General features: G+C 48.0%; 1 long non-coding RNA gene across 1 annotated transcript; it reads right to left on the reverse strand.

Moving 5' to 3' along the window:
• Positions 1-29,231: 29,231 nt before the first annotated feature.
• On the reverse strand, positions 29,232-40,190 carry LOC140479412 (uncharacterized). The gene is made up of 2 exons (XR_011961024.1): positions 40,156-40,190; positions 29,232-30,073 (listed from the first exon to the last, which is right to left on the reverse strand). It is a non-coding gene; the product is annotated as an uncharacterized lncRNA (long non-coding RNA).
• Positions 40,191-72,089: the final 31,899 nt, after the last annotated feature.

Here is a 72,089-nt window from a genome sequence, read left to right on the forward strand (position 1 = left end):
CCCACTCAGCCACCACTCTATGTAACGAACCTACCTCCGAAATCTCACCTTCACCATCCACTAATCACCCGAAAATTATACCCCCTTGTAATAACTATTTATATGAGGGTAAAAACTTTCTTTCTCTATTCAATCTATCTATGACTCTCATCACCTTGTTCACCTCTGCCAAGTCATCCCTCACCCTTCTTCACTCCAATGAGAAAAGCCTTAGCTCCCTCAACCTTTCTTCATAAGACATGCCCTGCAGTTCAGGCAGCATCCTGGTAAATCTCCTCTTTACACTCCCTAAAGCTTCCGCATCATTCGTGCAATGAAGGGACCAAAACTGAACACAACATTCCAAGTGGGGTCGAACTAGGTCTCTACAGAGCTGGAGCATAACCTCACGGCTTTAAAACTCAATACCCAAACAAATGCAATCCCACACAATATATTGCTTCTTAACAAGCCAATCAGCTTGTGTGGCTACTTTGAGGGATCTATGGACTTGGTACCCAAGATCACTCTGTTCCTCCACACTGTCAAAGATCCTACCTTTAAATCTGCATTCTGCATTCAAATTCAATCTTCAAAATGAATGACTTCACACTTTTCCAAGATTGAACTCCATCTGCCACGTCTCAGCCAAACTCTGCATCCTGTCAATGTTCCGTTGCAACCTACAATAGCCCTCCACACTATCAACCACTCCACCAACCTTCGTGTCATTGGGAAACTTACTAACCCCTCTTTCAATCACACATCCAAGTCATTCATAAACTCACAAAGAGCAGAGGTCCTGTAACCTCTCCCTGCAGAAAACCACTGGTCACTGAGCTCCAGGATGAATGCTTTCCATCTATCATCACCCTCAGTCTTCTGTTTACCAGTAATCCTGTATCCCGACAGACAGGTTTCACTGTACCCCATGCCTCCGTACTTTCTGAATGAGCCATAAAGATGTTTTGTCACATTCTCAAAAGATTCGATAAGACTTGTAAGGCATAACCTGCCCCTTACAAAACCATGCTGACTATCTCTAATCAAACTATAGTTTTCCAAGGAATAATAAATCCTGTCTCCCAGAGTCCTCTCCAATAATCTGCACACAACAGACATAAGACTTGTCAGTGTGTAATTCCCAGGATTATCCCGATTCCCTTTCCTGAACAAGGGAATAATATTTTCCTGCCTCCAATCATCTGGTCCGACTCCAGTGGACAGTGAGGGTGCAAAGGTCATCACCAGGTGCTCGGTAATCCACTCCATCGGTTCCTGTCGTAACTTTGGACGTATCCAGTCTGGTTCAGTGACTAATGTATCCTTATCTTTTACAAAATTCTCAGCACGTCCTCCTTCTTAACATCCACCTGTTCACGTACATCAGCCTGTTTCACGCTGTCCTCACAAACGACAAGACCCTTCTCATCAGTGAATACTGAGGCATAGTATTCATTAAGGACTTCCGCTACCTCCTGTGACTCCAGGCACAAGTTCCTTCCACTATCCCAGATTGGCCTTATCCTCACTCTGGCCTTGCTCCTTTTCCTCGCATAAACGGAGAATGCCTCTCGGCTTTCCTTAATCCTTCCCAACAATGCTTTTTCATGCACCCTTCTAGTTGCCCTAAGTCCATCTCTCGGTTCCTTCCTGGTACCTTAAGAGAATCCCTACAGTGTGGAAATGGGCCATTTGGCCCAACACCTCCATACCAACCCTCCAAACAGTATCCAACCCAGCCCCATTCCCCCACCCTATTACTCTCCATTTGCCCTGACGAATGCACCAAACCTAACCATCCCTGAACACTATGGGTAATTTAGCATTGCTCAGCCACCAAACTGGCACATCTTTGGGCTGTGGGGGGGAAACCGGAGCACTTGGATGAAACCCACAGGGAGAATGTGCAAACACCCCACAGACAGTCGCCTGAGGCTGTTATCGAAATGGAGTCCGTGGTGCTATGATGTAGCAGTGCTAACCACTGAAACACCGTGCCATCCAATGTATCTCTCTGGAGCCCTGTCTGATCCTTGCTTGCTCAACCTTAAGTAAACTTCCTTCTTCCTCTTGATTAGATGCTAATGTCCATGTGGACAACGTTGACTGCTCTGCTTTCATCGATCCTTGGCCATCTCCTCGAAGAGTCAATCCGGTTTGTGAAACGTGGTTTCCCACTCACAAAGCCATGCTGACCATCTCAAATCAGCCCTTGCCTTTGTAAATGTAAGGATCTCTTTTCTCTCAGAATCTCCTCCAACAACGTCCCCATCACTGTTCTCACGGGGCTGTAATTTCCTGGCTTTTCCCTGCAGTCCTTCAGTGATGGAACAGCATTAGCCAACCTCCAGTCCTCCAACATCTCACTGTGTCTGTTGATAATATACATATCTCGATAAGGGATACTGCAATCTCTTCCCTAGCTTCCCACAATATTCTTGGATTGACGTAATGAGCTGCTGAGGATTGATCTAGCTTTATTTGTTTTAAGTTTCCAGCACTTTCTCTTCTCTGTTGAGGATTCTTTCCAAGACATCGCTATTTATTTGCCCAAGTTCCTGAGCTTCCATGTCTTTCTCCACAGTAAATACTGACAAGATTATTTTGTCTAATATCTCACCCATCTCCTCTGGTTCCACACGTAGGCGACCTTATGATCTTTAAGGAGCCCTATTCTCTCCCAAGTTACTCTTTAGCCCTTATTGAAACTTGCATAATAGGCTTCTGATAATTCAAATACACCATATCCCCTATACCACTACACCCCTCCTACACCGTTACAATTCTGCCATTTATATTCACACCAACAAATTTAATCCAACAGGCTCGTGGCTGGATCAGTCTGCATGGAGACCACTGTCACACACAGTTACTGTACTGCCCTTGCCATAAGTACATTCAGTGTCCTGACTGTAACCATATTGACATTCCCATCACTGTCTGGTGCCTGCAAATGAATTCCTGCTAACGGTTGCTGCTGCTTGCTTATTCTCAGCTCCACTTTTCATATTCAGATCTACATGACTGTCTCACTAATGTATTAACCTCAAGCTTCCTACATAACTTGTTGGCTTTTTGCCTTGTCTGCATATTGGGACTAGATTGGGTTGGGATATCTGCACAGTGGTTGGACCAAAGGGTCGTTTTCCATGCTGTACATCTCTCTGCTCTATGGCTCTATCCAAACAACCCTTCAGTATTCACTTCCCAGCAATGGTCATTCTGCAGCAACATCTCCAGAATGACAGTTCCATCATATCTGTTCACTGTCATTCCATCTCCCTTATGGCGAATGCAGGGAGACATTCCTCAGTAGTGGGGGGTTGAACAGATGCGTAGAGGTTACAGAGATAGGGAGGCTTACAGGGGCTCAAGGATGTTAAGAGCTAAACAGAGTTAGATCTGGTCAAGAATGCCAGTGTAACAAAGGGGTTTGGGGATTGAAGGAATTTACAGAGATAGAGGGAGCTGTATCAGATTCTGGAGATAGGGATAGGGATGGAGAAAGGAAGAGGCAGGCAGACTGAGAGGCACAGACGGAGGCTGTTTCATCTCGGAGATTATTGTGTATACTAACAGAGAAATGGAAGATTGTCGTGACTGAAGACATTTACAGATATAAGAAGGCTTCTAGGCTCTTGAGGCTACATAGATAGGAAGGCAATGGAGAATGCCAGGTTACTGGGTTGGAGACAGTTACACAAATGGGGAGGGTTGCACAAACTGAAAGAGGTTCCTGTGGTCAGGAGGGGTATGGTGTCGGAAATGAGGGTGATATTTAACAAGCTAAAGATCAAAGGATTGGAGAAAGATAAGGAGATTACAAATTTTTCACAGCTAAGGAAGGGTTGTAGGAGCTGGAGAAGATTACATAGATAGGGACGGATGGAGAGGTTAAAGACAAATACATTGACATGGAGGGTGGTATTGGTGGGAGAAGCTTACAGGGATAGACAGGGCTGTCAGGGTTGACAGGGATGAAGGAATTTAGTATCTACTGCAGAAGGTTAGGGATTAGGGTGTTAGGGACTGGAGAACCTGACAGAGACAGAGACAGAGACACAGAGAATGATGTGGATTAGAGGAGATTCCAAACAGAGGAAGGATTAACGGGACTGGAGAATATTACAGAGATCACTAAAACAGCATGGGCCAGGATTGATGCCTGTGATCCGCTGTGCTGTCGCATTGAGGACCAGTACAGAAGAGGTGACACCAGGACCCTCACAAGATGGTGGGAATGAAACCTAGAATGTTGCTGTTCCTTGCCCAGCTCTGTATCTATATCCGGTCTTCCAGGTCTGAATATAGAAGTCTACTACCTCCACCCTGTGCTGTTCACTGTGAGCGATCTTAACAGCTGCAGGATTGACTGAAGGCTCCAGATTTCCCTCTCCATCTCTCTCTGGCTGACCAACTGTCTTCAATGAGGTGATGGATGAGACAGGAGTCAGAAACATCCTGATGACTTGCATGCGACTGAAGTAGACAGAATGGGAAATTACACTGATGCAATGAGGATAATTCATTCAGAGTGGCACATAGTCCAGCAGAGATCTCGATAATCCCAGTCTCCATCCCTTGCCTGTGCTGCTGCATCTCTCTGAAATGGACAATTCTGTTGACTCAGGATCTCAGACCATCTGTAAGAGGGAGAAATGCTGACAGAGGCAGTAAATAGACCCACACAGCGAGGGATACCACGTGGAGAGATACTGAGTGATAGTACATTATTAGACACTGTATTAACAGGGAATTGTTTGAATCTGTAACAAAGGCACTGGGATAATTGTGAGGGGATTCAACCTTCCTATCTCATCATCTCTTTGGCAGTGGCTCACAGATGAGGCTGACTCTCTCCCACTCTCAGTGGGGGTGGGGGAGTCTGGAGTTGTCTGTACAGACCGATGTGGCCCTCCACAGACTCTGTTGCACTTGAGGCAGAAGGTGGACATGGAAAGGGGGTGGGTGGGGCGTTGATATGACAGCGCGCTCCTTGTGCTGTTTTCTCCTGGATTCCTGTTTTCCCCACAGAAAGTCTCGAGGTGCTCGACACCTTCCCAATGCTCCTTTCCCACTTCAGACGGGTCTTGGCCGATTTGATTAAGAGATGAAAAAAAAACGATCAATTCTGAAGTAACCAACATTTAGAAATGTGGAGGAGTGCAGTAGGAAGAGGAAATATTGTCAGTGTTTAATCAGAGCAGCGGAACAGGGAGAATTGAATGTGCTGGAGGTGGTGAGAGTGTTACAGAGAGGGGCAAAGGCCTGAACAACATTACAAAGTCAGTACGGATTGCTGCAGCTAGAGCTGTTTGCAAAGGTAGGGATAGACATATGTATTTTCATTGATTCATTCACGGCCGAAGGATGTCACCGGTTGGACCAACAGCCATTACCCTCCTGCTAATTGCCCAGAGGCAGCTCAGAGTCAGCCATATTGCTGTGGGACTGGAGTCACATGTGAGTCAGACCAGGTAAGAATGTCAGATATCCCTCCCTGAAGGACATACGTGAACAAGTTGATTTTTTCCAGATAATCAACAATGCTTATACAGAGGCCTCACTAATGTCCTGTACAGATACACCATGACATCCCAACTCCTACTCTCAATGCTCTGCCCAATGAAGGGTAACCCTCCCAAACGCCTGCTTCACCAGCCTGTCTACCCGTGACGCTACTTTCAAAAAACTGTGTACCTGCGTCCCTGGGTCACTGATTGACAACACAACACAGGGCCCGAACATTAATTGTACAAGTCCAGCCTGGTCTGCTTTACCACAATACAACATCTTGCATTTCTCCACCTGTTATTCCTAACCTCACTGGTCCAGCAGTACTGTTGATCCCATTGTACTCTTCGATAACCCTCTTCACTGTCCACTTTATCACCAATTTCAGTCTCACTCACAAACTTGCTAACCATGGCTCCTGTATTATCATCCAAACTGTTTATATAAATGATGCACAACAGTGACCCAGCACCGAACCCAATAGCACACCGTTAGTCACAGGCCTGCATTTTGAGCGGTAACCCTCTATGAACATGCTCTGTCTCCTACCATCAAAACTGTTTTGTATCCAGTTGGTGAGCGCTCCCTGGTTATGTGTGATCTAAACTTCCTAACCAGTCTGCCATGCAGAACGTTGTCAAAGGCCTTGCTGAAGTTCATGTGGACATCATGTACTGCTCTGCTTTGACCTCTCACTTGTCTACCTCCACACTCACGTTTGAGGCTTGATTTCCCGTGCGCAATGCCATGCAGACGATCATTAATCTGTCCTTACCTTTCCAAAGGCACGATGATCGTTTCTCTCAGAATCTCCTCCAACAATTTACCACCCTGCCATCAGTCTCACTGGTCCGTAGTAGCTGTCGATGATACAAATATCTCTGGAAGGGGTCCTGTAATTTCCTCCCTCGTTTCACACAAGGCGCTGGGATACATCTGACCATGTCCCAAGGTTTTATCTAACTTTTTGCATGTGAAGACATCCAGCACCTCCTGTTCTCCAATGTGCACTCTTTTCAAGACATCCCTATGTATTTCCCAAGTTCTTGAGCTTCCATGTCTTTCTCCACAGTAAATCCAAACGCAAAATATGTGTTCAGTATCTCACCCATTAGCAGTAATTCCACACAGACAGCCTCATTGATCTTTCAGGGGCCCTATTCTCTCACGAGCTAAGCTTTAGCCCTTATTGAAACTTGTCAAAATGCTTCTGAAATTTCAAATATCCCTCTACCGCAACTCGCATCCCCCACCATTATCTATTCTGCATTTATGGTCACACCAAAATATAGAATCCAACAGATTTAAAAATATTCCCCTTTTATAAATTCATACATCTCCCATTGTTTCTAAACATCCAGTTATCATTTATTGTCATATCCTTTATAACACATTCTAGCACATTCCTGACTTACTGTCAGGCTAACACCGTTTGGTTCAGACTGACTGCACAAAGGATTTTGGGAATCCTTGTGAATCAATCTGAAACAGGTAGCTTACAGGATCAGCAGGTAATCGAGAAGGCGAAGGGAATAGAGTCTAAATATAGGGAGGTCTTGCTAAAACGATGCAAAGTACAAGTCAGATCACACCTAGATTATAATGAACAATATGCGTGCCCTAAGGAAAGACATTCTTGTATTGGAGGCAGGCCAGGGAAGGTTCACTCGGCTGATTCTGGAGATGGCAGGATTTTCCAATGAGAAGAGATGGAGTAGATTGACTTTGAACCTAATGGGGTTTTGAGGAATGGGAGAGAAATTGAATGAAACATTCAGGATTGTGAGGGGCTTCGACAGGGTGGATGCCGTGAAGTTAGAAACTAGAACAGTACAGCAGAGTAATAGGCCCTTCGGCCCACCATGGCTGTGCTGACCATCATGCTATTCTAAACTAATCCCATCTGCCTGCACATTGGCGATATCCCTCTATTCTCTCCCTATTTCTGTCTAAATGCCACTTCAAAACTTTAATCTCGCTGCCACCTCTCACACCTCCTGAGCAGCTTCTACCCTCTCGGGAAAGACAACTGGCCTCATTCATCTCACTTAAAACTTCTCACTCTCACCTGAAACCGATGCGCCCTAGTATTTGATATTTCTACATTGGAAGAAGGATTCCAACTATCCACACTATTCATTTTATTTTCTATTTCAAAATATACTTTATTCATGTAAATAAATCTTTGGTACTTTCATGTCGTTCATAGTTATATACATTGCATGTCTTTCATAGTTATATACATTGCATGTCTTAACATTACAAAGAACAAATTGAATTAATCGAATTCACAGTTATCCTATTAACATTTACCTTTATTAACTATCCAGTCTCTTGGTATTTGGCTGTGGCTTCAGCGGAACCCACCTACTGAGTGGGTGCCCTGTTATATGAAAGCAAATGAAACTTCTTTAACCCCCAGTTTATGGGGTTACTATTGTCCATTTGACTGTCCTGTCTCTGGCGTGGCTGTCTACATCCCCAAGGTAAGCACGAACTGCTGGACCTTCGCTGGGCTGAGGTAGCTATCCAGCTCCTCACTGGGGTCATTTACCTGCTCTGGTGTCATTGAGCCAAGGCAAGGATCCTCACTGTCCAGTTCTGTGTCTGACACTGGGACTGTCAGAGGATCACAGCTCTCGGTTGCCTGTAGTTGTGGGGCAGTGGGTACCTTTTGGTTCTCACTGGGTGAAGGGTGGACTTCGGGGGTTCTGTTGTTTCCTGGTTGGGAGGAAATGCCCTCCTCTTTACAGACGGCGCTCTGTCTCTTCTTCTGGTGGTGATGGCCTTCTTTGAGTCCATCTTCCCCCTCCGAAGAGCTGGCCGTCCCTCCCTCGTGCAGCTGTCTTTTCCCCCTTTGCTGGGACGCTTTGGGGGCCTGGCAAGATTTCCTCTTCCTGTTTTTAACAGGTATCCACTCCTATGCCTGCTTGATTACCTCCTCCTCCATTTCTTCCATCTGCCCGGCTAGAGCTAGGATCAGCTGCTGTGTCTCTCCGCAGGCTGCCGCCTCCTCCACTCCAGCGTCTTCTTCTTTCTGGGTGCCACCAGACCCCGTTTCCCTGCTGTCTGGGTGGACCTTACTGGTCTTTGGGGGTCCATGGCTCACATTGCCAACTCCAACCATCTGTGCATAAGTGGGCCCCCTCCGTCTTGGGCAGGTCTTATACATGTGGCCCGCCATTCCCACAGGTTGCAGCTCTTTTCTTCCCGACAGTCCTTAGTCAAGTGACCCTCCTGTTTGCAGTTCCTGCAGATGGTCACTTTGCAATCCGCCGCCACGTGTCCCGACTTCCCACAGGTTCGGCACACTTTCGGCTGCCCTGCATATGTCAGGTAGCCTCTGCTCCCTCCAATTGCTAAGCTCAAGGGTGGGTAGAGGATGTTCCCACTATCATCGGCCCTCAGAGTTACCCTGACCTGCCGCTTACTGGTCCAGATCCCAAAGGGGTCGATCACATCAGTGGCTTCTCCCTCAACTTGGACGTACCTTCCCTGGAAGGTCAGGACATCAGCCGCTGGAACATAGGGGTTGTACATATGGATTGTAACAACCCGATCCCTCTGTGCAGGAATCACACACAATGGGGTCGCCGACAAGATTGAAAACAGTGGCTCCCCTTCCTTCTCCTTGAAGACCTGCTTCACGCTTCTGAAGGTCACATCAAAGTAGCCTGCCCCAGGGAAATCCTACAGGCAGTACAATTTTTTTTATTTCAAAAATATACTTTATTCATAAAATGATTTGATGGTCTGTACATTTGGTCATGCCATACATATGTCAACATTTACATACACAGATCAGAATTTCTCATTGTTATATTCAGGTCTGTGCATTTCTCAATCTTATGCACATATATTTGGCTGAGGCGTCAGCAGAGCCCAAAAAAAACGTCCTCATGGGCCCCCTGTTCTTCTTTAGGCAGGCAGATGTTACACGGTGGTCTTTCCCCACCGCACCTTGGCAGCAGCTGCCCCGAGCTTCAGCGCATCCCTCAACACGTAATCTTGGACCTTGGAATGTGCCAGTCTGCAACACTCAGTCGGGGTCAAAACCTTCAGCTGGAATCTCAACAGGTTTCGGACTGACCAGAGAGCGTCCTTCACCGAGTTGATGATCCTCCAGGCGCAGTTAATGTTTGTCTCGGTGGGAGTCCCGGGGAACAAGCCGTAGAGCACGGAGTCCCGCGTCACGGCGCTACTCGGGACGAATCTCGACAAGCACCACTGCATTCCTCTCCAGACTTCCTCTGCATAGGCACATTCCAGAAGGAGGTGTGTGACAGTCTCGTCCCCACCGCAGCCACTTTGAGGGCAGCGTGCGGTGCGGCAGAGAGTCCGGGCGTGCATGAAGGATCTCACAGGCAGAGCTCTTCTCACCGCCAGCCAAGCCATGTCTTGGTGCTTGTTGGAAAGTTCTGACGATGAGGCATTCTGCCAAATGGCTTTGACAGTCTGCTCAGGGAACCGCTCGACAGGATCCGCCCTCTCCTTTTCCCGAAGGGTCTCAAGGACACTACGTGCTGACCACTTCCTGATGGACTTGTGGCCAAAGGTGTTTTTCCTCATAAATTTCTCCACGAAGGACAGGTGATACGGAATGGTCCAACTACTCAGAGCGTTCCGCAGCAGCGAGGCCAGGCCCATCCTTCGCAACACCGGGGACAGGTAGAACCTCAGTACGTAGTGACACTTGGTGTTTGCGTACCGGGGATTCACACACAGCTTGATGCAGCCACACACAAAGGTGGCCACCAGTGTGAGGGTGGTATTGGGCGTGTTTTTTCACCCATTGCACCGGTCTTTGTACATTGTGTCTCTTCGGACCTGGGCCATCTTTGATCTCCAAATGAAGTGGAAGATGGCCCGGGTGACTGCGGCGGCACAGGTTCTTGGGATAGGCCAGACCTGTGCCACATATAGCAATACTGAGATTACCTCACACCTGATGACCAGGTTTTTTTCCCGCGATGGAGAGCGACCGTTGCCCCCATCTGCCTAGTTTCTGTCTCATCTTCCTGATATGCTCCGCCCAGGTCTTGGCGCACGCGCCAGCCTCCCCGAACCAAATACCCAGCACCTTCAGGTGGTCAGTCCTGACGGTGAAGGGGATAGAGGATTGGTCGGCCCAGTTCCTGAAGAGCATGGCCTCGCTCTTGCCTCGGTTTACCTTGGCCCCCGAGGCCCGTTCGAACTGGTTACAGATGCACATGAGTCTGTGCACGGACAGCGGATCCGAGCAGAAAACAGCGACGTCATCCATGTGCAGGGAGGCTTTCACCTGCAGGCACCCGCTGCCGGGAATAGTCACCCCTCTCAGGCTCGCATCCTTCCTGACGGATTCAGCAAATGGCTCTATGCAATACACAAACAAAGTGGGTGAGAGTGGGCATCCCTGCTTGACTCCAGATCTTACAGGGAAGCTATCTGATTCCCACCGATTGATTGAGACTGCACTGACAATGTTGGCGTAGAGCAGTCTGATCCAATTTCCGATTCCCTCCCCAAAGCCCATTTTGGAGAGGACATCCCTCATATATGTATGCGATATCCTGTCAAAGGCTTTCTCCTGGTCCAGGCTGATCAGGCAGGTGTCCATCCCACTGTCCTGCACGTAGGCGATCGTATCCCTGAGGAGTGCAAGACTCTCAGAGATCTTCCTGCCCGGTACAGCACAGGTTTGGTCCGGGTGGATCACCGATCCCAGAGCAGACCTGACCCGGTTGGCGATGACATTTGACAACCTTTTGTAGTCTGCGTTTAACAGTGAGATCGGTCTCTACTTTCTAATATCCTCCCTCTCCCCCTTCCGCTTGTAGATGAGGGTGATGATGCCTTTCCTCATGGATTCACTCATGGTACCTGCCCGAAGCATACTGACATACACCTCCAGCAGGTCCTGGCCGATCAAGTCCCACAGAGCGGAATAAATCTCGACCGGTAAGCCGTCGCTTCCGGGAGTTATATTCTTTTCGAAGGACTCGAGGGCCTTGGTCAGTTCATCCAGATAAAGCGGCTGGTCCAGCCTCTCTCGTGTTCCGTCGTCTAGGACCTCCGTGATAGAAGACAGGAACGACTGGGAGGCCGCGCTGTCGGTTGGCTTCGAGTCATACAGACTGGCATAGAAGAATTTGCTGATCCTCATGACGTCAGCCTGAGATGACGTTACCGAGCCATCTTCTTTCTTCAGGCTGCTGAGCACGGAGCTCTCTTTGTGCACCTTCTGGAAGAAGAAACGTGAGCACGTCTCGTGCTGCTCCATCGAGCGGACCCTGAACCGGAAGATTATCCTGGAGGCCTCCGAGGCAAAGAGCGAGGCTTGCTGGCCCTTCACCTCCTTGAGGTCCTCCATGACATCCACCCCCATCATCTGCAGCAGGAGCAGGTTCTGCATACTTTCCTGGAGCTGGGACAGTTTTCCCCGCCTCTCTCTCGCCTCCTGGACACCTTTGAGGAAAAAGAACCTCTTGATGTTCCCTTTCACCGTTTCCCACCAGTCTGCTGGAGACTCAAAGAGGGGTTTCACGGTTCTCCAACCTGCGTAATCCCTCTTGAGCTCTTCGATGTTTCCTGGGGTCAACAGCTTAGTGTTCAGTTTCCACGTTCCCTTGCCCGCCCGCTGTTCGTCCTGTCGGTGACAGTCGGCCAGCAGGAGGCAGTGGTCAGAGAAGAACACTTGCTTGATGTTGGTGGATATGACCGAGAGCGTTTGGGACACAAACAGGGAATCTATCCTTGAGCGGATAGACCCGTCTGCCCATGACAAGGTGTTTCTACGCTGCGCTCCATCTGCAGGGGTGCTGAAGACGTCGTGCAGCTTGGCGTCTTTGACCATTTCCATCAGGGCTCTGGACGTAGCGTCCGGTTTACTGTCCCCCCCGCCGGATCGTCCATCTGCATCAATGATGCAGTTGAAGTCTCCGGCCAGAATGACCGGCCTGGACGTAGCCAGCAGCAGTGGAAGCTGTTGCAGGACGGCCAACCGTTCACTCTTACCCGTTGGGGCGTACACGTTGATTACTCTCAGGGGAGCGTTTCTGTACTTAACCTCGAAGATGGTGAAGTTGCCTCCCCGCAACAGGATACCCAGGCTGGAGGCGCGGCTATCGTTGCCCCACGACCACACTGACGGCCCATGGGCCCACAAGCTCGACCATCTCCTGTAAATGCTGAGGTGCGGTATCCCACACTCCTGCAGAAACAGGACATCGGCTTTGACGTTGGCCAGGTAGGCCAGCATTGAAACACATCGTGTAGCCGATTTAATGCTATGCACATTTATGCTGGCAATTTTAAACCCCATTTTACCAGTTTACGGGGTTACCAGTGTCCATTTTCTTCTGGTCTTGCTCCAGTGGGGTAGCTGCGTGCATCCCCGTGGTGATGGCAAACTGCTGGACCTTCCCAGGGCTGAGGTAGTTGTCCAGCTCCACGCTGGAGTCATTTCTCCGCTCTGGTGTCATCGTGTCAGACCCAGGGTCCGCATCGCCCCGTTCTCCATCTGACAGCAGGGCTCTCACAGGGCCGCTGCTCCCAGTTACCTGGAGCTGTGGGCCAGTGGCTACCCGTTGGTTCTCACCGGGTAGGGGGAGGCCTTCACCCATCTCTTCAGAGGGATCGACTTTTCCTTCTTGGGCGGTGCTGCACTCCTTTCTCTCCATGGTGCTCTGCCTCTTCCTCCGGTAACGACCCTTCTTGCACCCGTCCTCACCATTGGAGGAGCCGCCTGTATCCTCATATTGTAGGTGTCTCTTCCCCCTTCGCCTGGTGGCTTTGGGGCCCTCGAGAGGTTTCCTCTTCCTGTTTTTGACAATAATCCACTGCTCTGCCACCTTTGATCCCTCCTCTTCCATTTCCTCCGTCTCTCTTGCAGGAGCTTGGATCGGCTGCTGCATCTCCCCGCTGTCTGCCGCCTGCTCTGCTCCAGCCTGCCCTTCCTTCTGGGTGCCTCCAGACACCGTTCCAGAGCTGATTTGCGGTACCTTGCTGGACTTAGTCGGTCCGCAGCTCGTGTTGCCACCTCCTGCCATCTGTGCGTAGGTGGCGGCTCCTCGTCTTGGGCAGGCCTTGTATATGTGGCCCGCCTCTCCGCACAGGTTGCAGCTCTTTTCTTCCCGACGGTCCTTAGTCTAGTGATCCTCCTGTTTGCAGTTCCTGCAGATGGTCACTTTGCAATCCGCCTCCACGTGACCCAACTTCCCGCAGGTTCGGCACACTTTCGGCTGCGCTGCATATGTCATGTAGCCTCTGCTCCCTCCAATTGCGAAGCTCGAGGGTGGGTGGAGGATGTTCCTACTATCATCAGCCCTCAGAGTTACCCTGACCTGCCGCTTACTGGTCCAGATCCCAAAGGGGTCGATCACATCAGTGGCTTCTCCCTCAACTTGGACGTACCTTCCCAGGAAGGTCAGGACATCAGCCGCTGGAACAATGGGTTTGTACATATGGATTGTAACAACCCGATTCCTCTGTGCAGGAAGCACACACAATGGGGTCGCCGGCAAGATGGAAAACAGAGGCTCCGCTTCCTTCTCCTTGAAGACCTTCAGGAGCTGTTCGCACTGCTTCACGCTTCTGCAGGTCACATCGAAGTAGCCTGCCCCAGGAAAGTCCTGCAGGTCATACACATCCACAGCTGCAAGCCCGCAACACTCCAGCAGAACTTTCTTCACAAACACCGTCCGATCCACTGGTGTGTGCTCCTCCACTTTCTTCACAGTCACCCTGACTGTGTTCCGAATGCCCTGGCCCGGGCAGTGAGTGGCTGCTGAGGCCACAGCTCAGAGGTTGGCTGGTCCCTGAATTGGCGTTCGCCTTCTCAATTACTTGCTGTGTTTCATGCACAAAACTAACCAGATCACTCTGCTCTGCACTTTGTTGGAATCTCTCACTATTTAACTAATAGTCGGCTTTTAGATTATTCTGACCCAAGTGCATGGTCTCATTTTCTGACATTAAATTCCGTCCACTGTGGATTAGAGTTTCATTTCCAGTTTGGTCTTCTCTTTGTGATTAACCATCTCAATGCATCTGTCTGTAGCATGCCCCATTCCCATTTGTTGATGGCCCTGACACTTGATGATCTAACCCTTTCCTGCTGGTTCCATTCAGTGACAGGCAGGAGGTTGGAAGAACACAGCAAGTCAGACAGCATCAGGAGGTGAAGAATTTGATGTTTCAGGTGTAGCCCTTCTTCAGGAATGGGGTGGGATGTAGAGGAAGCTGCAGATAAAGGGGGTAGTGGGGACAGGATGATGAAGTGGGGATTGGTGATGACAGGTAGATGGTACAACTTGGTTGGTCAATGGGAAGAATGAATCTGGTAGGTGGCAGGGAGGATTGGAAGGGAGGGATAGGGCTGGGAAAGGAGTCGAGGGAAGGGAAGAGTGGTTATTTGAAATTGGAGAACTTAATGTTGAGTCATCTGGGCTGTAGGCTGAGGTATTGTTCCTCCAATTTGTGGTTTGGTTCATTGTGACAATGGAGGAGGCTGATGATGGTCATGTCGGAAAGGGAATGGGAAGGGGAATTGAAATGGGCGGTGACTGAGAGGTCTGGTCGGCACCTGCAGGCCTGGCTGAGATGCTCGGTGAAACATTCCCTAAGTTTATATTTGGTCTTCCCAATGTAGAAAAGACCACATCGGGGACACCTGATGCAGTGAACTAGGTTGGAATGGCAGAAGAGTTGGGGCACAGTGCCTGTATAGTCACTGAAGAGGGACTGGTCGACATAGCTCAACCGGGTGCCCATGGTCACCCCTGGACAAGTTTGGCAAGGTGGAGGAACATATTGGTGGAGGGGGACTGGATGGGTCTGTTGCTGAGAAAAAGGTGTCGGTCATGGAGGCCATCCTTGTGGGGTATGGACATATATAAGAACTGCACATCCATCGTGGAGATAAAGCACTTAGGGCTGAAGAACTAGACGTTACTGAAGAGATGGAGGGCATGGTTGGTGTAACGGATGTAGGTGGGCAGTGCCTGAACAAAGGAGGAGAGTTGAGGTAGGATGAGGGGAGTTCGGTGGGGCAGGGGCATGCTGAGACAATGGGTCAGCCGGGTAGGTGGGCTTGTGGATCTTGGGGAGCAGGTAGAATTGGGCAATGCAGGGCTGGGGGACTATGAGATTGAAGACAGTGGAGGGGAGATCACTGGAGGCAATGGGGGCAATGACAGTGTGAGTGATTTTGGCTTGATGGGTCACCACGGGGTTATGGCCAAGAAGGAAGTAGGACGTGGTGTCTGAGAGTTGGGGTTCGGCCTCGGTGACATTTAGGTCTGTTCTCCAGACTAACAGCACCCCACCTTTGTCAGCGGGTTTGATGGTGAACCAGGTTTTGGCGCAGAGAGAGTGGAGTGATCGATCGGAGGGGGTGTGGTTGGAGTGGGTGAGGGGCGAAATTGAGTGGCTGACGGCACATCAACAATCAGCAATGAAGAGGTCTCGAGTGTATACACAGCTATTGGTGTGGGATGGGGGTGTGGTGACCAAATGGAGGAGGAAGGTTGGAGGTGGGAGAAGGTCCTCAGAGGGAGTTTGGGAGTTTTTGTTAAAGAAGAATACACGGAGGTAGTGGCAGCAGAAGAATAGCTCCGCATCGTGGCAGGTTCAGGTTTCATTGAGGTGGGGTCGGGCGGGAATGACTGTGAGCCCTTTCCTCAGGATAGACCTTTTGGCCTCAGAAAGTTCGAGGTCAGGGAGGATAGTAAATATGGGGCAAGACTCAGGGGTGAGGTTTTTAGGTGGGCCCAAGTTGGCTGAAAGAGGGGAGGGGGGGGAAGGGTGATGGCATGTGGTGAGTGAGGGTTGGTCGTGATGTAGCACGGGGGAATGCGTGTGGGAAGGAAAGGAGATTGGGACGGAGGTGGGGGAGTGGGAATGTGGGGATGAGGTGAAGAAGGAAACGTGGAGGGAAAGGGTGCATTGTGGGGGTGGATGGGTGAGGAGGGACGGCTGGTGTGCTGGCTGGCTTCAGGTCGGCATTTGGACTCATGGTGACTCTGGGAAATGTAGTCGGAGTCTTGGTTGCAGAGTGGGTGGGGCCAGAAGTGGAGGCAGAGGCTGGAGCGAAGTCAAGACCAGTCCGAGAGTTTTGACCCAGGTTCAATTCCAGCCTCAGGCAACTGTCTGTGCAGAGCTTGCATATTCTCCGAGTGTCTGCGCAGGTTTCCTCTGGGTTCTCTGGTTTCCTCCCACAATCTAAAGTCATGCGGGTTCGGTGAATTGGCTGTGCTAAGTTGCCCATAGTGATCAGGGATGTGTAGATTAGATTCATTAGTCAGGGCAAGAGTAGAGTAATGGGATGGGGGTTTGGGTCTTGGGTGGGTTACTTCCAAGGATCAGTGTGGACTTGTTGAACCAAATGGCCTGTTTCCTCACTGTAGGGATTCTATGACAGTCCATTCCAGATTCCCACCACCCGCTGAGTGAAAACAGTCTTCCCCAAATCTTATTTGCGGTGTCCATGATGACACTTTTCAAACCATTCATTTTGTCTAGTGTCATTTAGCTTTTTTGAGCTCCTTGTTCAGTAAATGTATTATTATTTTTGAGTTCCCTGACAGGGACAGTTAACTTTGTCCAATCAGGGAATCCTGGCTGCCAGATAAAAAGGGGAGTGTGTCCCTACCCTCCCCTTCACTGTTTTGCTCACACAGCATTGCCCTTTGGTTTGAAGGGCAGTGCTTGTCACTGGCCACTTGGGTGTTATTCATATCTTCCTGGTGGTGGAAATTGAATAAAGATTTGTGCACTTTGTGTCTTTCACTGTGTCTCACACCTGCACACACACACCATGGGTGCTGGGGAAAAAATAAGCACTACCGCGGTTAGGCAGTAGTGTGGGGGATGAAAAAGAAAAAAAAAAAAAAAAAACAAACAAACAGGGAATTTAAGGGCAGTGCTTGTCAAAAAAAAACAAACAGGGAATTTAAGGGCAGTGCTTGAGAAGAAAAAAAAAAGAAAAAAAGAAGAAAAAAAAGAAAAAAAAAGAAAAAAAAAAAAAGGGGAGTGTGTCCCTACCCTCCCCTTCACTGTTTTGATCACACAGCATTGCCCTGTGGTTTGAAGGGCAGTGCTCGTCACTGGCCACTCGGGTGTTTTTCATATCTTCCTGGTGGTGGAAATTGAATAAAGATTCGTGCACTTTGTGTCTTTCACTGTGTTTCACACCTGCGCACACACACACACCATGGGTGCTGGGGAAAAAATAAGCACTAAAAAAAAAAGGGGAGTGTGTCCCTACCCTCCCCTTCACTGTTTTGATCACACAGCATTGCCCTGTGGTTTGAAGGGCAGTGCTTGTCACTGGCCACCCGGGTGTCTTTCCTATCTTCCTGGTGGTGGAAATTGAATAAAGATTCGTGCACTTTGTGTCTTTTCACTGTGTCTCACACCTGCACACACACACCATGGGTGCTGGGGGAAAAAATAAGCACTACCGCACTTAGGCGGTAGTGTGGGGGTTAAGGGGAAAAAAATACAAAAAAAAAAGAAAGAAAAAAGAAAAAAAAAGAAGAAAAAAAAATTAAAAAAAAATAAAAAAAAATAAAAAGGGGAGTGAGGGCCCGGGTGTCCTTGGAGAAGGAGCACGCGGTGTCCACCGACACCCTGGAGTCGTTCAGGGAGAGGTGGGCGCCGCAGGGAGTGGAGTGCATCATTTCTCCCTCCAACTCTATTTTGATTTAGTCCCTACCCTCCCCTTCACTGTTTTGATCACACAGCATTGCCCTGTGGTTTGAAGGGCAGTGCTCGTCACTGGCCACCCGGGTGTTTTTCCTATCTTCCTGGTGGTAAAAAAAAAGTGGAGTGTGTCCCTACCCTCCCCTTCACTGTTTTACTCACACAGCATTGCCCTTTGATGTGAAGGGCAGTGCTTGTCACTGGCCACTCGGGTGTCTTTCCTATCTTCCTGGTGGTGGAAATTTAATAAAGATTCGTGCACTTTGTGTCTTTTCACTGTGTCTCACACCTGCACACACACACACTATGGGTGCTGGGGAATAAAATTAAGCACTACCGCACTTAGGCGGTAGTGTGGGGGTTAAATATAAAAAAAAAGAAAAAAAAAAAACAGGAGATTTACGTTAGGGCCCAAAAATAAAGAAAAAGGGGAGTGTGTCCCTACCCTCCCCTTCACTGTTTTACTCACACAGCATTGCCCTTTGATGTGAAGGGCAGTGCTTGTCACTGGCCACTCGGGTGAAGAAAAAGAAAAAAAAAATAAACAGGAGTTGCCCCGTCCAACTCTATTTTGATTTAGTCCCTACCCTCCCCTTCAAAAAACAAAAAAAAAATAAAAAGGGGAGTGTGTCCCTACCCTCCCCTTCACTGTTTTACTCACACAGCATTGCCCTTTGATGTGAAGGGCAGTGCTTCTCACTGGCCACTCGGGTGTTTTTCATATCTTCCTGGTGGTGGAAATTGAATAAAGATTTGTGCACTTTGTGTCTTTCACTGTGTCTCACACCTGCACACACACACACCATGGGTGCTGGGGGAAAAAATAAGCACTACCGCACTTAGGCGGTAGTGTGGGGGTTAAGGGGAAAAAAAATACAAAAAAAAAGAAAGAAAAAAGAAAAAATAAAAATAAAAAAATATAAAAAGGGGAGTGAGGGCCCGGGTGTCCTTGGAGAAGGAGCACGCGGTGTCCACCGACACCCTGGAGTCGTTCAGGGAGAGGTGGGCGCCGCAGGGAGTGGAGTGCATCATTTCTCCCTCCAACTCTATTTTGATTTAGTCCCTACCCTCCCCTTCACTGTTTTGATCACACAGCATTGCCCTGTGGTTTGAAGGGCAGTGCTCGTCACTGGCCACCCGGGTGTTTTTCCTATCTTCCTGGTGGTAAAAAAAAAAGGGGAGTGTGTCCCTACCCTCCCCTTCACTGTTTTACTCACACAGCATTGCCCTTTGATGTGAAGGGCAGTGCTTGTCACTGGCCACTCGGGTGTCTTTCCTATCTTCCTGGTGGTGGAAATTGAATAAAGATTCGTGCACTTTGTGTCTTTTCACTGTGTCTCACACCTGCACACACACACTATGGGTGCTGGGGAATAAAAATAAGCACTACCGCACTTAGGCGGTAGTGTGGGGGTTAAATATAAAAAAAAAGAAAAAAAAAACAACAGGAGATTTACGTTAGGGCCCAAAAAAAAAGAAAAAGGGGAGTGTGTCCCTACCCTCCCCTTCACTGTTTTACTCACACAGCATTGCCCTTTGATGTGAAGGGCAGTGCTTGTCACTGGCCACTCGGGTGAAGAAAAAGAAATAAAAAATAAACAGGAGTTTCCCCGTCCAACTCTATTTTGATTTAGTCCCTACCCTCCCCTTCAAAAAACAAAAAAAAAATAAAAAGGGGAGTGTGTCCCTACCCTCCCCTTCACTGTTTTACTCACACAGCATTGCCCTTTGATGTGAAGGGCAGTGCTTGTCACTGGCCACTCGGGTGTTTTTCATATCTTCCTGGTGGTGGAAATTGAATACAGATTTGTGCACTTTGTGTCTTTCACTGTGTCTCACACCTGCACACACACACACCATGGGTGCTGGGGAAAAAAAAAGAAAAAAAAATAAATAAAAAAAAAATAAAACTGAATCGTTTGAAGGGCAGTGCTTGACACTGGCCACTTGGGTGTTTTCCTAAAAAAAAGGGGAGTGTGTCCCTACCCTCCCCTTCACTGTTTTGATCACACAGCATTGCCCTTTGATGTGAAGGGCAGTGCTTGTCACTGGCCACTCGGGTGTTTTGCCTTTTGGGATTTGGACCATTTTGTGAATGACTGTGACTGTGCGAGGACTGTTCCTGTTGCTGCTTGGGGCCTGCCTCACTGCTGGTGCCTGGGGCTTGGGAGAGGCCTGCCTCCGCTGCTGCTGCTGCCCGAGGCCTGTCTCTACCATCGCTGCCTGGGACTCGCCCTGGGGCCCCTCCCCAGGACTTCCACCACCACTGCTGCTGCTGTGGCCTGCGAAGAGGCCTGCCTCCACTGCTGATGCTGCCTGAGGCCTGCCTCCACCAGCGCTGCCTGGGACTCGCCTTGGGGCCCCTCCCCAAGACCTCCATCTCCACTGCTGCTGCTGTTGTCTGAGGCCTGCCTTCCACCACCGCTGCCAGGGACTCGATTTTGTGGGCTGCCTGGGACTTGCCTTGGGGGCCTTCCCCAACAGGTCTGCTTCCACCACAGCTGCAATCGAGGAACTGCCCAGGACTTGCCGGAGGCCTACTTTCCACCACTGCTGTTGCCTGAGGCCTGCCTCCACATCCGTTGCCTGGGACTCGATTTTGGGGGCTGCCGGGGACTTGCCTTGGGGACCCTCCCCAACAGGTCTGCCCCCCACCACGACTACCGAGGGCCCACCTGGGACTCGCCTGAGGCCTGCCTCCACTGCTGTTGTCACCTGAGGCAGGTCTTCACCGTCGCTGCTTGGGACTCTCCCAGCAACTTCCACCACTGCTGCTGCCGGAGGCCCGACACCACCACCAGCAGCTGAGGATGGCGAGCCCGAAGGTCGCGGGGCCCAGCCGCACCTACGCCGGGGTAGCCGCTGCCTTAGGCTCGGCTGGCCCAGCCCCGGCTGCAAACCACACCCCCTTCAGGCACCTCACAAAACGCCTGGGGGTCAAGGCCTATCCCCACCCCAATATGAGCATCGAGGCCTGCAGCAAGGCCATGGCTAGTGTGGTCGGCCCACTGGCCATCGTCGCTGCGGCCCGGATGTATGGGAAGGCCGTATTTTTCCTGAAGACCGAGCAGGCGGTCCACCTGGCCGTGGAGAGGGGGCTCACTGTGGGCGGGACACATTTGCCCGTCGACTTTCTGGAGGTCACGGCCCAGACGGTCGTGATCTCCAACGTCCCGCCCTTTATTGCCAGCGAGCTCCTTCTCCCCCACCTCACCACCTTGGGGGATATCCGGTCAGGGATCCAGCCGCTCCTGCTCGGTCTGAAGGACCCCGCCCTCCGGCACGTCTACTCCTTCCGACGCCAGCTGTTTATTTGCCTGGCCCGGGAGGAGGTCACGGAGGGCTCCTTTACCCTCCTCCACGAGGGCGCGGCCTACCGCGCCTTCTGGACGGCGGACGGCGTGCAGTGCCACCTGTGCCGCGAGGTGGGGCACATTAGAAGAAACTGCCCCACCAAGCAGGCCACCCAGCCCTCGCCAACGGCTGACGGTGGTGCCGCCGCACCCACTCCCCCTCCCCCTCCCCCAGAGTCAACACCACAGGCCCCGGCACTGGAGCTTGAGCCGGAGACTTCCGATCCTCCAGCCTCCGGCAGGGAGGGGGGTGAGCGTCCAGCCGGCCGGAAGGCGCTCAGGAAGGCGCGACGCGTCAGGCCCGCCCACGGGGAGACCACCCTATCCCCATCCCCGACACCCAGCCCACGACCTGCCCCGCCCCGGCACGACAATGCCCTTGCGGCCGTGCCATCGTCGCCCCGGCGCGGGAACCCTGACCCCCAAACCCCCGAACCCATACCCGACCCTGACCCCACTGACCCCACATCCAACCCCCACCCCGACGGAGAAACCCCTGGGGCTGCGACGCCTGCCCCAGGCCCTGCAACACCTGGCCCCGGGGACCCCGAGCCCGAGCCCGAGCCCGAGCACTGCCCCGCTCAGCCACACCCTGGCACTAACCTGGGGGGGACCACTGCTGCCCAATCTCCCGCAGCCGCCGTGTCTCCGGGCCCCGGAGAGGGAACTGGGCCCCTGCCCCGCCCGCCGTCACCTGATAAACCAGGGGCGGGGCAGGAAGTGACACGGCTGACCCTCCCCACCCTGGCCACGCCCCCTGCCTTCCCCCAGCCAATCGTATTCCAGGAAAGGCTGGTGGGAAGGGCCTCAGGCCCCATGACCACCAAGGCGGGCGGGGAGGGAGAGGCCCATAAATCCCCCCCTGTCTCTCTGGGGAAGAGGGGCTGGCCCTTGGAGGGGAGAGACAGTCCTGCAGCGCGCCGGCGGCGCTGCCCCTCTCCGGGGGACGTGCCCACGGGACCCCCCAACAATTCCGCACCGCGGCCTGACCTGCCCAGTAACAACAACGAGGGCCGCGGTGCGGGCGTCGACAAAGGACCCTTTACTGGGTCGCCGAGCGGCGGAGGGGAGGTAGGTGTTATCCTCGCTCCTCCCTCCCAGACTGTTTTTCCGGGGGCCTTGGCCCTGGGGGATGACCTTTTCCTGGGGGATGACCTTTTCCCCGAGGAGCCAGGCGTCCTGGTGTCGGGAGGAGAGCGGGGCCCCGAGCCTCCGCCGCCCGACGACCCGAACCCGGGGCGTTCCGGGACGGGGTGCGCCGAGGAAGGTAACGCCGGTGACCCTGGGGGGTGGGGTCGCCGGGGGTTCGAGGCCGGTTGGTGGCGACGGGCCAGCCCCCATCCTCTCGGTGGGGGCGGGGTCGGCGACCGAGGGCGAACTCCCGGAGGAGGGTTCGGGGTCGGTGGCGGACACCGGGGACGACGCGGACTCCGTCTGCAGTGACGTTTTTGAGTCCCAGGTGCCCCCCGCCGATCTCCCGCTCATCCCCCTCGAGGAACTCCGGGAATTTGTCGAGGAAACTCGAGGTCGCCGGGATAGAGCCCAACTGGCGCTCGACCGCTGGAGCTCTTTTGAACAAGTTTATTGGTCGGCCCACGCTGCTCGCCTGGCGCCTGGGCTCGACGTCAACGAGCGAAAGCGAGTCAGGAACTTCCTGGGGGCACTCCTGGTGAGGGCGAGGGACTTCTGTGCCCCTCCCTCGTCCTCCCAGTAATTGTATTTGTTTTTAAACTGTACTGGTGGTGGTAGCACAACGCTTCCGACATGGAGACGACTATAGCCAGCCTCAACATCAACGGCAGCAGGGAGTCACAGCGCAGATTCCAGACCCTCTCGGTCCTTCGGGACGGGAGGTATGCGGTGTGCTTCCTGCAAGAAACCCACACTACCCCGGGAGACGAAGCCACCTGGCTCCTGGAGTGGCGAGGGGGGGTCTACATGAGTCACCTCACCCGCAGATCTGGCGGGGTGGCTATCCTGTTGGCCCCGCATTTTCAGCTGGAGATCTTGGGGGTCAGGGAGCCGGTGCCAGGCCGTTTGCTTCACCTGACGGTTCGGCTGGGGGGCGCGGTGCTTCACTTGGTGAACGTATACGCTCCCCTGGCCGGGCCGAGGCAAGCAAGCTTCTTCGAAGAACTGTCCGCTCATCTCGCTTCCATTGACGAGAACCAGTGCGTCGTCCTCGGGGGAGATTTTAACTGCGTCCTCGAGGGCAGGGACCACGGCGGTACCCGCACTGGCTGTGCGTCGGGGAAGAGGTTGGGGGACTTGGTCAAGTCCTTCGACCTGGTGGACGTCTGGCGGACTCTCCATCCCGACTCCATCGCCTTCACCTTCGTGAGGCCTGGGGTCGGAGCGTCCAGAATCGACCGCCTGTACGTTTCGCGGGCGTACGCCTCCTGTTTTCCGAAGGCCTCCACGCGGCAGGTGTCGTGCATGGACCATCACCTGCTGTGGGCGGAACTCCTTCCGTTCGGCGCCAGGCTGGGCTCCGCGTACTGGCACGTTAACAACCTGCTGCTGGAGGACGAGCGGTTCCGGGACTCGTTTCGTCGTTTCTGGGCCGGCTGGCGAAGGAAGCGGGGAAGCATCCCCTCCCTGAGGCTATGGTGGAACGTGGGCAAGGCTCACGTCCGCGTCTTCTGTCAGGAGTACGCGAGGGGGTCGACCAAGAGGCGGAAATCCAGGATCGTGGAGCTGGAGAGGGAGATACTCGACCTGGAGTCACGCCTCGGTCAGCCCGACTCGGACCCGGCCCTGCGCGGGGTGTACGAAGAGAAGAAGGCCGCGTTCCGGGACCTGCAGCTCGCCGGGGCTCGAGGCGCGTACGTGAGGTCGCGGATCCAGCTCCTCTAGGACCTGGACCGCGGCTCCCCGTTCTTCTACTCGCTGGAAAAAAGGCGTGGCACCCGTCAGCAGCTCCTTGTGCTGCTGGCCGACGACGGGTCCCTCGTCTCGGATCCGGAGGGCGTCAGGGCCCACGTCCAAAACTATTACACGGCTCTGTTCTCTCCGGATCCGTCCAGCGAGGACGCTCGCAGAGTTCTGTGGGAGGACCTGCCGCAGCTCAGCCCGGAGGACGCCGGAAGGCTCGACACTCCCGTCACTTTAGAGGAGCTTACCGGCGCCCTCGACCGGCTCTCGAGGGGCAAAACCCCGGGGCTGGACGGGCTGACTGTGGAGTTCTTCAGGGCGTTCTGGGACGTCCTGGGGAACGACTACGCACAGGTCCTGGGGGAGTGTCTAAATGCTGGACAGCTGCCCCTTTCTTGGCGCAGGGCGGTCATCGTCCTGCTGCCAAAGAAGGGGGACCTTCGTTCCTTAAAGAACTGGCATCCGGTCTCCCTCCTCAGCGCGGACTACAAAATCTTCACCAGGGTGTTGTCTTCTTGCCTGGCTTCCGTACTGGCCCACATGATTCACCCGGACCAGTCCTACACGGTCCCGGGCCGGAGGATACACGACAACGTCCACCTGGTCCGGGACCTGATCCATTTCTGTCGACGGGCTGGTCTGCTGAGCGCCTTCCTGTCTCTCGACCAGGAGAAGGCGTTCGACAGGGTCGATCACGAGTACCTGCTCGGGACTCTGCGGGCGTTCGGGTTCGGGACGCGGTTCGTCGCCCGGATCCGACTTTTGTACGCCGCCGCAGAGTGTCTGGTTAAAGTTAACGGGTCCCTGACGGCGCCCCTTCGCTTCGGGAGAGGAGTGCGTCAAGGCTGCCCCCTGTCCGGCCAGCTGTATTCCCTGTGCGTGGAGCCTTTCCTGCGCCTCTTGCGGAGGAGGTTGTCGGGGCTGGTTCTGCGCGGCGCGGGCACGGGGGTGGTCCTCTCGGCCTACGCCGACGACGTGCTCCTCACTTTCACCGACCCGGCTGACCTGGGGAGGATACGCGAGTGCCAGGCCGTGTACTCTGCGGCGTCTTCCGCCAGGATCAACTGGGCCAAGTGTTCCGGACTACTGGTCGGTCCGTGGCGGGTGGACACTCTGCCGGAGGAGTTACGGGGGTTCAGCTGGAGTACCACCCATCTCCTCTACCTGGGGGTGTACCTCAGCACGGCTGAGGAATCCTGGCCGGCCAACTGGCAGGAGTTGGAGGCCAAAGTCTCGGCTCGCCTAGGCCGCTGGACAGGACTGCTCCGAGTGCTATCTTACAGGAGTCGAGTGCTGGTCATAAACCAGCTGGTGGCCGCCATGCTGTGGTACCGGCTGGTCACTTTGGTCCCTCCTCCTGGCTTTGTCGCTGACATCCAGAGAACATTGGTCGACTTCTTCTGGGACAAAAAGATGCACTGGGTCACCGCGCAGGTTCTGAGTCTCCCGATGGGGGAGGGCGGTCAGTCGCTGGTGTGCGTCCGCACCCAGGTCGCGACGTTCCGCCTTCAGACCTTGCGGCGATACCTTTACGTCGAGCCTCCTCCTAGGTGGTGCGCCCTGGCGACGTATTTTTTCCGCCAGGTTCGTAACCTCAACTACGACATGCAGCTCTTGTTCGTCGACCGTGACGCTTTGGAGGTCGCCCTCAAGGCGCTGCCTGTCTTTTACCAGGACCTGATCACTGTCTGGAATATGGTCGAATCGCGTCGCGCCTACCCTCCGGCTGGAGTAGCGGCTGTCTTCAGGGAGCCGTTGCACAGCAATCCGCACCTCCGTACTCGCTGGTTCGAGTGGCTGTCGGGGGGGAGGCCCGTGGCGGCGAGGGCGACCAGGGTCGGGGACGTGCTGGGTGCCGGGGGCCTGGGCTGGACGCTGCCACAGGACATAGCGAGCAGGGCAGCGGTAGACGTCCGGGACGTGGCCGCCGCCATCCGACGCCTTAAAACGGCGGTGCTCGGACCCGACGTAGTGCACCAGTTGGAGGACGCTCAGGTGTGCGGTGGGATCCCGTCCGCGCTCACCCCGGCCCGGACGGAATTTCACATTGGCTCCAAGGTCCCGTACTTCCCGCGGGAGCCTGTGCCCCAAAACCTGAGCCGCCTCCGGAATTTTAATTTTGTTTCCTTCAAAGATATAAAAAGGAGGGCTCTGTATCGACTGCTGCTGCACACCGTCCACCTCTTCTCCCTCATCCACCGTCCGGACACTCCTTGGCATGCCCATGTGCCACCGGGCAGTGGGGATCCCCAGTGGAGGGCTCTCTACGCGGGGGTCCTCCCCCTCTCTCTCAGGGATCTGGGGTGGAGGGTGCTGCACGCAGCAGTCCCCTGCAACCGCAGATTGCGGTGATTCACGGACTCCCAGCCCAACTGCTTGTTCTGTGGCGCTGTGAAGTCCATGGACCATGTATATATTGGGTGTGGGCGTTTGCACTCCCTTTTTGATTTTCTCAGAAACCTTCTCCTCTGCTTTTGGCTGCACTTCAGTCCCACGCTCCTGATCTTCGGGCACCCGGTACGGAGGAGAGAGGGCAGGTCTGACGACCTCCTCGTGGGTCTGCTCCTGGGCCTGTCCAAACTGGCCATCAACCGGTCCAGGCAGCGGGCCATCGCGGGCGTCGTTAGGGCCGACTGCCTGCCTCTCTTCCGGGGTTATGTTAGAGCCCGGGATCCTTGGAGAAGGAGCACGCGGTGTCCACCAACACCCTGGAGTCGTTCAGGGAGAGGTGGGCGCCGCAGGGAGTGGAGTGTATTATTACCCCGTCCAACTCTATTTTGATTTAATCCCTACCCTCCCCTTCACCTTTTTGATGACACAGCATTGCCCTTTGATGTGAAGGGCAGTGTTTGTCAGTGGCCACTCGGGTGTTTTCCTATTTTCCTGGTGGTGGCAATTGAATAAAGATTCGTGCACTTTGTGTCTTTCACTGTGTCTCGCACCTACACATACATACCATGGGTGCTGGGGAAAAAATAAGCACTCCCGCAGTTCGGCGGTAGTGTGGGGGTTTAAAAAAAGAAAAAAAGAACAAGAGTTAAAAAATATTAAAAAAAAGAAAGAAAAAATAAAAAAAGAATGTCTTAATCCCTACCCTACCCTTCACTGTTTTGCTCACACAGCATTGGCCTTTCATTCGAATGGCAGTGCTTTTCACTGGCCGCTTGGGTGTTTTCCTATCTTCGTGGTGGTGGAAATTGAATAAAGATTTGTACACCTGGTGTCTTTCAATGTGTCTCGCACCTGCGCGCGCGCACACACACACACACACGCGCGCACACACACACACAGCATGAGTGCTGGGGAAAAATAAGCACGACCACAGTTGGGTGGTAGTGTGGGGGTTAAAAAAAACAGGCGCGTCAGGGGTTCTGATCATTCTGAGAGCTGGCTCTGAGGGAGCTGGATCAGTGTCATGGACTCTCCACATGTAAGTAAGTGAAAAAAAAGAGGAGTGTCAGAAGGACTGATGAGTCAGGTACCTGACTCTGAATAACAACCTTCCAACCAACCCCACCTCCTTCTGTCACCCTCAATCTCCCCATGCTTCCTCTTGTTTCCCCTTCGATCCAGCTTGTGCTGCCTTTGGGAGAGGTTGGCCTTCCCTCCATCACCCAGGAATGTGGTCATCATTCCAGAGCATTCGCACTTTTAACCTGAGGGTCATTGCAGCTGAGGCAGGGGGAGAGAATGTGGCACATTCATGGTGGTCACACCTGTCATTAATCCACCGCAACCTCTCTTGGGGCTGCAAGAATTTCACTTCCCTCACTCAGACAGCTCCCATCCCTGTAGGGTAATATTGCTGCACCTAGTTTTGGGTTAATTTACCACTGAAATGTGACTATGGGAAACCAGCATTGGCTGGGCAGGCAACCACGACTCCTCTGGCCCTGGATTCAAAAAATGACCTTGGAATTGATCATCACATTCGGGATCACAGTGCCCACTGCCTCTGAAATCCCTCACTTACCGAGACTACACTCTCAGTATTCACCTTTCTCAGCTGTCATCTCAATTTACTCTAAATTCTGTGTCCAATGATCCTGCCCCTCCAGCTACCCAATGAAGGAGCAGCACTCCGAAAGCTTCTACTTCCAAATAAACCTATTTTACTATCAACTGGTGTTGTGTGCTTTTTAACTTTGGCCATCTGAAGGAGCTGCCATCTCAGACTGAATCAGCTGAACTGTTTTTCATTCATGATTTGACAAGATTAAAACCTCACCTTCAATCCCCAGCACAAAGCCCATTCTCAATCCATAGCTCGGAGACATATACCTCAGAGAGACACCTACAGGCTGCACTCAGTAATAAACACACTCTGTGAGGCAGGCAGCACTGAGGAACACACTCACACTCCATGCTGCGGACAGGTGTCTCACTGAATGTGGGTGTGTTACTGTGCGCTGTCTGTGGTGTGTCTCTGAGTAACACACTCACACTCAGAGAGACATGTAGAGGCAGAATTCGGTTAAACACTCACACTCAGAGAGAGCACACAGCCAACAAAGTCTGTGATTGGCCGAAGATTATTTCAGGGTCGATCTGACATGCAGCAGAGAATGCACAGTGCGATCCCATCAGCTGGGCATGGACCAACAAAGTGAAGAGGGAATACATCAGATTGTACTTATTGAGTCCTAACAATTTTCTCTTTTTTTGGAATCTACATAAATTCCTGACCAAAGGGATCATTTGAAAATGATTGATGATTGTAACTGATTGACAGGCCAAGTAACCAATTGTGACCATGACCTGCTGAAATTCAGCCAATCAACTGGGGTGGAAGTCAGCTATTTCCAAAGCAAACAGGGACAGAGACTGAATCTTCACCTTTATTCCCTTTTCCACATTCACATTGACAGAAAAAAGAAACTGGAATTAATAGCCCAGACAGAGGAAGCTGCTCAAATTCACAGCCACAATGCAGCTTGAGGAAAACACTTGGAGAGATTTTCTCAATAACATGAGAATCCTGTCCCTTTAAACAGTGATAAAACCTTAAATTGAAACTGGAGGCTGAGCAGGAAGGAGATCTGGTTTACTGAAGCAGAGACTTCTGAGGTTCACATTGGTTTGTACAGCTGTCATCACAAGGCAATCCTGTCCCCATCAAACACTCCCAGGACAAGGACAGTATGAGGTTTGACACAGTGTAAAGCTCTCTTGCCGCTCCCCCAATGACCTGCTTTAATATCCAAACCTCAGAAGTATCTCTGAGCAATCCTGAGAAGGAAGTGAGTTGAAATTCAGTTCTGACAATGACCTTTGTTCTGCCAGCTCAGTCCTGTTCTATTTAAAGTTGTGTCTCCTCTGTGGACTGTCTCAAACACTCTACACACATTCTGATCTCCTGATACTCTTGCTGAGGGGAGAGGGGAGAGTCACGTGGGTGAGGGCACAGGAGAAGCTAGCGTTGGACTCCCAGTCAGACCCAGAGAGTGTCAGCAGGCTGCTGACACTGTAGGTGCTGTCCGAAGCTCGCAGGTAGTTGCTGGTCTGAACACCGTCCGAAATGACTGCACCATCCTTCTTCCACTGCACCTCCAGCTCATCGGGATAGAAGTGATTGGCAAGGCACACCAGGGTGGCAGTGCCCTTGGCATTGACCTGCTCCGGGGAGGGAGGCAGCAGGGTCAGCTTGGGCTGAGAGTTGTCACGGCCTGAAAGACAAGAGAAACAATCTTAATTCCTACCACTGGAAGGGAATTCAATCCTTCACTGTCCATACAATCTTTTTGAACATTTGTAGTCAATACAGAATAAACCCAACAAATGACCAGGCATTGTTCAAATTGCTTCTTGGGATGTGAGTGTCACTGGCAGGGCCAGTATTTATTACCCATCCCTAACTGCTCCAGAGAAAGTGATGGTGAAGCAGCAGAGAGAGAAGGGACAGTTTTGGACCATTGTTTATAAAATGAATGTGGGCAGCTGGAAGGGCTGTCAATGGGGGAGCATTTTCGTGACAGTGCTCAGATTCAGAGTAGGAATGCAAATGGAGAACCATGGAGCAAGTGTAAAAGTTTTCATTTTACTCAACTGTGTGGTGTTTTGGTAAAAGTGGATCGGAACAAGCGGCATTGTGGGAAATCAGTGTCAAGACAATGGGAGTCCTCGAAGGACGTGACAGAGATTGTTCAGAATCTGTTCCCACAAAGAGTAAGGGTGTGACTTCCAGATCTAGACCAAATGAACAAGAGGATTGGGGGTCATGTACTGACATGGATTGGGAACTGGTTGGCAGACAGGACAGGAAGAACGAGTCTTTTTCTGAATGACAGGTAATTACAACTTAGGGTGCCACAGGGGTCAGTCTTTGGTACTCAGTTATTCATAAATTATAATAATACAATCATCGAGTCAGAGAGACCCAAAAGGCCCATCAGCCCATTGTGTCCAGACTGGTCATAAAACAACAACCCAAAAATTCTCATCCATTTTCCTAGCATCAGGGAATGAGATGCAGGATGTGTTCAATAAAGAATTAGATATAGTTCTTCGGATTAAAGGGATCAAAGGATTTGGGGAGAAAGCAGGAACAGGGGACAGTGTTGGATGATCAGCCATGATCATATTGAATGGTGGAGCATGTTTGGGGGCCGAACGGCCTACTGCTGCTCCTAGTTTGGATGTTTCTATCTCTTTCTCAGATAATGAAAGAATGTCTCTTGTCAATTTGAAGCTGCAAGTCAAATGTTTGTGGAGGTGGAAGACGTGGCCATGGTGATTAATGCAGGTCAGTAAGGTGGTAAGAAGACACATGGGATAAACTATTCTTCATTTTCCCTTGATGGAATGAGGGCATTGCTGGATTGGCAGCATTTATTGCCCATCGCTATTCACCCAGAGGGCAGTTTAGTGTCAACCACATTGCTGTGGGTCTGAGGTCACATGGGAAGGATGGCAGTTTCCTTCCCTAAATGACATTAGGGAATCAGATGGCTTTTTCCTGAAAATCAACGATGGTTTCATGGTCGTCATTAGACTCTTAATTCCAGATTTTCTTTGATTGAATTTGAATGCCACCATCTGCTGGATTCTAACCCTGGTCCCCAGAACATTATCTGAATCTCTGGATTAACAGTTCAGCAATAACACCATTAGACCATCACCTCCTTTATCTCAGTATTGGTTGACAGCGAAAGCAAGAAGTTTGTTTATTCAGCAACTGGATAAAACCCCAGTTAGAGCACAGTGAGGGAACAGTGTATGGTTCTGGTCACCACATTACAGGAAGGATGGGATTCCATTAGAGATGTGGACAGACGAGGAGTTTGTCTGGAATGGGGACTTTGAGCTTTGAGGAATGATTGCTTTGCCTGGGAGTGTTTTCTTTGGAACAGAGGAGGCTGATGGGAGATTTGATTGTGGTGTGTAAAATGATGAGGGGCCTGGACAGAGTGGGTGGGAAGGACTGATTTCCACCAGCACAGAGGGCAATAACCATGGGGAGAGAGTGATATCAGTTGGGGGCAGGGTTAGAGGGGAGTTGAGGGTATTTGTTTTCACCCAGAGGCTGGTGGGATGTGGGACTCACTGCCTGAAAAGGTGGGAGAGGCAGAAACACTCATCACATTGAGAAAACACTTGGATATTCACTTCAAACAGTGAAACCTCCAGAGTTATGCAGCAAGAGCTGGAAAGTGGGATGGAGCTCGATACCTCTTTAACAAACCTCCGATCACCCAGAGATCAGGAGAAATGTATCCGAGAACATTGGAGCAGAATCGGATCCAAACACTTTGGGAAAGAGTTACATTGGGGTGTCTGTGTAGAAGGTTCTAGATTACATTTCAAACCGTACTGCACACTGCTGGGCTGAGGTCAAGGGTGAGACTGCAAAGAGTCTCAGTGGCCTTTGGGTCACTGCTCCTAATGACCCCATGCCCCCGGAAGGTGAGAGTACACAGACAATGGGTGAATGTCCGGATCAGGAGACTTCAATCTTAAAGAAAGACTTGCATTTGTGTAGCGCCTGTCCCCAACTCAAGATGTCCCAATGGATCTTTCCAGCAGACTGTGCACAGCGAGATCCCAAACACAGTATGATAAATAGCAGAGAAATAGATTTTTTGTGATTTCTATGGGGGGATAAATATTGATCAGGGACACTGGCGGTTCTGCCCGCTCTTCATCAAACAGTGCCATGGAATGGCATCTTTCACAACTGAAAGACTCCCAGTTCATCCAAAAAAGGGAGAATAGATCACTGAAAGTGAAGTTGCACGTCGGTGGGCGGGGGGGGGGGGGGGGGGGCGGGTGTGGAGGGGGAGGTGGGGGGGGGTTGTGACAAAGTCATTTGGTTTGCTTTCCTTTATTGGTCAGTCCATTAGTATTGGAGTTGGGAGCTGTTGCGGCGGTACAGGACGTTGGTTTGGGCACTTTTGGAATACTGTGTGCAATTCTGGTCTCCCTGCTATAGGGAAAATGTTGTGAATCTTAAAATGATTCAGAAAAGATTTACAAGGATGCTGCCAAGGTTGGAGGGTTTGAGCTATCGGGAGAGGCTGAATATGCTGACGCTGTTTTCCCTGGATCATTGCAGGTTGATGGATGACCGTATAGAGGTTTATAAAATCATGAGGGGCATAGATAGGGTGAATAGAGAAGATCTTTTCTCCAGAGTGGGGGAGTCCAGAACTGGAGGTCAGAGGTTGAAGGTGACAGGGGAAAGATTTAAAAGGGACCTAAGGGGCAACGTTTTCATTCAGAGGGTGTTAAATGTATGGAATGAGCTGCCAGAAGAAGTGGTGAAGGCTGGTACAAGTACAACATTTAAAAGGCATGCATATGTAAGTAGGAAGAGTTTAGAGGGATATGGGCATCAATCCAGCCCTTAACATTTCAGGCTCTTCCAAAGATATTTCCAGACAGTTTTGTTTGACAAGCAGTCACTGTTGCAATGTCAGGAACGTGGCGGCCAGTTTCTACACAGCAAGATCCAACTAGAAGGAATGAGATCAAAGAGCATTCATGATGCTGGATTATGATAAATATTGGCCTGATTAGATTCCCTACAGTGTGGAAATAGTAGTTCAGCCTGACAAGTCCACATCAACCCTCCGAACAGCAGCACAATGAGAAACTTTCCGTACATTTGCTCCTGACTATTTCACCAAACACTGTAGGGAATTTAGAACGGCCACTTCACCTGACCTGCACATCTTTGGACAGTGGGAGTAAACCAGAGCACCTGGGGAAAACCCACAGAGCCACAGGGAGAATGTGCAAACAGCACACAGACAGTTTCCCAAGGCAGGAATTAAACCCGGTCCTTGGTGCTGTGAGGTAGCAGTACTACCTCTGAGCCACCATGCCTGAAGTCAACACAACGATAAAGTAATTTGGTTCACTTGGATGGAAAATGAGAAAACAGAAGGTGAAGGAGAAGGTACGACTGCTGGTTAGCGATGGGATTGATTGTTACCAGAAAATAAAAGATAGGGATGGATATTCTCAACATCAAAGGAACTAAAGAAGTGCAGGGAAAATCAATAACAGAACAAACTTAAAGGGTTTGTATCTAACTGCACGAAGCATTCAGAGTAAGGTTGACAAAGTGATGCCAAAACATCCAGGTAAATTGAGTGTCCAAGGAATTTAAACTAGTTAAAGTGGAGAAGGGCTCAGGAGAGGTTATTCAAGATTCTAGAAGACGTACGAGGACAGAGAGTACAGAAAGGAACAAGAGTCGAACATCAAGCCCAGCAGATAAGAGGACAATAATGAGAAGGAGGGCAGTCAATGCAGGACTGAGGGTGTTGTACTTAAAAGCACACAGTATACACAATGAGCTGGTAGTGCAGATTGAAACTGGCAGGTACAATGTTGTGGGTATAACAGAGACATAGCTGTAAGGGGATCCCGGCTGGGAACTAAATATCCAAGGATACATGTCCTATCAAAAGCTCAGGCAGATGGTCAGAGGGGGAAGAGTTGCCTTGTTAGTGTGAAATAAAATTCAATCAACAGCAACAAGTGATAGAGAGTCAGAAGGTGTAGAATCTGTGTGGGTAGAGTTGAGGAACCGCAATAAAGAATCTGATGCAGGTTATGTTCAGTTCTCCAAGCAGTAATCAGGGTGTGGGGAATAAAATCAATCAGGATACAGAAAAGACAGAAACTAAATGTCAGGGTAGACCTCAATGGATAGATGGACTGTTCGAACTCTTTGAGGAGGCAATGAGCCAGTCAGATAAAGGAGAGTCCGAGGAAGTAATGTGTTTGGAATTCCAGAAGGTATTTGACGTATGATAAGCACCCATATTTTTAGGGGCAATGTACTGGCATGGACTGAGGACTGGGACTGGCAGGTTGCTATAAAGCAGAGAGTGAGGAAAGATGGCAGTTGGTGACGAGTAGAGTTCTGCAGGTGTCAATGTTGGGTCCATAACTATTCACGTTATACATTAACAATCTGGATGAAGGAAGTGAAGACATTGTTGCTAAGTTTGCAGGTGACATGAGATAGATGGAGGGACAGGTAGTGTTGAGGAAGTGGGAAGGCTGAAAAAGGTCCTGGAGAGGCTCGGAGAGTGGGCAAAGAAGTGACAGATAGAATACAAGAAGGAATGCTAAGACTGTTTGCTAAATGTGGAAAACCTTTGGAAATCTAAAGCAGAAACCTCATTCAGGTTTCCCTTCAGGTTAACTGGCATGTCCAGTTTGTGCTTGGGAAGGCAAATGAAATGCTAGCATTCATTTCAATAGGGCCAGAATATAAGAACAGAGATGTACTGCTGAGGCTGTGTAAGGTTCTGGTCAGACTGCATTTGGAATATTGTGTGCATTTTCGGACCCATGTTCTAAGAAACAATGTGCTGGCATTGGAGGGGTTTACAAGAATGATCCTGGGGATGAAGGGCTTGTCATATGAGGCGTGGTTGAGGACTCTGGGTCTGTACTCGATGGAGCTTACAAGGATGAGGAGGGATCTTATTGAAATTTACAGGTTACTGATAGGCCTGGATAGAGTGGATGCAGAGAAGATGTTTCCAAATACAGGAGAGACTCGGTAACCAAGGTACAGCCTCAGAATGAAGGGCCGACTCTTTCGAGCTGAGATGAGGAGGAATTTCTTCATCCAGAGGGTGGTGGATCTGTGGAACTCATTGCTACAGAGGGCAGTGGAGGCCAAGTCACTGAGTGTATTAAAGACAGAGATAGATAGGTTCGTGATTGTTAAGGGGATGGAAAGTTCCTGTGGAGCAGGCAGGAGAATGGGGGTGTGAAGCATATCTGCTAAGATCAAATGGCAGAGCAGATTCAATGGGCTGAATGGCTGATTTCTGCTCCTATTTCTGAAAGTCTTCTGGAGAGTTTCCCCAAAACCCTGGAACATTGAACCTACTGGACTGTGAGCCCTGCTGTAGCTGTTTATCATCAGAACATTGCCAAGAGATGACCAAAGGGTGAAGAGAGTGTGGGAACTTCAGAATGCTTCCCAGCTCCTGGAATACCATGAGAGCAGGAAGTGTGGTCAGTGACAGCAGTTGGACCTCCGGGTTCTGGAGCTTGAGCAGCAGCAGGTGTCAGTGCGAAGAGTCCGTGAGGCTGAGAGCTCCGTGGAGAGCACGTTTCTAGATGTGGTCACTCTGCAGCTTCAGAGTATGCAGGGAGAGAGGGAATGGGGGAGCAGCAGACAGTCCAAAAGGACTAGGCCACTAGTACAGGAATCCCCAGAGTGCCTCCCACTCTCCAACCAGGGTTCAGTTCAGAATCCTGATGAGAATGATGGGTCATCTCGGGAGTGCAGCCAGAGCCAAGTCCCTGGCACCACGGTGGGGGGCTCAGCTGTACAGTAGGACACAAAGAAGACTGGAAGAGCGATACTGAGAGGATATTCGAGAGTGAGGACAATCGATAGGTGTTTCTGCAGCTGCAGATGGGAATCCAGGATGGTGTGTTGTCTCCCTGGTGCCAGGGTCAAGGATGTCACTGAGCGGCTGCAGAGCACCCTGACGGGAGAGGGGGAACAGGCAGCAGTAGTAGACCACATTGCTCCCAGTGATGGATGGAGAAAAAGGAACATGGTCCTGCAGTCAGAAGTTCGGGAGCTCTGGAGGGAATAAGCAGCAGGAACTCAAAAGTAGGAATCTCCGGATTACTCACAGTGGTACTCAGACGCAGGTGAGAATAGAATCAGGAGGTGAACACAGGTGACTTCGGGGCTGGAAAGAGGATCCCTGAGGGATGGCATCAGATTCTTGTGAGGTGGTTTACTAGTGCTGTTCGAGAGGGTTTAAATTAACTTGGCAGAGCTGTGGGAGCCAGGAGAGAATGTCAGAGAGGAACACAAAGGAACACAGAATCCTCAATGCAGTCAACAAGTCACCTCCCAGTGGGAAGGATGTGGAGGAATACAAATGCATGAATTTACAGAGACCTGCAAATATGATAGAGTTGCTATAAATGGGCGGGGGGTCTTTAGTTTCTGAATATAGACTGGGATAGTAGCAGTGTAATGGGCAGGGAGAGCCCAGAGTTGTGAAAGTGTGTTCAGGTGAATTTTCAGGTGGCATCGGTGGCGCAGTGGTGGCTCAGGTGGGGCAGCACGGTGGCTCAGTGGTTATTACTGCAGCCTCACCGTGCTAGGGTCACAGGTTCGATTCCAGCCTTGGATGACTGTCTGTGTGGAGTTTGCACATTCTCCCTGTGTCTGCATGGGTTTCCTTTGGGTGTTCTGGTTTCCTCCCATGGTCCAAAGATGTGCAGGTCAGGTGAATTAGCCATGCTAAATTGCCCATAGTGTTAGATGCTTTACTAATAGGGAATTGGGTCTGGGTGGGTTACTCTTCGGAGCATCGGTGTGGACTTGTTGGGCCGAAGAGCCTGTTTCTACACTGTAGAGACTCTAATCTAATTATTGGCACCGAAGAAGGCTGTCTAAGAATACAATGGAATCTTGAGCAACTGGACCAGTGGGCTGAGGAATGGCAGATGGAGTTTAATACAGATCAACGTGAGTGCTGTATTTTGGTAAGACACAAGAGATGGATGTGATCCCAAACAAATATTTCAGGTCTGTATTTGTTGTGGAGAAAGCGAGGGAATTTGGAAAAAAAGTGATGTCTTGACAAGAGACCACACACAAATGAGGAGACGCTCAAGATCTGAAAACACATAAAGGTAGTATATAAACCCTAGGACCTGATCATGTGTATCCCAGAATATTGTGGGAAACTAGGGAAGAGATTGCTGGGCCCCTTGCTGAGAAATGTGAATCACTGACAACCATGGGTAAGGTGCTGGAGAACCAGAGACGTTGGCTAATGTTATGCCATTATTTAAGAAAGACTGTAAGGAAAAGCCAGGGGAACTATAGACCAGTGAGCCTGATGTCAGTGCTGGGTAAGATGTTGGAGTGGATTATGTGGGATAGGATTTACATTCTTTGGATAATCGATGTGGTTTTATGCATAGGAAATCATGTCTCCTGAATTTGATTGAGGAGGTGACAAAGAAGATTGATGAAGACAGAACAGTAGACATAGTCTATATGGACTTCAGTAAAGTTTTTGACAAGGTTCCACATGATTGACAGGTTAGTAAGGTTAGTCCACATGGGATCCAGGGGGAGTGAGCCATTGGGATTAAAAAAATTAGATTGAAGAGAGGAGACAGAGAGTGGTGGTAAAAGGTTGCTTTTCAGACTGGAGATCTGCGAATAGTTGTGTGCCACTAACATTGGTGCTGGGTTCATTACTTCTATCATTTAAAGAAATGATTTGGATGTGAATATAGGAGTTGCAGTAAGTTTGTAGATGATATCAAAATTGGTGAGATAGTCGATAGGAAAGAAATTCATCTCAGGGTACAGCGGGACCTTCATCAGATGGGGCAATGGGCAGAGGTGTGCCAAATGGAGTTCAGTTTAGATAACTGTGGGATGTTGCATTTTGGAAAGGCAACCCAGGGCAGAACTGATACAGTGGTCGGGCCATGTGGGGTGTTGCTGAACAAAGAGACCTCGGAGTGAAGATGCAAGTGCATTATTACTTGAAAGTGAGGTCACAGGTAGACAGGGTGATGAAGGAGTTGTTGGGTACACTTGCCTTTATTGGTGATTGCTTTGAGTAGAGGAGTTGGGACATCATGTTGCAGCTGTACAGGAGGTTAGTGAGGCCACTTTGGGGATAATGTGAACAATCCTGATCACCTCGCAATCGTAAGGATGCTGTTAAACTTAAAAAACTGCAGAAAATACTTACAAGAACATGGCCAGGAACTGGAGGGTTTGAGCTATAGGGAAAAGCCGAAGAAACTGGGCCTATTTTTCCTGCAGCATCTAAGGCTTCGGGGTGACCTTATAGATGTTTATACAATCATGAGGGGCATGGACCGGGTGTATATCCAAGGCCTTTTCCTTGGGAAAGGGAGTCCAAAACAAGATGGCATCGGTTTAAGGTGAGAGGCAAAATATTCAAAAGGGACCTGAGGGTAACTTGTCACATAGAGGGTGCTGTGTGTCTGGATCGAGCTGCTCGAGAAAGTATTGGAGGCAGATACTATTACAGCATTTAAAACGCATTGGGATGGGTACATGAATAGGAAGGGTTTTGAGGGATGGAAGCCAAATGCTGGTTAATAAGATGAGGTCAGTTTAGGATATCTGGTTATCATGGACAAGTTGAACTGAAAGGTCTGTTTCCACGCTGTATGACTCCATGACTATGAGAGGCTGGAAAAGCTGAGACTTTTTATTCTGACGCATAAGAGTCTGAGAAGTGAACTTATAGATGTTTATAAAATCATGAAGGCCATTGAAAATGTGAATAATTCAGGAAGGAGGTGAAGTTTTGTAGAAATTGCAAAAAATATTCCTGAAGATCATTCCAGGGATGAGGAACATCAGTTATACAGATTGATTGGAGAATTTGGGACTGTCTTCTTAGGAGAAGTCTGAGAGGGGATTTGTTTGAGGAATTAAAACCAGGAGGGGCTTGGACAGAGTAAATAGGGAGAAAATGTTCCCAATTGAGAAAGGATTGAGACTGAGAGACCACAGATTGAAAGTTATTAGTGAAAGTAACAAAAGTGAGATGGGGAACAACATGTTCAGCCAGTGAGTGGTTAAGGTGTGGAATGCACTGCCTGAGAGTGTGGTGGAGGCAGCTTCAATTGATACATTCCGAAGGGAATGAGACTGTTATTTGAAAAGGAACAATGTGCAGGGTGACAGGGAGAAGGCAGGAGAATGACACTCTGTAAATTGCTCATTCAGAGAATCAGTACAGACAGGATGGGTGGAATGGCCTCCTTGTGCACTCTAACAATTCTGTCATTGTGTGATTGAGCAGAGTTAAAGCTGGGGGAGGTGCGAGCTCGGTGTCTCACTGTGCTGCTGCTGCTGCTGCTGCTGCTGCTGCTGCTGCTGCTGAGGTCAGTGAGATCAGAGACTGGGACAGGGAGCCAGAGCTCACATCAAACTCTGCCCGTGTCCGTCACACTGAGACTGACTCACTGAGTTCACTCCATGCTGCAGGAATGGGACCACAGGCTGCAAATGGACAGAGCTCCTCCACACGGTGCGTAAAACTGACTGACTTATATCTTGCTGTTTAAAGGGGTTAATGGAACTAAAGAAATATAGCTGGACACCCTGTTAGACACAGTGCTCCTCAATCAACCATTTCATTCACTGCAGCTCCCCACTAACACCTTCAACAATTCAGCAATTTTATTTTAGAAAGTGTATTTCAGTATTGACAGAGTTAATAACGGAGGATTGAAGTTTACTTACTCAGTCTGAGCTTGGTTCCTGGACCGAACGTGTACCACAGTGAGAGCTCCCAGTGCATAGGCTGTACAAAAACATCTACTCTCTGCTTCCCCCCGTCACTATCAACCTTTCCCTGTCTCCCAGTCTCTCGTTCACTCTCAACTTCTTTCTGCCCCTCTCTGTTTCTTCCTCATTCATGTGTCTTTCTGTCTCTGTCTCTCTCTGTGTCCAGCTGGGCTTGAGAGCTTTATGAAATTTATTTTTCGATATTAAATCTTGCAGCTGATCTTCACGCGTGGCCATGGAGTGTAAGAGGGAAACTTAAGGCCTTCAAGTGAGTGGAGGACAGCACAGGGACTGGAGTGTGTAGTGGACAGTGACAATCTCAGCATGGGGTAATTTGTTCAGTTTCATTTGTATCTAATTGTGGACGTGTAAGTTCAGACTGTGTGTCCATTATTATACATTTTATATAACTGATTCATGTGTCAGGGCACGAGGTGGTGCTGTGTGTCTTCAGGTTTTTGTATGGCTTTGTATCACTGTGTAGAGTGGAGCTGCTATAGTAGCTGTTCTGACAATAATAGTCAGCGACATCTTCATTCTGAACATTCTTGATTGTCAGGGTGTAACTGGTCCCTGATCCACTGCCGGTGAATCGGTCAGAGACTCCTGTGTATCGAGATGTTGCATCATAGATCAGGAGAGAGGGTTTCTGACCTTCTCGCTGCTGGTACCAAGCAAGGTAGCTGCTAATGTCTTGACTGGCCGTACAGGTGATGGTTGCAGTCTGGCCCAGTCCCACTGACGGCACCGGGGGAGACTGGGTCATGGTGATGTCCCCACTGATACCTAAGGGGTCAGAGAGAAACACAGTGAAGTCAGAAATGTCACAGAAAGAGCCTGTCAAATGAGAGATTGTCAGAGACCCTGAAAATTCCTCTGGTTTCAACATTTTCCCTTCAATCACAAGTCAGTGGAATTGGAGTGAAATGGAGAGCAGCTAAAGATTCAAAGTGGAAGGAGAGAGATTTGTACCTGCGACACAGAATGCCAGGGGCCAGATCAGCTGGATGTGTGAGATCATGGTGTGTGCTCCTGTCCCTGTGCCTGGTTCCTGATAAACTCTCCCGTCACTGGGCTCTGCTTTATAAAGCTGCAGTCTGTGAGAGTCTGACTGGGTGTTCCTCAGTATGTAAATGGCATCAGGCAGAAAGAGCCACATCAGCCCCTCACACTTCCTCTTCTCTCTCTCTCTCTCTCTCTCTCTGTCTCGTTCTTCCTTTTCATACTTCCTTTCTCCCTTTTCCCTTTTTTCTCTTTCTCTTGTATATATTCCTGTTATTCGTTGACTTTCCGCTCTTTTCTATTTCCGTCTCCGACTCTGTCCTCTCCCAATTATATAACCATTTATATCTTTCCCTTATTCCAGCAATTAAATGCCTCGCCCTCTCTCACTCAATCTCACAATGTACACTTGCGGTCTCTCTCTCTCTCTCTCTCTCTCTCTCTCTCTCTCTCTCTCTCTCTCTCTCTCTATCTTCTGTCTCTCTCTCTCAATCAGAAATTCAATGACATGAACAGCATTTAATAAGTCTGTACTGGTCATCAATGCTCGAGCAACATCAATCCCAGCTTGGCATTGAGGGAGAGGATCAGCCATGGTCATATTGAATAACAGAGCAGACTCACAGGGCCAATCCCTAACCCTAACCCTAACCCTAACCCTAACCCTAACCCTAACCCTAACCCTAACCCTACTCCTGCTCTCTGTTTCTCTCTCTGTATGTCTGTGTAATCTCTAATCTCTGCCCCTGGATATTTATCCCTCTATTCATGGAAAAAGTTGCCTTCCTGTCCACTCTATCCCTGCCCCTCATAATCTTTTTGCCCTTTAGCAGGTTCCCTCTCAACCTTCACTGCTCCAAGAAAAACAATCCCGGTCTTTCCAACCCTTCCTCATAGCTCACACCTTCCTGGGAAATCTTTGCACCCTCTTGAGTACAGTCACGTCCTTCTCATAATATGGTGACCGGGACCTGTCTGCATGTCTGTCTCTCTCTTTCACTGGATTGCCTTTACTCTTTGTCTCACATCTACTCTGTCTCTCTCTCTCTCTCTCTCTCCCTCTCTCTGTCCCCTCTCTCTAAGTCACACTGTCTCACACTCTATCTCGCTCTATCTCTATTCTTCAACCCCACCATCTCTGCCTCTCTCAACCTCTCTCTCTCCCCCTTTTACTCATCTTACACTGCCTGAGACTCTTTATCCCGCTCTCTCTCACTTTAACACCCTGTCCTTCTATGTCTCTCTCGCCAACAATCTCTCTCTCTCTCCCGCTCACTCACTCCCTCTCCCTCTCTCTGCCTTCCTAACAATGTCCCAAGTGGTAAAAGTTAAATACAGGGTAAATCTCCTCCAAATCTACCCCACTAATGGATGTTAACCCTTGACACCAGGAGTATTTCCACTCCTGGAATAAAGCACCATTTCCCACATTGACCAGGGTTTGGCGTCTCTCAGGAAGACGGTCAGATTCTTGTCAAATGAAGGGCAATTCTGTGCTGTTGGCCTATACTCACTGGGGACTGGTTTGGACACAAATCTCATTCCATGAAAGCCCAGCAGAAAGAGGAGATCCTCAGGCCATCAGTGTGAGTTGGAGGATAGGACAGGCTCTGACCCATTGACCCATCCTGTCCATTCACAATATATTCCAATCCTTTCCCCTCACCTTCTCCTTCATGGTCAATCTCCAATTTTACTGGTGTAAGGATTGGACCATCACACAGTTACTACAGAACGAAAATGGGCCCCACACTCACTATGGTATTCATGTCCCACTGGACTGTCCAGTGGAGACCAAGAAGCATTGAATTTATTCCCACTGATCTCTCCAGTAGAGACCATTAAACATAGGCCTCTTTGCCACTGGAACCTCCAATGGAGACCAGTAAAAATAGGTCTATTTCCCACTGAATACTCGAGCAGAGACTAGTTAACATCGACCTTATTCCTGCTGGGCCCTCCAATGGAAACCAGGAGAGAAAGGACTCCATTTCTTTGAACTCTCCAGTACAGATCAGTAAATATGGACCAGCTTCAAATTGGACCCTCCAATGCAGACCAATAAACATATGACTCTTTGTGACTGGATCCTACAATACAGACCAGTAAACAAGGAGGATCTCATTGCCTTCGCAAGATTGAACTTCGGAATGAGGAGCGGGGATAGGTAATTGAGCACTTCAAGCCCGTTTACGATTTAACATGATCATGGCTGATCTTAACCTCCTCTCCACTTTCCAGACTGCTCCCAATTGCCCTCTATCCTGCTTTTCATCAGAACAATATCTGTTTCTTTCTTGAATCTGTTGATTGATTCTGCCTCTACTGGACTTGAGGAAGAGGGGGATGGGAGAGCTGGGGGGTGGATGTTGCGCACTGACTTCAACAGATTCGCAACCCTCTGAGAGAAGTAGTTGGAATGGAACAGATTCCATACAGTATGGAACCAGGCCATTCAACCCAACAAGTCCACACCGAACCTTCAAAGAGCATTCCACCCAGAGCCATTCTGGAACCCTTTCCCAGTAACCCTCCATTTCCCATGATGAATGAATCTCATCCACAATTTCCTGAACATTATGGCTAAATTAGCATGGCCAATCCCCCGAATGTGTACATCATTAGAATGTGGGAGGAAATCAGAGCACACAGACAAAACTCACACAGACAGGGGGAGAATGTACAAACTCCATACAGTTGCCCGAGGGTGGAATCGAACCTGGGTCCCAGACACTGTGAGGCAGTAGTGCTCACCACTGTGCCACCTGCAGCTGCTCTGCATCTCAGTTTTAAACATACCTCCTCTCACTCTATAGCGATGACCTATTGTTCAAGACTGGCCCACAAGAGGAAACATGTGTTCCATGCCTGCCCTATCAATCCCCTTTAGCATCTTATATACTTCACTCAAATTCTCCCTTCATACGACTGAATTCCAGTGAGTACAAAAACTAGCTATTCAACCATTCCTCATATGATAGCCCTTTCATCCCAGGGATCAGTCTGGTGAACATCCTCTGAATTGCGTCCAGTGCCATCATATCCTTCACCAAGGAAGGAGACCACAACTGGACACAATGCTTCAAATGTGGTCTCACCAATACCTCATAGAATTGTAACAATATTTCTTTATTTCTGTAATCTCGTCCTTTTATATTAAATACGAAGATTCCAATTGCTGCAAGAAATGTCAACATTCCAATTCCATGGGACTCAATTGGAACCTCCAACAGAGATCAGGAAACATGGGCCTCCATCCCACTGGAATGTCCAATGGACATCAATAAGCCTGGGCCTCTTTCCCACCGGACCCTTCAGTATTGGAGCTTCAAATCCCACATCCTCTCCATCACATAGGTCTCTTATTTCAAACTCCACAACATTGTCCTTCTCTGCTCTGCATCAGCCCCTTGACCACAGAACCTCTTATTCCTGCTCATCCCACCTCCAAACTCCATCATTCTGATGTCCTCTCTCAGCTTACTCCATCTGTGCTCCATAAATTCCAAATTATCTGGAATGAAGTGGCCCCTTCCCTGTCTCACACCAAGGAGGAGATGGACAGATTTGATATTAGTAATTAGTTGAAAGTTTAAGCAGAGTGGGTGTTGTCAGAATTGGTCAAATTGATGATGGCTCATGTAGTTGAACATCCTGCTGGCAGGCTCGAGCCTTTTACACAAAGAATGGAAAAGTGTGTATGGTAGGAATATATTGTACAGCTCCACAGAACTAAACGTCAGCATCAGGAGGGCAGAGAGAATGTTCAGGGTCCTGAGCTCCATTTCCCAGCCCAGGCAGTTTGCCTCCCAATGAATGAATGAGGTGCCAGTTTGGAGCCCAGATTCGGGGCAGTCTCTGCTGTGGACCCAAGTCGACAAGAGGCAACTGGAGATCGAGCTGAAAAGGAAAGATTTGCTGTGTTATGGGGAGAGAGGGGGGCAGTGGGACTAATTGAATCACTCACAGACACGATGGGCTGAATGGCCTCCTCGTGGGCGAGGGGGAGCAGATTTAGACTGAATTGAGAAGGAACGTCTTCACCCAGAGGGATGTGAATCGATGGAGTTCCCCGCCCAGTGAAGTGGTTGCGGTTTCCTCAGTAAATGTTTTTAAAGCTAAGGCAGGTAATTTTTTGAACAGTAAGTGAATCAAGGGTTTTGGTGAAAAGGTGGGTAAGGGGGAGCTGAGGCCATGAAAAGATCAGCCATGATCTTACTGAATGGCAGAGCAGACCGAGGGGCCAGAGAGCCTGCTCCCGCTCCTAGTTTTAATGTTCATATGTGCTGTCAGATTCTAGAGAGTGCAGATGGTTCACAGTTTTTCCCCATCTCAGTAACAAATGTCCAGCTGCTCCGAGCTCCTTCTTTCACTTCCTCTTTTGGTGAAGTTTCAACCTTGCGATCTGACAGTCTTTGCAGTTATTTTTTACACTGGGGCTTTCTGCTGTGGTCAGAATCTCTAAGAATAAGTGTCCGATCAGTGACAATCACAGCAGCTAAGAGCAGTCAGGACTGAGGAGCCAGGCTCACTGGGAAACATATTGGGAAGATTAAAGCCATCCTCTTCAGCTCCCGGTACAAACTCCATCCCTCTCCCTGAGCACTGTCTGCTGCTCAACCAGACTCTTTACAAAAACAGAATACCTCAGCAGATCAGGTCGCATCTGGGGTAAGAAATCAGAGTTAACCTTTTGGGTCAAATGACCCTTCTTCAGAACAGTTCTGAGAAGATTCACTTGTCCCAAAATGTTAACTCTGCTTTCTCTCCACAGATGGTGCCAGACCTGCTGAGCTTTTCCTGCAATTTCTGTTTTTGTTCCTCATTTGCAGCATCTGCAGTTTTTTCAGCTTTTATTTAGTACCAGATTCCTTACAATCTTGGCCTCATCTTTGAGGCTGATCTGAGCCCCAAATCCTCCCCATCACAGAGATCACTCACTGAAAATCTTTGTCATTTGTTTGGGACTCCAAACGTGATCATACTAATGTCCTCGGCCACATCACGGCCACTGCCCTCTATAAACTTCACCTCATCCCAAACTCTGCTGGTCGAACCCGAGCTCGCAACAAATCCCATCTCTATCCCCCACTGTCCTCACTGACGTACACTGGCTCCCGGTCCAACAACACCTCGATTTACAAATTCTCGTCCTTGTTCTGATGTCCCTCCTTGTCCATCCACCCTCCCCATCTCTGTGACCTTCTCCTAGCAGCCTCACTCAGGGTGGTCAGCAATCTTGGATATATGGCTCTCTACTCCTTCATCCAAGTCATTGAGAAATATTGTAAAATGCTAATGTCCCAGGATGGATCCCTGGGCACACCATTATTCATCTCTTGCTCATTGGAGGACACATTATTGCCTCACTCTGTCTCCTATCTCCAATCTAATTCCTAACTCAAGGCAAATGTTTTTCTCTTATTCAATATGTTTCCCCGTTGATGAACAGTCTCTCAAACAGTGAAAGTCGGAGCAGGAATAGGCCATTCAGCCCTTCGAGCCTTTTCTGCCATTCAATATGATCATGGCTGAGCATCCAACTCAGTTGCCTGTTCCTGCTTCCTCCCCATAACCTTTGATCCCTTTCATTCTAAGAACTGTATCGTGTCCTTTCTGGAAAACATTCAGTGGTTTGAGCTGAACTGCTTTCAGTGACAGAAACTCCTGCAGGCTTCCTGTAGAATGAAAACATTTCTCTCCATCTCAGCCCTAAATGTCCTTTCCCGTATCCTTAAACTTGAATACTTGATTCTGGACTCCCTCGTTATCAGGAACATACTGACTTGTCCCGTTAGGATTTTAGAGTTTTCAGTGTGACTTCCCTCAATCTTCTAACCTCCAGTGAATGTAATCTGAACTGATCCAGTTTCTCATCAGATCTAAGTGCTGTCATCCCAGGAATCAGTCTGGTAAACCTTCACTGCCCAGCCCCCACAGCCAGAACATCCTTCCTCAGATAAGGAGACCAAAACTGCACACCATTCAATCATAAAATCACACAGTACAGAAGAGGCCCTTCGGCCCATTGTACATGTACCAGTCAAACCACACTAAACCTGCAATCATCCAACTTTTCAACACAAGGGTCATACCTTTAAATGTTATGATATTTCAAGGGTTCAACCAAGTACATTTCAAAGGTCACCACAACTACCAACCCAGACAGTGCAAACCAGACCCCCATCACCCTCTGGGTGAAAATCTCCTCTTCAAATCCCCGCTGAAGCTCCTGTCTTTCACATTGAATGTGTGCCAACTCTGAGTAAGGGGTACAACTGCTTTCTATTCATTCTGTCCATTTCCCTCATACCTCTTCAACCTTCTCTGCTTCAAAGAAAACAACCCAAGTTTATCCAGCCTCTCTTCATCGCTGAAATGCTTCATTCCAAACAACATCCTGTTGACTATCCTCTGCACTCCCTCCAGTACAATCCCATCCTTCCGATCGCGTGGTGACCAGAACTGCACACAGTACTCCAGCTGTGGCCTAACCAAAGTTCTGTATAGCTCCACATATCTGACCTGGTCTTCCCATCTGTACCTGAAATGATATAGGCAAGTGTTCTGTCTACCTTCATAAATACTTTATTTACCTTTTACATCTTCCAAAGTTCATCACCTCACATTTTTCAGGGGATAGTTCCATCTGGCTCTGATCTGCCCATCTGACCAATCCAGTTAGATCCTCCTGTAACCTCAGACCTTCTTCCTCAATGTCAACCATCTGCCAAACCTCGTGTCATCTACAAACTCAGTCATCATCCACTCACCCCCACCCCTCACCTCTCACATTGTCTTTTTCCTCGTTTCAATACATCCTGAACAACTACAGCACTGATCCCTCTGGTATCACACCGCACACTGGGCCCAGTCACACAAACAACTTTCTGCCTCCACCCTCTGTCTCCTGTAACTGAACCAGTTTTTGTTTGAATATTTCAGGTGTGGTCTCACTAAGGCCCATACAATTACAGCAAGACATCCCTGATCCTGGACTCAAATCCTCTCACTATAAAGGTAACATATCATTTACCTTCTGCAATGCCTGCTGAACCTGCACGCTGACTTTCAGTGACTGGTATACATGGACACAGGCATCTCTGCATCTTCTTCACAGCTCCCCCTCCCACCCAGCTTTGTGTCATCTGCAAACTTGGAGATATTACTCTTAAGCTCCTTCATCTAAACCATGAACAAATGTTGTGAATAGCTGGATCCAGGCCTGTGGTACCCTTTCAGAAAAAGGCCTGTTTTTCTTTTACTCTTTGTTTCTTGCCTGCCAACCAATTCTCTATCCATGTCAGTACACTGCCCCCAGTCCCATGAGTCTTCCTTTCATACGCTAATTTCTACTGTGGGACTTAATAAAACCTTCTGAATGTTTCAGATAAACCACATCCATTGGCTCCCCCTTGTCAAATCCGCTCATTACATCCTCGAACAATTCCAGTCAATTTTTCAACCATGATTTCCATTTCACAAACCATGTTGACTCTGTCTCACCCTGTCACCATTTTCCATGCGTTCAGTGATTAAATCTTTCACAACGGACTTGAATATTTTCCCCAATAGCAACATCAGGCTGACTGGTCGAAGATGCCCAGTTTTCTCTCTCCCTCCCATTTTCAATACTGATATTACATTCGGAACTCTCCAGTCACTGGGAACTGTTCCAGAATCTATATACTCTTGAACACTAATGTTTCCAAACTTTTTGGGCAATTCCTGAAGTAATCTGAAATGTAGGTTATTGGTCCCTGCGGATTTATCAAACTTTAATCCCATAAATTTTCCAAAACCATTTTCCGAATACAACTACTTTTCTTCTGTTCTGCCCTCAGCCTATTCCCTGTCTTCCCAACATGTTTCAAATGTATTTGAGTTTTCCTTTGTTGTCAAAGATCCAGAATGCAGCAAAGGCGGAAATTTCCTTGGCTCTTGTCAGCGGTACTTGTAAATATAATTTCATCAAATCAATTTTCGATAGGAATGACGCACTACCCAACATTTCAATGCAATCTTCTGACCTGGCAATAGGATACAAATCCATCTTTGTGACTACATTCACTTTCCTATGGTGTACACAGAATCAAATTGAAACCTCTGGCTGAGGGACCAAACAAGAGAACTCCAATTACTCTTACAATTCAATCAGAGGACCCTCTCTCGTTTGTGATCAGTAATTTGCTGATTTTTAGGTGGTTTGAATCATCCCCAGATCCCAAGTTCTGCAAATAGACTGACTTAAATATGTGAAATAAAGAAAGCAGGAGACAGGTTCATGGACAAAAGAAGCTCTGTGTTTATTCAATAGAAAAGATAAGTATAATGCAAGAACAAATGCAAATGTAATAAACAGTGAAATTAACACTATCAATGATATTGACGACAATAATGAAATATACTGTCAAAGTAAACATTTGTAGAAGTGTTACTAATTTACACACAGGACGGTAATTAAATACAGGGTAAAATTAAACACTGGTTAAACACTATTAGAAGTTTGAGATAAAAAGTGTGGTGCTGGAAAAGCACAGCAGGTCAGGCAGCATTTGAGGAAAATGAGAATTGATGTTTTGGGCATCAGCCCTTCATCAGGAATGTTGAGGCTGTGGGAAGGGGGCTGAGAGACAAATAGGAGGGTGGGGGTGGGGATGGAGGGAAGGTAGCTTGGAAGGCGATAGGCAGATACAGGTTAGAGGTGATAGTGATAGAGGGGAGGGTGGAGTGGATAGGTGGGAAGGCTGATTGGAGGGTTGGATGTGGGTTGAGGTGGAGGAAGGTGAGATGAGGAGACTGGTGAGGTCGATGTTGATACCATGTGATTAAAGGGTCCCAAGGCAAAAGATAAGTCATTCTTCCTCCATTCATTGGATAGATTGGATTTGGCAGTGGAGGAGGTCCAGCATGTCTTTGCATGTCTTTGGCAGAGTGAGACTGAGAGTTGAAGTGGCCGGTCACAGGGCAGTGGGGTTATTTAGTGCGTGTGTCCCAGAGACGTTCTCCAAAACATTCTGTGTGTCCTCCTCTGTCCCCCTCACCACATCCCTGATGAAAGGCGTATGCCCAAAAAGTCATTTCTCCTGTTTGTCAGACCTGCTGTGCTTTTCCAGTGCCACACTTTCCAACTCTGATCTCTGATGTATATGCAGTCCTCACTTTCTACAATTACAAGCGAAGCAGTTTTAATCACAGAAACTTTATTCAGGCTACCTAGCCTTGGTGTCCGAATGCACTGTCACTACCCACCATCCCCTCCCTGCGAGCTCAGAGTTCTTCGGGTCTCAGGATTTTCAGCTCACCACTGAGGAAAGTACAGGTTTGAAATGTGTCCTGTTGCTGAGGTTCTCACCGTTGGTTCTCTTGGCTCAGAACAGGCCTGTGTCTGGAAGGTCTTGTTCAGATAGCGTTTGGTTGGTGTTCCCGCTCTCGGGTGTCCTTTGTTACAATGATGCTCTTGGTTTGGTGTCTGGATTCAGCTTCTCTGTTCGGCCTCTGTGGTTCTTGGTTCTAAAGCTGCTTGTTGGTAATGTGTGTTCGTAGGCCGAGGTTGTAAAAGTTAGTTTCAGCCAAGAGAATGTGTTCTGGTTGGTGTCCCTTTCAGAGTTGAGGTGTGAACTGGAATTCCAGGCGGAACAAAAGTTCCAGGCAGCCATTTTTTACAAAAAATCCAGGGTTTTAGATGATAGTGTCTTTTTCTCAATCCTACACAAGAGAACTCTAATTACTCTGACAGTTCAATCAATTGGGCAGCATGGTGGCACAGTGGTTACCACTGCTGCCTCACAGCGCCAGCGACCCGGGTTCACGTTTGCACGTCTTCCCCGTGTCTGCGTGGGTTTCCTCCAGGTGTTCCGGTTTCCTCCCACAGTCCAAAGATGTGCAGGTAGGTGAATTGGCCATGCTAAAATTGCCCGTAGTGTTAGGTAAGGGGTAAATGCAGGGGTATGGGTGGGTTGCGCTTCGGCGGGGCGGTGTGGACTTGTTGGGCCGAAGGGCCTGTTTCCACATTGTAAGTAATCTAATCTAAGTAATCTTTAAAAAAAAGTATTGAGCTTCATTTGTTACTTTGAGTTGTTCCTCTGGTTTTAATCAAAATGGGTTTTGTTTTATTGGGTCTGAATAAACTACATCCACACCATGTTCAATTCATCTGGGACACCTAAGTGTATCTTTGAAAGACTATATATCAGGGCAGAGTTAGGCCATTCAGCCCATCACGTATGCTCTGCTATTCGATCATAGTTGATGTGTTTGTCAACCCCATTCTCCTGCCTTCTCTCCATTACCCTTGATCCCTTTATTAATCAAGAATCCATCTATCTCTGTCTGAAATACACTCAATGACTTGGCCTCCACAGCATTCTGGGGCAATGATTAATCCACAGATTAACCACTCTCTGGATGTAAAATCTCCTCCTCATCTCACTTCCAAAGGATGGTCCCTTCATTCTGAGGCTGTGCCCTCAGGTCTCAGTCTCTCTGCCAAGTGGAAACGTCTTCTCCATGTCTACTCTATCCCGGCCTCTCAGTATACTGTATGTATTACTGAGATTCCCCCTCATCCTTCCAAACTCCATCGAGTACAGACCGAATACAGGCTCCAACCACTCCTCAGACAAACTTCTTTGTATTCTCTGAGCAATCTCACTCTGTCCCTCTGTTGATCTTCTTCCAGATACAAAAATGCAGTGTCTGAATTCCCTCATATCACTGAATTTATTCACCTCATAGGAGGAAGTTCACTTTGGAAATTGTCCAATTATCTTTGGCTCTCACACCTTTTCTCATCCCCTCCTCCATTATACTCACTACTTGACACACCTGTACACGACTGAATGGTTCCTCAAAAACTGGGAGAGGAATTAAGAATGCTGGTTCAATCACATGTTGAGATTTACCTATAATTTGACAAGTTTCTTTTTAAATTATTCATTTTGTCTAATGTGAGCATCACCAGCTGGTCAGCATTTGTTGCTTATCCCCAGTTGCCCAAGGCCAGCATTTATTGCTCATCCCTAATTCAACTCTTTTGTCCATGTTTTAACCAATCTGTAATGAAGCCAGGAGCTGAGTGACCCTGGTGGAACCCAAACTGGGCATCACTTGAGCAGGTTATTGCTGAGCAGGTGCTGATTGATAGCACTGTTGATGACACATTTCATCACTTTCCTGATGATCGAGAGGAGACTGATGGGATTGTAACTGGCTGGCTTGGATTTGTCCTGCTTTTTATGTACAGGACATAGTTGGGCAATCTTCCACATTGTCGGGCAGATGCCAGTGTTATAACTTTCCTGGAACAACTTGACTAGGGAAGTGGCAAGTTCTGGAGCACAACTCTTCAGTATTATTACCAGAATGTTGTCAGGGCCCATAGCCATGGCAGTACCCAGTGCCTCCACCCATTTCTTGATAACACGTGGAGTGAATCAAATTGACTGAAGATGGTTGTCTTTAATGCTGAGGACCACTGGAGGATGCCAAGATGGATCAGCCACTCAGGACTTGTGGCTAAGGATTTCTTCAAAAGCTTCAGCCTTATCTTTTGCCCTGATGTCTTGGACTCTTCCATCATTGAGGATAGGGATATTTTTGGAGCCTGCTCATCTAGTGAGATGGTTAATCATCCACCAGCACTCATGACTGGACGTGACAGGACTGCAGAGCTTAGACCTGATCCATTGGTTGTGGGTTGTCTAATACTGTCTATCACTTGCTGCTTGTGCTGCTTGGCATGCAAGTAATCCTGTTTGGTGGCTTCACCAGGTAAATACCTCATCTTGGTAAATGACTGGTGCTGCTCCTGGTATGCCCTCCTGTATTCTCCATTGAACCAGTGTTGTACCCCTGGTTTGATGATAATGGTCGAGTCGGGGCTGACGCACAATTCTGCTGCTGTTGATGGCCCACAGTGCTTCATGGATGCCCAGTCATGAGTTGTGAGATCGGTTGTAAGTCTGTCCCAGTTAGCACGTTGATAGTGCCACACAACACGATGGAGGCTATTCTCAACGTGAAGGTGGGTGTTGGTCTTCACAAGGACTGTGCGGTGGTCACTCTTACTGATACTGTCATGGACAGATGCATCTGCAGTAGGCAGATTTGTAAAGATGAGTTCAAGTATGATGCATTTATAAAACTGCGCCGTATCTTTATATACTTTTGGCTCAATAAAACACCTGATTCTGGATGTCTGTGTTTTCCAAATCCCTGTGGTCCTGTCATGGAACTCTGATGTGCTCCTCACAATATCTCCCGATGATAGCTGGGTGGTACCACTAGCCAATGTCTAACTGACCATTCTTCATCTGGGAGTCCATGAGGGGGGCATCTCCACTTCCTCATCAGCGCTCCTTTCTGAAGGTAATAACACTCTGAAACCCCTCCAGCCTCGACCTCAGTATGAGCTGACTGTGCTCATTTATTTCACTCAGGATCTGCTTTTTGGATCTGCTGTAATTAGTGACATCATAGCAAAAACTCCAGCTGGATTACCTTCACCCTTTTGGAAAGTTTCAGCGATCCTTTCACTTGCTATGGTGTCACATCAACCCTTATTGGTGGATTTTGTTTAACCATTGCCCTGGTTACCTCACACGAAGGAGAGAGAGACCAGGAACCTGTTCCTGTCATTGTTCTGTTTCTTGGCTCTCCTTTGGACATTCTGTAATTATTGCGGAAGCTACTGCCTTTAGTCCTGGCAAGTCATTCTCCAGAAGGAAATCAACTCCTTCAACAGGGAATGTTTTCCCCACTCCGTCAATTACTTCTGATAACAAATCACATTCCAGTTGTACTTTATATAGTAGAAGTGGAATATATTCTCCACCAATCCCATTGATTAATACCTTAGCTCCCATCGAGCTCTGTGGAGGGAAAATCAATTCTTTCTCCAGTAAAAGTGATTGTGTTGCTCCTGTATCTCTCAGTTTGGTTCTGGGTTTAGCTGAAGAAAAAGGAGTCACCATTCCTTTTGATAAAAGTCGTGTCCACCTCTCATCTACCTTCCAACTTCCTTTACTAATGACAGAATTCACCTCCATCCTTTTTGTTATAGTTACAGCTACAACCTGCTCCATGTGACTATCTGTTTGTGTTCCCTCCTCTGACTCAATTTTATTAACTCCCATAAATCCCATGGGTCTACCTCACAGTTTTCAACATTCCATACGCACATGGCCCACCTTATTCCCAGAGAAACATTCAGTTTCTGAGCATCACTTCCACCGTCAGCAATTTCTTCGTTAGTCTGAGGAGGAGTCCTCGGGCTGTACCCTACTGTCCATTCTCTCCCCTGGCTACCTGCCTTCCACACACTCTCCCAATTTTTAATTTACTCCCATTTCTGGGCCTGATGGGAATAAGGTTTCTGGATCAGTCTCCCATCAGGTGACTTCTCCACCTCCTGATGCTGCTTGGCTTGTTGTGCTCTTCCAGCCTCCTGTTTGTCTACTTTGGATTCCAGCATCTGCAGGGTTTTGGCTTTAATGAAGTCTATAACCATTAGCCATTTTAGCTGCTTGTTTTACTGTTGTTCCTCTTCAGTCTTCTACATGAATTCTGTTTCTAGAAGGGAAGGAAGTTTTAAATCCTTCTCAAAGAATAATGTCTCTGACAGCATGGTAAGTATTCTCAGCCTTTAATGGTTTTATCCACCTGTCAACATTATTTTGTTGAATTCTCTCAAACTCAGTAGAAGTTTATGGAGACTGTTTTGGTATGTTCTGAAACATCTGTCTGTATGTTTCTGGGATCAATGCAAATGTGCTTTTCACCTTTTAACTTCCTCGTGAATCTGAGAATGTTCCTCTGGCAGGGATATAGAAACGTTTTGTGCTTCCCAAGTTCATTTTGCATGGGCAAGCTCCATTGTTTTTCCTCGCCTCACTTGTTTAAATATCTTCTCAAAAGACATCAAAAGTGCCTCCACTTCCTTCTCTTCATAATCATAGAGTCATACAGCAAACAAACAGGCCCTTCTGCCCATCATGTCAATGCTGATCAGTGAACACCAAACTGCACTAATCCCATTTGCCTGCACTTTGTCCATAGCCTTCCATTTCCTGGCATTTTATGTGCTGGTCTGGATGTGTCTTAAATATTGTGAGAGGAGCTGCCTCCACCACCTTCTCAGGCAACACATTCTATATTTCTGCAACCCTCTGCGGAAAGAAAACAATCCTCAATTCCCCTCTAGACCACCTTTTCATCACATTAAACTTATTCCCTCCGGTCATGGACATGTTTGCCGTGGGGAAAAGATGATCACGATTGACTTTGTCTGTGTCTCTCAGAATTTTGTATACCTTAATCAAATTCACCACCCCCTTCCACCACGCCACCCACCCCCACCCCCGCCATGCTTCCTCTGCTCCAGAGGAAACAAACCCAGTTGATCCGGTCTCTCTCCTCATAACAATCACTTTCCATCCCAAGCAACATCCTGGTGAATCTCCTCTACATCCTCTCCAGTCCAATCATGTTGTTCCAACAGTGTCATGACCAGAACTGTACACAGTGTTCCAGATATGGCCTAACCAATTCTCTGTAAAATAACAACAAGACTTCCTTACTCCTATAGTCTACACCCTGGCTAGTGATGGCAAGCATCCCATGTGCATTCTTAACCACCCTGTCTGGTTGCGCTGATACCTTCCGGGATTGATGGACTTGTACACCAAGGTCCCTTTGTTCCTCACTACTCCCAAGGAACAAAAGAACGAACATAAGAACAGAAGAACTAGGAGCAGGAGTAGGCCGTCTGGCTCTTTGAGTCTGCTCCACTGTGCAATAAGATCATGGTTGATCTTTTCCTGGACTCAACTCCACTCACCTGCGCTCTCATATTATCTCTTAATTCCTTTAAATGTTTAAAAATGTTTACTTAAGTAGCGTCAACTACTTCACTGGGCAAGGAATTTCATAGATTTATGACCCTCTGGGTGAAGAAGTTCCTTCTCAATTCAATCCTAAATGTGCTCCCCTTAATTTTGAGGCGATGCCCTCTTGTCCAAGTTTCACCTGCCAGTGGAAATATCCTCTCTACTTCTATCTTATCTATTCTCTTCATAATTTTATATGTTTCTATAATATCCCCCTCATTCTTCTAAGTTCCAATGCCAGTCTACTCAGTCTCTCTGCATAAGCCAACCCCGTCAAACCTGGAATCAAACTACTCTGCACCCCTTCTTGTGCCAGTACATCCTTTCTCAAGAAAGGAGACCAAAACTGCACAAAGTACTCCAGGTGTGACCTCACCAGCATCCTGTACAGCTGCAACATAACCTCTGCTTTTTAAACTCAATCCCTTTAGCAATGAAGGACAAAATTCCATTTGCCTTCCTAGTTGCTTGTTGTACCTGCAGACCAACCCTCTGTGATTCATGCATAAGGACACTCAAGGCACATACCTTTCATTGTGTATATCCTTCCCTTATTAGACCTCCCAAATTGGATCACCTTACACTTGTCAGGATTAAATTCTATGTGCAATTGTTCTGCCCAATTACCAGCTGATCAATATCAGACTGTAGCCTGAGACCCAGTAATCCAAGATGGCAGCAGAGTAGGACTTTTCAGATTAAATTCATCTGCTCCGTCTGTTTCCTTTTCTGCTTTTTCTTCCACTGGTTTTTATTTTCTTTTGTGTTTTACTTTTATCGTTCTCTCTTCTTTTCTCTCCCAGCCACGGACTCCCAGCCCCACTCACCAGGCCTCTAACAAGTGCAGCCCCAGTGTTGCGGCCTCTTGACTTGGTGTGGCAGAGTCCTGACCTGGCAGAGAGACCTTCCAGCTCGGTGAGGGGAACTCTCGGTCTGGTATGTTGGCCTCTCAGTTTAATGTGGTGGCCTCTGGGCTCAGTATGCTCAACTGTCACTCCAGCGTAATGGACTCTCGGCCTAGCATGGTGATCTCTCAGTGGCCCAGCGTGGTTGTCTCTTGGGCCATAGGGTGGTCTTTTGCTGTATAAGGTGGTCTTTCGGCCCAGCACAGCCTCAGTTTGCCTTCCGGTCTCAAAGTGATGACTCAAAGTATGATCCCACGGTTGCTAAGCACTTAAGAAAGACTGTAATGATTGAACTTCCAGATTTTTTTCTTTATTTTCTTCTTAAAACTAAAAAGGTCAAGAAGTCTGTAACGTGTAACTTTTAAATTTATTCTTTCTTTCTAACTTCTTCTTAAGATTCTGAACCTTGGTCCTTGTACCTAAGATGGATCCTTACAAAGTGACATCACATACTTTTCACTGTACTCCAATACTTTTGTACTTGAGTCCATGTAACAATAAAATAAAAATAAAACCATTAACAACAACAACACCACTTTATGTGGCATCTGAAAAATTTCTAATTATACAATCACAGTCAATTCATTAAGGTACATTACAAACAGAAAGGGAGCAGCCACAATTCCTGTCATACACCACTGGTCACAGGCTTCCAATGACTAAGACAACCCTTCACCATCAACTTGTCAACTTGCCTTGGATCCCATGGGCTCTGACCAACTGGACCAGCCTTCCATGTGAGGCCTTTGTCAAACAAATCAATACTGGCATCCCTCCCTCTCCAAGTATTGCTTAATCCTGTACTTCAGGATTTTTTCTAATAATTTCCCTGACACTGACATCGGAATAACTGGTCTGGAATTGCCTGGCCTATCCCTGCTGCCCTTCTTGAACAAAGGAACCACATTGACAACCCTCCAGTCTAGCACATCACCTGTGGCCAGTGAAGTATTAATCAAGGTAAAGGCAATCAAACTTCCAAGACAATGAAATGAAAAATACAGTTAAGTTAAACCTAAAGACGCGTTCGAGAAATGAACCCCTTCTCCCTGTTATTTAAGTACAATAAAGCAACAATGTTAGAATAGAAAGGATTTTATTTTGCCATGTTTTGAAATCTATTGAAATTGTGTTTTCTGTCAGTATGTTTTATTTTATCTTCATTTCTGTTGTGTACTGAGGTCTTATTATTCAATCTAAATCATCAGCATTGCGTACTTATGCTCCATAGATGCTGCAGACCAACTGCATTTCCTCAGCAGTTTCTGTTTGTGTTGCAGACTGAGATCTGTGTTATCCAATAATACCAGCAGTTGGGATGGGAATAGTTGGTTAGCATCATGATTGTCCCTCTAATTAGAAATTAGCACTTCATATTTGATGAATCCAACAAACCCTTCCACTGTTTTCACATCTGTCAGTCACCACATCACTGCCACCGCTCCGACCTTTCCAGAATCCAGTCAAATCCTTTTCCTCTCAGTATGTGACTTCTGTCCTTAACTTGGGCATCTTTAATTGCAAACTTTCTTGTTCAGCAAAATGACTCTTTCTTTCTTGTTCAGCTCCTGACAAGCTACACCCAGCAGGCCACTAGATGATGATTGTGCTCAGCAATGCTTTGTGTCTCGAATAGCCCACTTTCTCCCCATATCCTTCTCACTCACACTCTCAACTGATTACCCGGGCATCGCGGCAGGTCACTGTGTTTGAGGAGAAATCGACTCGAAAATGAATCAACTGTTGTTATTTCATGTGGATATTTAATTGAAAAACAATTATATTTACACAAAGTTAATAAATTATAAATGAATAATAATTGTATAGAATGATATATTAATAAACTTTCCGGCATTTGAGGGATATAACTTTTGCCGGTTTGTCAAGAGTGCCGGTTCATAATGTATAGGTTACAACGAAATTTGCTGCCCATCTTTTATAATGGACTCCAGTATTTCCCCCACTACTGATGTCACGCTAACCGGTCTACAAAACCCACTGTGTTCTCCCTGCCTCCCTTCTTAAATAGTGGGGTTATGTTTACCACTTTTCAGTTCATAGGAACTGCTCCTGAGTCTAGAATTCTGAAAGATGACGACAAGTGCATCTATTCTTTCCAGTACCACTTTCCTAAGTATTCTGGGGTGACGGGATCAGGTTGACAAAGATATTTTCTGTCTACACTTTGTCCTCCTATTTTTAAGCACCTCCCCACACTTTCTCTCCTCCTTTCGGGCCTCCCCTCTTTTTGATGCTCTGTACTGGCATATGCTTCCTCCTTTTCCTTTCTCAAACTATCCATGTCCCTTGACATCCAGGATCCCATGAGCTGCAGTCCTTGCCTTTCTTTCTGAGCTGGCCCTGAACTACATTAAAAAGATCCCCACTTTCAAAATGTCGACTGAACTCCAAGTAATTGCTCCCAGTCTGTATTTGTCATATTCTGTCCGATGAAATTGAAATTGGCCTTGCCTCACTTTAGACACAACTTCTGCGCTACCCTTATTCCTTTCTATAATAATTAGGAAACGTATGGAGTTCTGTTCACTAGCTCCAAAATGCTCACCCATTGACTCTTCAACAATTTGACATTCCCTCAGACTGAGCCCAGCACTGCCCATGTCTAGTGGGACTATCTACGTACTGGCACCAAATGTTCTCCTGGTTGGACTTCAAAAATTCCAACCACATGAAGTCAAACATAAAGTTTATGTTAGAGAAGTTGAAATTCCTGCTAATATAATCCTATTCCTCTCACACCTCTCTGTGATTTGCCGACATACCTGCTCCTCTCTCTCCATCTGACTTTTGGAGAGCCTGTAGTATAATCCCAGCAAAGTGATTGTCCTTTTGTCTAGCTCTACCCAGATGGCATTAGTTGAAGACCCTTCCAAGAAATGCTCCTTCAGTAGCAATACTGCAGTCATGGTTTCCTTTATCAATAATGCAACGCACCCACCTCTCTTGCACCCTGTCTATCCCACCTGAGACTTCTCTACCCTGGAATGTTGAGTTGCCAGTCCTATCTTTGTTCAATCATGTCTCAGCAATTGCAACAATATGACATTCCAAAAAGACAATGCAACAACAAATGAAATAGCATAAGAGGTATGGTGAGTAAGTTTGCAGATGATACCAAAACTGGAGGTGTAGTGGTCAGCAAAAAAGGTGAGGAGAAAGTGAGGACTGCAGATGCTGGAGAGAAGAGCTTTAAAATGTGTTGCTGGAAAAGCGCAGTAGGTCAGGAAGCATTAAAGGAGCACGAGAATCGACGTTTCGGGCATAAGTCCTTCTTCAGGGATTTATTTTAAGCAAAGAAGGTTACCTCAGATTACAACAGGACCTTGATCAGATGGGCCAATGGGCTGAGAAGTGGCAGATGGAGTTTTGTTCAGATAAATGCGAGGTGCTGCATTTTGGGAAAGCAAACATTACCAGGCCTTATACACTAAATCGTAAGGCCCTAGAGAGTGTTGCTGAACAAAGAGACCTTGGAGTGAAGATTCATAGCTCCTCGAAAGTGGAGTCACAGGTAGATAGGATAGTGAAGAAGGTGTTTGCTATGCTTTCCTTTATTGGTCAGAGTATCAAGTACAGTAGTTGGGAGGTCATGTTGCGGCTGTATATGACATTGGTTAGGCCACTATTGAAATATTCTGGTCTCCTTCCTATCGGAAAGATGTTGTGAAACATGAAAGTGTTCAAAAAAGATTTACTAGGATGTTGCCAGGGTTGGAGGATTTGAGCTTAAGGGAGAGGCTGAAAAGGCTGGGACTGTTTTCCCTGAAGCGTCGGAGGCTGAGGGGGACCTTATAGAGGTTTTCAAAATTATGAGGGGCATAGATAAGATAAATAGATAAAGTATTTTCCCTGGGGTTGGGGAGTCCAGAACGAGAGGGCATAGGTTTAGGATGAGAGGGGAAAGATATAAAAGAGACGTGAGGGGCAACTTGTTCACGCAAAGGGTGGTACGTATATGGAATGAGCTGTGAGAAGAAGTGGTTGAGGCTCGTACAATTGCAACAGTTAAAAGGCATTTGGATGCACACATGAATAAAAAGGGTTTGGAGCGATGTGGGCCGGGTGCTGGCAGGTGGGACGAGATTGGGTTGGGACATCTGGTCGGCATGGACAGGTTGGACTAAAAGGTTTGTTTCCATGCTGTACATCTCTATATCTCGATAACTCTATATTCCCAAGTGCTCTTCAATGCCGTCAGTTCAACCACATTACTGATCAAGCTCCTTGCATTAAAATAGCTACAGTTCAGCTTTCTGATCCTCCTGTGTTATGGATCCTGTCCTAGTGGTCACTCAGTGGTTTTCTGTGTAGCCATTACTTTACCATGAAGGGAAACATTGAGCATTAACTTTAGGGAATTTTAGACCAATTATCCGGACATCTGTAGTGGAGAAAAAGCTCAAATTCATTATAAAATATTTTATAGCTTAACAGTGACAGAATCGGACAGAGTCAGCATGGATTGTCAAAAGAAAAATCATGCTTAACAAATCGACTGGACTTGTTTGAGGATGTAGTGAGTGGATTTGATAAGGGGGAGCCAGCGGATGTGGTTTATTTGGACTTTGTAAGGGGAATAGATAGGTGGTTCTGTGGTCAAAAACAAGTCTCCTGAATAGCTCTGAAAGGGGAGGGTGAACAGCTAGCTGTGATGGTGCATGTAGGCCGCAATGATATACGTAATAAGCAGGATGAGGTCCAAAATGCAGAATTTAGGGAGTTAGGAGCCACATTAAAAATAAGGACCTCAGAGGTAGTAATCTCAGGATTGCAAACAGTGTCGTGGACTAGTTAGAATAGATATGGAAGAATAGGCAGGATGAAGGAGTGGCTTGAGAGATGGCGCAGTGAGTGGGGGGGGGGTTCAGATTTTTGGGACATTGGGACTGGTTCAGGGGGAGGTGGGACTATTACAAATCAGACAGTTTGCACCTGGGCAAGACTGGAACCAATGTCCTCCAGGGAACCTTTGCTCACGTTCTTGGGGACGGTCCAAAATAATGTAGCAGAGGGATGGGAACAAAATAAGGAGGTTAGTGGACAGTAAGGAGGGAGTAACTAAAGCCTGTAAGGAACTAGGTAATGAAATCAGTGTGGCTAAGGGTAAGAATAGGTTAATGATGAACACAAAGGGACAGGTGGTCTGAGGTGCATTTGGTTTAATGCAAGAAGTGTAGTAGGTAAGGCAGAGGAATCCAGGGCTTGGATTTGTACCTGTTAGTATGATGTTATTGCTATTACTGAGATTTGATTGAGGGAAAGGCAAGATTGGCAACTAAATATCCCAGGATACAGATGTATCAGATGGATTTGAGAGGCAGATAAAAGGGGTGGAGGAGTTCCATTACTGGTCAGAGAGGATATCACAGCTGTGCTGAAGGAAGGCAGTGGGGCAATTTGGGCAGACCTCAGAAACAGGAATGGTGCAGCAACAATGCTGGGGCTGTACTACAGGCCTCCCAACAGCGAGCACGAGATAGCGGTCAAATGTGTGAACAGATTATGGAAGATGTTGGAGCAACAGGGTGGTGGTGATGGTAGATTTTAATTTTCCCAACATTGACGGGGATTCACTTAAAGTTACAGGCTTAGACAGAGCAGAATTTGTAAGGAGCACCCAGGAGGATTTTACATACTATGTAAATAGTTCAACTTAGGAAGGGGCCATACTGGACCTGGTGTTGGGGAATGAGCCCAGCCAGGTGGTTGAAATCTCAGTCGCGGATTACTTTGAGAACAGTGATCACAATTCCGTAAGTTTTTAGAATGTTAATGGACAAAGACGACAGTGGTCCGAAAGAAAGTGGGATAAACTGGGGGAAGGCCAGCTATAGCAAAATTCGGCAGAAGCTGGGGAAAGTGGATTGGGAGCAGCTGTTTGAGGGTAAATCCACATTTGATATGTGGGAGGCTTTAAAAGAGAATACAGGACAGTCATGTCCCTGTGAAAATGGGGGATTGAAGTGGCAAGATTAGGGAACCCTAGATGACAGGTGAAATTGTGAGACTAGCTAAGAGCAAAAAGGAAGCATACATAAGGTCTCGGTGGCTGACAACAGGCAAAGCTTTGGAAGAATATTGGGAAACTAGGACCGATCTGAAATGAGGCATTAAAAGGGCTAAAAGGGGTCAAAAACATCATTAGGAAAATGGGTTAAGGAAAATCCCAAAGCCTTTCATTCATATATAAGGAGCAAGAGGGTGACTAGAGAAAGGGTAGGTCCACTCAAGGACAGAGGAAAGTTATGGATCGAGTCAGGGAAAATGGGAGAGATTCTTAATGAGTGGTTTGTTTTGGTATTGACCAAGGAGAGGGAAAAGATGGATGTTGAAGTTGGGGATAGATGTTCGATCACTCTTGGTCAAGTTGGTTTAAGAAGGGAGAAAGTGTTGAGTAATCTAAAAGGCATTAATGTGGACAAATCCCCAGGTCAGGATGGAATCTATCCCCGGGTACTGTGGGAAGCAAGAGAGTAGATAGCTGGGGCCTTAAGAGCTATCTTAATAGCAATCTTGAACATGGGTGAGGTCCCAGAGGACTGGAGAATAGCGAATGTTGTCTCCTTGTATAAGAAGAGTAGCAAGGATAATCCAGGTAATTATTAAGAGGTGAACCTGGCGTCAGTGGAAGGGAAGCTGCTGGAGCAGATACTGATTTGGAAGAAAATGGATGTATTAGTGATAGGCAGCATGACTTTGTGCAGGGAATGTCATGTCTTACCTACTTCATAGAATTTTTTGATGAAGTGACAAAGTTGATAGATTAGGGAAGAGCTGTAGTTGTCATACACATGGACTTCAGTCAGGTGTTTGATAATGTTCCCCATGTAACCTGATGGAGAAATTAAAGTCGCATGGGGTCCAGGGTGTACTAGCTAGATGGATAGAGAACAGGCTGGGCAACAGGTGACAGAGAGTAGTAGTGGAAGGGAGTTTCTCAAAATCAAGTACAGGATTCCATTCTGGGAGCACTCTTGTTTATGATATATAAAGAAATGATCTGGAAGATGGTATAGATGGTCTGATTAACAAGTTTGCAGATGTCACTAAGATTGGTGGAGTAGCAGGGGACTATCAGAGAACGTAGCAGAATATAGATAGATTGGCGAGCTGGGCACAGAAACGGACAGATGGAGTTCAATCTGGGCAAATGTGATCTGATGAATTTTGGAAGATCCAATTCTGGAGTAAACTATACGGTGAATGGAAAGCCCTGGGGAAAATTGATGCACAGAGAGATCTGGATGTTCGGGTCCATTGTACCATGAAGGTGGTAATGCAGGTTGATAGTGGTCAAGAAGGCAGATGGCATGCTTTCCTTCATCGGTTGGAGTACAAGAGTAGGCAGGTCATGTTAGAATTGTATCGGACTTTGGTTTGGCCACATTTTGAATACTGCATCCAGTTCTGGCAACGACATTACCAGAAGGATGTGGATGCTTGGAGAGGGTGCAGAGGAGGTTAACTAGAATTGTCTCAAAAGAGGGTGTGAGCTCTGAAGAGAGGTTGCGTAGATTGGCATTATTTTCAATAGAAATTTGAAGATTGAGGGAGGACCTTCTAGAGGTCTACAAAATCATGAGAGCTATAAACAGGGTGGATAGCAAGAAGATTCTTCCCAGAGTGAGGGGCTCAATTACTAGGAACTATAGGTTCAAGGTGAGAGGTGAAAGGTTTAAGGGAGATATGTGTGGAAAGTTCTTTCTGCAGAGAGTGGTTGGTAGCGGAAGTGGTAGAGGCGGGCATGATAGCATCATTAAAGATGTTTCGAGATCGATGCATGAATGGGCAGGGAGCAGAGGGATACAAATCCTTGGAAAATTGATGATAGGTCTCGATAGAAGCTATGGATCAGCGCAGGCTTGGAGGGCCGAAGGGCCTGTTCCTGTTTTGTAATTTTCTTTGTCCCTTGTACTTGGACCTGAGAAAGCTCAAAGGGACAGAGTAATCTTGGGGTACTTGTCCACTGATCCCTGAATGTGGCAAGACAGATTAACAGACCACTTAGGAAGGCACAGGGGACACTTGCCTTTGTCATTTCAGGTATTGGCTATAAAAGCAGGAGGATATGCTGCAGTTAAGCAGAATATTGGTTAGGCCACAGCTGGATTACTGTGTGCAGTTCGGGTCACCACACTGTAGGAAGGATGTGATTGCACTGGATGGGGTGCAGAGGGGAATCACCAGGATGTTGTGTGGGATGGAACCTCTCAGTGATGAAGAGAAATTGGATCAGCTCGGGTTGTTTTCTTCAGAGCAGAGAAGGTGGAGGGGGGACCTGATCGAGGTGTATAAGGTTATGAGGGGAATTTTCAGTGTGGAGAGAAAGCAGCTGTTCTCCTTTGTGGGGAGGCTCAATAACAAATTGGTTTACATTCAATATGAAAGGTAGGAGGTTTCAAGATGCTTTGAGGAAAGTGGTTTATGCCCAGAGTGTGGTGGGGGTCTGGAACGCACACCGTGGGAAGCTAGCTGATGTGGGAAACCTCACAAACTTTAAAAACTACTTGAGTGAGCAGTTGAAATGTCATAACATTCAAGCCATGGGCCTCATGCTGGAAAGTGGGACTGGTGTAGGTTTAGTGTAGTTTGGCTGGTACACAGTTAATGGGCTGAAGGGCCTCTTTTGTACTGTGTGATTTTATGATTGTATTGTGTGCAGTTTTGGTCTCCTTATCTGAGGAAGGATGTTCTGGCTGTGGAGGAATGGCAGTGAAAGTTTACCAGATTGATTCCTGGGATGACAGCACTTAGATCTGATGATAAACTGGATCAGTTAGGATTATATTCACTGGAGGTTAGAAGGTTGAGAGGAATCACATTGGAACCTTTAAAATCCTAACAGGACAAGACCGGAAAAACACAGGAAGTATGTTCCTGATGACTGGAGAATCCAGAACCAGGAATTACAGTTTAAAGAAAAGGGAAAGGTTATTTCAGACTGAGACGAGGAGACATTTCTTTAGCCAGAGAGTGGGAAGCTTGTGGAATATTCTGTCACAGAAAGCGGTTGAGACCAAAACATTAAAAGTTTTCAAGAAGGAGATAGGTCTAAAGGGACTTAGGACTAAAGGGATTAAGGTTATGGGGAAAAAGTGGGAACAGGGGACTAAGGTGGATGATCAGCCATGGTCATATTGAATGGCAGAGTCCACTCGAAGGGCTGAATGGCCGACTCCTTCTCCTAGTTCCTTTGTTTCTGTGTTTGAGTGAATGTCCATAAACATGGAAACCTATGGAATTATAGAGTCAAAGAGTCATTGAGTCCTACAGCACAGAGACAGGCTTTTTGGTCCACACTGGTCCATGCTGAACAAAATGTCCATCCATGCTAACCCCATTTCCCTGCACTTGCCCCATATCCTTCGGAGCCTTTCCTATCCATGTATTTGTCCACTTGCCTTTTTAGAAGTTGTTAATATACCTGCCTCAATCACTTCCACTCAGCGCTAACTCCATATGTGTGACACCCTCTGTGTAAACAAGTTGCCCCTCAGGTTCCATTTTATTCTTTCCACTCTAACCTAAAATTGATGCTCTCTCATCCTCAATTCACCAACCCTGGGAAAGAGACTGAGGGCACTAACCCTATCCATGTCTCTCAAGATCTTATACACTTCTAAAAAAACCCTCAGTCTCCTACACTTTCAGAAAAAAGTCCTAGCTTGCCCAACCTCTCACAAAAACTCAGATTGTCGAGTCCTGGCAACATGCTTGTACATTTCCTCTGAACTCGTTCCAGTTTAATAATGTCCATCTGAGAACAAGGTGACCAAATACTCCAAGTGCGACCTCACCAATGTTCTGTACAATTGTAACATAACTTCCTAACTTCTATAGTCAATGCCCTGACTGATGAAGGCCAGTGTGTCAAAAGCCTTCCTCACTGCCCTTTCGAACTGTGAGTCAACTTCCAGAGATCTGTGTACCTGAACTCCAAGATCACTCTGTTTCACTATTTCAGCTTTTTATGATATTTCTCAATGACTTGGATGCAGAAACAGAGAGCCATATATCCAAAATGGCTGATCACACTGACTGAGGCAGCTTGGAGGAGGTTACAGACATAGGGAGGGTGAAGGGCAGAGAGGGATTTGCGAACACGGATGAGAACCTGAAAATCAAGGTGTTGCTGGAGAGGAGCCGATGTAGACACAGGGTGCGGGGGTTGGGGGAACAGGACTTGATGCAAGTTTGGATACAGGCATCAGAATTTGGGATGAACTGAAGGTTACAGAGGGCGATTACTGTGAGAGAACATAGAACATAGAACAGAGAAAAATACAGCGCAGTACAGGCTCTTCAGCTCCCGATGTTGCGCCGACCGAAGCCTACCTAACCTACACTAGCCCAATAACCTCCATATGCTTGTCCAATGCCCGCTTAAATGCCCATAAAGAGGGAGAGTCCACCACTGCTACTGGCAGGGCATTCCATGCACTCACAAACCGCTGAGTAAAAAATCTACCCCTAATATCTTTCCTATACCTACCACTCCTTAATTTAAAGCTGTGTTCCCTGGTAACAGCTGACTTCATTAGAGGAAAAAGGTTCTCACTGTCAACCCTATCTAAAACCCTAATCATCTTGTACACCTCTATCAAATCTCCCCTAAACCTTCTTTTCTCCAATGAGAAAAGCCTCAAGTGCCTCAGCCTTTCCTCATACGATCTTCCTACCATGCCTGGCAACATCCTGGTAAACCTCCTCTGCACTCGTTCCAATGCCTCCACATCCTTCCTATAATATGGCGACCAAAACTGCACGCAATACTCCAGATGAGGCCGCACCAGAGTCTTTTTCAACTGCAACATGACCTCAGGACTCCGGAACTCAATTCCTCTACCAATAAAGCCCAGTACACCATATGCCTTCTTCACAGCACTATTTACCTGGGTGGCAACTTTCAAAGATCTGTGTACATGGACACCAAGATCGCTCTGCTCATCCACACTGCCAAGTAGTCTACCATTAGACCAGTAATCCATCTTCTTGTTACTCCTACCAAAGTGAATGACTTCACACTTAGCTACATTGAATTCCATTTGCCACCTTCCTGCCCAGCTCTGCAACTTATCTATATCCCGCTGTAACCTGCCACATCCTTCTTCGCTGTCCACAACTCCACCGACTTTCGTGTCATCCGCAAACTTGCTCACCCAGCCTTCAAGCCCCTCCTCCAGGTCATTTATAAAAATGACAAACAGCAATGGTCCCAAAACAGATCATTGTGGAACACCGCTTGTAACTGCGCTCCAAGATGAACCTATACCATCAACTACTACCCTCTGTCTCCTTCCAGCCAGCCAATTCCTAATCCAAATCTCGAATGCACCCTCAATACCATACCTCCGTAGTTTTTGCATTAGCCTGCCATGGGGTACCTTATCGAACGCCTTGCTAAAATCCATATACACCACATCTACTGCTTTACCCTCGTCCACTTCCTTGGTCACCTTCTCAAAGAATTCAATAAAGTTTGTGAGGCACATTCTGCCCTTCACAAAACCATGCTGACTATCCTTGATCACATTATTCCTATCCAGATGTTCAAAAATCCTATCCCTTACAATTCTCTCTAAGAAATTTGCCCACAACATAAGTGAGACTCACTAGCCTATAGTTACTTGGGCGATCCCTGCTCCCCTTCTTGAACAAGGGAACCACATTCGCTATCCTCCAGTCTTCTGGCACTATTCCTGTAGACAACGACGACATAAAAATCAAGGCCAATGGCTCCGCTATCTCCTCCCTAGCTTCCCAGAGGATCCTAGGATAAATGCCATCAGGCCCAGGGGACTTATCTATATTCATCCTTTCCAGAATTTCCAACACCTCTTCCCTGCATACCTCAAAGCTTTCCATTCTAATTAATTGTGACTCAGTATTCATAGCGGCAACAATGTCCTGTTTCTGAGTGAATACTGATGAAAAGTATTGATTTAGTGTCTCACTGATCTCCTCCGCCTCCACACAAAACTTCCCACTACTATCCTTGACTGGACCTATTCCTACCCTTGTCATCCTTTTATTCCTGACATACCTATAGAAGGCCTTTGGGTTTTCCCTAATCCTACCAACTAAGGAATTTTCATGTCCCCTTCTGGCTGCTCTTAGCTCTCTCTTTAGATCCTTCCTGGCTACCTTATAACTCTCAATCGCCCCAACTGAACCTTCACGCCTCATCTTTACATAGGCCGCCCTCTTCCCTTTCACAAGGGATTCCAATTCCTTGTAAAACCACGGCTCCCTCACAAGACCCTTTCCTCCCTGCCTGACTGGTACATACTTATCAAGGACAGCCATTAGCGGTTCCTTGACCAATCTCCACATATCATTTGTGTTCTTCCCTTGAAGCCTATTTTTCCAATCCACGCATCCTAAGTCATGCCTCACCGCATCATAATTTCCCTGCCCCCAGCTATAACTGCTGCCCTGCAGCGCACACTTATCCCTCTCCATCACGAGAGTAAAAGTCACCGAGTTGTGGTCACTGCCCCCGAAGTGCTCACCTACCTCCAAGTCTAACACCTGGCCTGGTTCATTACCTAGAACCAAATCCAGTATAGCCTCACCTCTTGTTGTCCTGTCTACATATTGTGTCAGGAAACCCTCCTGCACACATTGGACAAACAAATGTGTGCAAGAACAACATTGGAATGGTCATGTTTAGAGTCCCACCGGCATGACTGAGATTTTCAGTGGCTGGTCTGTTTAATATGGAGGATATTGGGCTCAGATCATTCTCAGAGATGTGGCCATGTTTGTAAAGTGTCTGGTTGTGCAGCAGACCCCCGGGGAGAGAGATGGAGTTTGTACCAGGAGATGAAGAGGATGGTTTTGATGTTCCCAATGTGTTTCACAGTGAGTCCAGGCTCCTCAGTCCTGACTGCTCTTAGCTGCTGTGATTGTCACTGATTGGACATTTATTTTTAGAGATTCTGACCACAGCAAAAAGCCCCAGTGTAAAAAATAACTGCAAAGACTGTCTGATCGCAAAGTTGAAACTTCACCAAAAGAGGAAGTGAAAGAAAGAGCTCGGAGCAGCTGGATGTTTGTTACTGAGACGGGAGAAAACTGGAAACCATCTGCACTCCCTGGAATCTGACAGCACAGGAGGCTGGACTGGGATTTAATTTTTGCAGAAACAGGACAGTGATGGAAACTTCAGTCACTCTCTCACAAACACACACGCCTGCACTCGGATATCAGAAACTGAATCCAGCAGCAGCTCTGTCTCCAAGCTGTGAAACCTGCACAGAATTGTCCCCTCATTCAGTTTTTAACTGGCAGGATAGACCAAACAGGGGTGGCCACACAGTGGTGTGTACAGTCAGAAGTGAAATGCCCTGGGAGACCTCACCATTAACTATGGAACCCATGAAGCCTCATGACAGCAGGTCAAACATGGGGAAGGAAACCTCCTGCTGATTACCACATAGCACCGCCCTCCCCTCCAACCTCAACTGAGCAGTCAGTCCTCCTCCATGTTGAACAACACTTGGAGGGAGCACTGAGGGTGTGAAGGATGCAGGATATACCCTGAGTAAGGGACTTCAAAGTCCACCATCAAGAGCTGCTCAGGAGCATCACTACTGAGCAATCTGGTCAGGTTCCACCTGATTCAGCTGCTAGACTGGACCTGGGGCAGGTGGTGAGGGAACCAACAAGAGGGAAAAACATCCTCACTTTCACACTCACCAATCTGCCTGCTGCTGGTGTATCTGTCCATGACAGTATCAGAAAGAGTGACCACTGCACAGTCCGTGTGGAGACAAAATCCCATCTTCACATTGAGATTATGTTACATTTTGTTGGGTAAGAGATGTGGGATGTCAGGAAGAACTTTGTCTTTCGCAGCAATTGGTAATGACTTGGAAATTATTGCCCATTCAGGTGAGGCAGGTGAAGACACTCAGTGATTACAATGACAGATTGGATGGGCTCTTGATGGAAATAAACCTGCAAGGCCCTGGGGGTCGAGTAGGGGAGGGGGTGGGACTGACTGGATTGCTCCATGAAATGACAGCATTTCCCTGACAGGCTGAATGTTCTCCCCCTGTGCTGGAAATAGTTCTCAATCTGTGAGTGGTTCACAATTAGAGAGTTTGAATGCAGTAAATACAGGACAAATTGTTTCTCCAGGCAGGAGGGTCAGTAACCAGAGGGCTCAATTTCAGAAAAGGTCTGAAGGACAAGAGAGAAGATAGGAACATTTTTATCCAGCGAGTTCATGGTATTTGTCTGCAAGGTAAATGGAAGTGGATTCAACAGCAACTTTCAAAAGGGCATTTGGAGAAATAGCTGAAACGGAAACAATTGCAGGGTTATACAGAAAGGGTTGGGTAAATGGGACTCATTGGATTCATTTGGCTAACAGTCACAATAGGCCCAGTGACCTCTGTCTGTGCTGTATAAGAGCTTACACACACTTAGTCTCCCCTTTACACAAAGACAGGGAGAAAGAGACAACCCAGTTTACAGAAAAGTTTTTTCTCAAGCAAAACGCTCTTGAACCAACTCAGACAACAGGCCAGACGAGATTTACTGATATAAGTCGGCCATGTAATGGCAAGCAACAACGAAGCAAAAGTAATGAGTCTGAACAGTATGTTCAATAGCAGTATAATCAAGGAGGGAAGCGATGAAGGGCAGGTGGTCAGACAGTATGCTCTCGGCATCTGAAGTTTCTGTTGTCAATGGTGGGATGGAGGATGCAACAATGGGCACGAGACCATAGAGAGAAGATGGAAGGGGGAGCGAGGGAATGTGAGTCTGCAGCAGGACACAGAGTGATGGAGGAGGGAGGCCATGGAGGCAATTGCCTGTCGGTGAGGTCAGGAGTCATTCTGGATCGACACTAGGTGTAAGAGAGGGAAGGACCCACTCTATATCAGACAAGTTGGGGTTTATGGAATATGGGTTTAGGAAGCTGGGAAAGGACATTGGAATCATATAGTTTGGAGGTGGGACGAGCGGATTTGGGGTTTCTGTGGTCAAGGGACTGAGGTAGTGCAGAGAAAGACAGTGTTGTTGAAATTGAAATAAGACACCTACATGATCGAGAGGATGT

Source organism: Chiloscyllium punctatum, chromosome 7 (assembly GCF_047496795.1).
Source record: "Chiloscyllium punctatum isolate Juve2018m chromosome 7, sChiPun1.3, whole genome shotgun sequence".
Classification (NCBI taxonomy): Eukaryota; Metazoa; Chordata; class Chondrichthyes; order Orectolobiformes; family Hemiscylliidae; genus Chiloscyllium; species Chiloscyllium punctatum.